Source organism: Erithacus rubecula (assembly GCF_903797595.1).
Source record: "Erithacus rubecula genome assembly, chromosome: 3".
Taxonomy (NCBI): domain Eukaryota; kingdom Metazoa; phylum Chordata; class Aves; order Passeriformes; family Muscicapidae; genus Erithacus; species Erithacus rubecula.
The window spans coordinates 63,448,897-63,519,316 of NC_136689.1; the positions used below are offsets into that span (position 1 = coordinate 63,448,897).

The window sequence follows — 70,420 nt, forward strand, 5'->3', positions numbered from 1 at the left end:
AAGATCTACTCCCAGGTTTGTAGCTTCTGAGACAATGGACTGTAATAAGATCACAACTGGCTTCCTGGAAAAGTGATCTAGCTGCAAATAATATATGCACATAATTACACTATAAATATCTCAATCAGTAATCACTTGTGCTTCTTGTTCAGGCCAGCTGTAAAACACAGTTATCAGAAGAGCAAGCAGTATGCTCATAAAGTTATGTGATAATTTGAAAGTTAAAGTAAACATGGCCTGCCTCTGTTACTGGTCCCTATGTTGATTTCCCACAAGTTACAGTAGGGAGAAGGTGGAAAGAAAGAAAAAGACAGGAAAAAAATTGCCTCTGCTTCCATTCCTCTTCCCTGCTCTGGGCTGATATCCCTGCTTTGTGCTGGGAAGCACACAAATATCCTGTTTATCTTCCAACCCTTTTCCAATCATGCAAACAAAGTGAAAGTAATAGTAAATACACACAGGAAAGATGAAAATACTGGTTCTGATTCTGCTTCTCTGCATAAATTATGGACCTTGTACAATGGGATCTAGGCAGTAGTTATGAGTTACATGGGTCTTTTGCAATTGCTATGGGAGAGCTGCTATGTGGGGTCCCATAGAAAAAAACATGTGAAGACTAGAAGTCCACTCCAGCCTGAATTCAGATTTTCTGGGAGGAATTTATTTGAATTTGTTGAAAAATAAAATTTCCCAGAACAAAATGAGCATCTTGTACAAAATTTCTTCACTACAATGCTTGCATAGATTGCATATTTTAATCTTTATTACTTCTCTTTTCATCATCTCAGATTTTACAGGTGAATCAGCTGAAAAGTCCAAGGATTTCTGTTTGAACTTAGATCCCCAGGCATCCTTCTCTCAGACATGGAATGGTAACTCTGGACAGCACAGACACCTCTCCCTCAATGCTCAAAAAGTGCCAATAAGATTATTTGATAGATCACTCTTATATAACAATTACGTTTTTCATGTAGGTTTTGCCAAAATTAACTTCAGGTAATGCTTCTGCATGTGTATGTGCATGTACAGCTATAAAACAGAATCATAAAATGGTTTGGGTTGGAAAAAGATCTTAAAGATTTTGCAGTTCCAAACCACTTTCCATGGCCAGGGTCACTTTCCACTAGAACAGGTTCCTCAAAACTCCATCCAATCTGGCCTTGAACACTTCCAGGGATGGGGCATTCACCACTTCTCTGGGCAGCCTGCTCCTTTGCCACACCACCACCACAGCAAAGAATTTCTTCCTTATATGCAATCTAAACCTACCCTTTTAAAATTTAAAGCCGTTCCCCCCATCCTATCACTGCATACTCTTGTAAGAAGTCCCTCTCCAGCTTTGTCCATGTGTGAAATAAGCAGGAGTATACCCCAGAAGAAACAAGTGAAAGCATGCTCACCTGGGATCCTCAGGGCATCACCCAGAAGTGTCCCTAGGGGCTGTTGGTGTCCAGCACACAGAGCCAGGTGAAGCCCCCTACACAGAGCCAAAATAGATGATCAGGTTTTGTGGCTGGGGGTGTCTTGCACACAAATGTCCACAGCATGAAAGAAAAGGAAGAGTAGAATTGTTCCCTGTGCACGTATTTAGTGCAGGTGGTGACCTGGGGAGGTGGCAGCACCCTGGGTGTGATGTTCTTGCCCTCGAGGCCCTTTAGCAGGTGGATAGTCTCCCTGCTGGTCTTCAAGGAGAGGTCCTGACCACAGGTGTTGAGTAGGTAGCACCAGGCTAAGGCCAAGGACAAGCAGGTCTCCCAGGCAGTGGAGGTCAGTCCACAGGAGAGATGCTGCCCCAGACCACCTGTGCCAGGGAAATGAGGCAGGCACTGAGAAAGCAGCACTGCCTGCTGGAAGGGAAATGATTCCTTGAATGGCATCCACATGAACATGGTGGACATTCTGGAGCATGAACAGCTCCCTGAAGAAAAGCTGGAAGGTCTCGAGCTCTTCATGCCAGTGCTGTGACATAAGTGAGGGTGCAGGCGGCTCCTTAGCTGCGAGGGCACAGGTGGTGCTGTGTGATGTGCTCTGTGCAGTTGAGTCCTCTGAAGGGTATTTTCCTTCAGAAGGACACCTTATCTTCAGTAAATGTTTTACAGGCTTCTGCTAAAATCAAACTCACTGAGAAGTCCAGCCTCCTAGAAGTTTTTTGTCCTTGCAAATTAACAGGATAGAAAACAAATGGAAGTAAAACACTGACTCAGAACAGCAAAAGGGAATATCCGAGTGCAGCACAGAGGAGCAATCCACTGCTCCTCAGAAAAAGTCTCTCTTGAAATACAGTTTCAGACACCACCAACAGCTTGTTTTGTTGGCTGTTCTTGCAGCCTGCTGGAGGATACACGGATCCATCGGATGCAGAGCATGCAGCCCTTACATTCAGTACTAACAGTTGCACAGTCATCACTGATGTGGAGATAGTGTAAGTAAAGAATAACTTGCAGATGGAAGCTGCTCCACAGCAGCCTGAAGATTAAGCAGACACATTGCATAGTTACTGTCCTGGCAATGAGCAGCTGGCACACATTTCAGAGTGTCCCCAAATTCAATTTATGGGTATGTTCTTAACTGCTACCTCCCCATTCTCCCTGCACGTATCATATAGCTGTTAAAATTTCTGTGCATGTACTCTGTGATAGGAAAACCTTATATTTATCTCATACAATTCTTTCTTTTTTAATTGCAGGATTTTTTTAACCACCTCAATGTGTCAGTCATCACTGCTTCTGAATTGTGAAATACTAGTAACATGAAATAAATATTACTTCAATATATATTACTTCAATATATCTTGGTGACAATTACACTACTATATCAAGCATATATATATATAAATATATATATATATAAGCTATTGTGGCCTTTCTGCTCTTTGATATTCTGGATAAATATAATTTCTAGAAGGCAATTATCAGAAATACAGGAATCAGAAATATTGAACTGAAATATCAGTTCAATACATACGGTTTTCCAGCCAAAGAACACAAGATGAAGAAGAACCACTCATCTATCTTCCACCTCTATATTTCTGTCTTCACTATTCTTCATTTCTCATGTAATGCACTCACATACAAGAAGCAAGAGAATTCTTTGCCCCTGTATAGAGTTATGTCACAGCCACCATTTTTTTTCAGCAATATTTTCATTTGCAAATTTCGAATCTGACAAACAGTTTCTGCTAAGACTCATGGATGACTTGTAATGAGCTCCAGGCTTACATCCATCACAAGAAATTGGGTTAGCAAAACCTGCTATTTAAACTACTTAAACTAACCCTAAGCTTTCTGATGAGACTTTTTTATTTCTAAGAACTATGTATGCATCTGGTATAACATGCTCATGTAATGAGAGCTTGACATAGCTTAGTTCAAGTGAAATCTTTGGTAAGTCTCTTTGTTCCAGCTGTGAGTCTGCTCATGTGGGTCTCCTGCTATGACACATGTTTGGGGCATGTAAACTTTTCCCAACATCATTTGCTCTAATGTGAGGCAATGCTGAGGCATATCAGTTGATCTGAGATTTTGCCAGTAAATGTTCTGGGTGGGCAGTACATTGTGCTACAGAGGGAGAAATAACATAACTTACCAGTTAATATTTAGATACCTGAAAACATACATGTGAATGATTGCTGTGAGAAATCAAGCTGTCAAAATCTTCTGGGTTTTGAGGGATTTCTTTGAGTTTGTTTTTTCTGCCTTGTTCTGCTCTGTGTGAAATAGACCAATACTTGAATTATAGGCAAAAATCACCAAACCAAACTAATCCTCTCCACCTCAGAAAAAAAAAAACAAAAACACACAAACAAAAAAGCCAAACCAAAGCCAGCAAAAAAAAAAAAAAAAAAAAAAAAAAAAAAAAAAAAAAAAAAAAAAGTGTATAGGTCATATAACCCTCTTCAATGGAAAACATCTTTTTTGGGTATTGGTGTTGCTGACTTACAGACTCATCCAAAGTTCAGATGCAAGGAGCAGCCAGATCTAAATGTACATCTGGACCATATTAAGGCACCTATCACCAGCAAGGTGTGAGGAAATATCACGAGGGTCCTGGCTTCTTTTGTTGTATATTGTATTGGACCTCTGCATATTCTGGAGGCAAAAACAGACTTATGGGACAAAAAAATAATAGATGTTGGAGTTTACCATGCAATTTAACAAATAGGCTGTGTTAAAGGGTTCTGTGCTGCAGAACTAAAACTGCTGCTGACTGAGTTTTGCAGAGCCACTCCTTTTTATTGTTCCCTGGATCTGCATTGAAACAATTTTCATTTTAGGCATGAGAGGAGTTTTTGGTGTGACTCCTGTACTGGAAACATATTCCCCAGTAAGACTGGAGATTGAAATGTCTTCTATGTGGATGAATGGGAATAGATCTTTCCAGACAATGAGGATATTATCTTAGGAATAGGGTTGGTACTCTGTAAACTGCTTCTGGTCTTAATAAATACAGGTAATTTGTTTCAGCTAATTTGTTAGCTAATTAAAAAGCAAGATGCACAGGTTTTGCACACTGGTTTTGAATTCCTGTTTGGCCTCAGTCAGAAATGATGAATGTGATGTTTTTCATATTTATTTGGAGTCACTTGGCATTTTTTATTCTGTTGTTAAGACAAAAGTATCATGATATTTCTTTTCCTGGCCCTCTCATGCAAAGCTGTCAGTTTGAACTGGTATCACTGTTAAATTCAGAGTGAGTCTGTAGGGAGCAAACAATTTTTCCTCAGTGCATTTTTTTCTGGTTAGGAAGTGCAGACAGCCACAGATTGCTGTTTTGTGCCCAAGCAAAGGGTCTCTTCAACCCTCACACCTTCTGAACTGAATGAGATGAAGCTTCTTTGGTCTTGTGTTGGTTTGGATGTCCTACAATGTGCATGGCCTCTCTAAAACTCCCCTTGGAGCAGCCCTGCCTGGCAGGAGTCTTCTCTAACACATGCCTTACTCACATGCCCTGTCTGAGCTGGAAGGCAAATATATGCACTGTATAACACAGGGGAAATGAAAGCAAACTCTGAGCAAAAAAGCAGTCAAAATTTATTCCTCTCTCTCCTCTGCCCTCCCTTTTCCCTTGTCCAGAGCAGTCCCTGCCATTCCTGCACTTCTCAGCCAGCCATAATCTGAGTATTGAAAGAGAAGGAGATTCAAACGTACCTGAAGCAGGAGTTCCCAGGCAGAGGCATTGACACAGGCAGCGAACGGGAGGAGAGGTGAAATGGCACACGGAGGCAAATGCTAGCTCAGCTCACATGGTCCAGCAAAACCACTTAGTGATCTAATTGCACACAGTCAGTGAGCACATCTGTCTGCACAAACAGCAGGGGCCAGACAATGCACCATCTCTTTTGTCTCGCTGTGCTCTCGAGCCCCAGACACAGAGCCTCTTACCCTGCAGGAGCTTCACTGCTTGTCTGCATTTGCAGTAGACTTTCAGTAGAAAGGTTTTGGGAATAGGTAAGCTGCCTAACCTCTTAGCAGAGCACATTTTGCAAGTCAGACTTAGTGCTGCTCCAAAGCAGAGCACTCGACAGCTCCCTTCTCCAATTAATTTCCAACAGGGACATGTACTCACCTCTATGCAAAGCACTCCTCATCAGCTGCTCAGGAGCAGCAGCACAGCATTGTCTTCCCTGCTCATTTATCCTCTGTGCAGGGAAAGCAAGACATAATTAAACACGTCCTAATAGAGGACAGGCAGGCTGTGGTGGTGAAGCTGGTTTTCTTCTGTAAATATGACTAGATTTTATAGCTGACACTGGTGTACTGAGGCATGGATAGGGATCTGTTTTCTCACTGCAGATTAACACACACATTAGTGTACAGTAAAGTACGAATGTACACGTGCAGAATGTATACGTTTGCCCTGGAGGAGTGTCCAAAGGCAGCTTGCAATGGGTTTTGCAAACATTTGGGCACTTGCTAGCTTTATGAACATGAACCCAGGGTGTTCCTCTCGGTGTGTGAAGTGAGGCAGCTGCTGTTAGACCCTCAGAGAGGTGTCAGATCAGGGCAGTGTCCCTGCAGCCTGGTGCCTGCATGGCCAAGGGTCTGCTCCCAGCTGCAGGTGTGTGTGTTAGCATATAGAGGAGTAAAGCAAATCCATTTGCAGGTTGGGAGTCACCTGCTGTGCCAGTGACCACAGCCCTGGCTGCTGGTGCAGGAGACTGGCTGTGTCAGAGAGAAGAGATACATGAATCAGATCAGTGTTGTTGTTTTCAATGCCTCCACTAAACATGTAGCATCATCATGTTCTTTATTCTGACAATATCACTCATTGCCAGGTACAATATGAGCAGGGAACTCATAGAGGTCTAGAAAACACCTTCTGTCAAGAATGACTGAAAAATATATATGTTTATTATAACATTAAAGAAAAAAAAAGGAGGGGCGGGGCAGGAAGTCTTCGTATATGTAAAAGAGGTAAACCAGAAGCAAATTCTGGTTCAAACAAGAAGGGAGTAGCTGATCCTCTCTGTTCTCTGTGCATAGGACAAGAACTAATCATCTTAGATAGCATCAGAAGAGGTGAAGATCAGACATAATGGAAGCTTTGTAGTGATAAACAGTTAAATGTGGATTAGATTGTCTGGAGAGGCTGGAATTTTCCTGATGATGGTTTTCATTGGTAGGTTAGGCACAGCTTTTTCAGCAGTTTTACAGGTCATACTGGTTCAGACCTGGTGATTTTCTAGGTCTTTTCCAGCTTTCTTTCCTATGGGTCTGTGTTACAGTTCCATACCTTGGTTGTAACAGGACTGGGGATCCTGTTACACTCAGCAATGGTAACAAGAGGAGTTTGTAATAATTTAGAAATATGCTCATGATCTCTGCTAATTGCTATTTAATATTGTAGTTTGGTTGAAATTAGGATAGTACTGGACTGTTCAGGAGGAAAAAATACTTGTGATATTTTGTGATTCGTCTCAAGCATTAAAAAAAAATAATTAATAAATGCTAAGTCTGTAACAGTTTACTTCTTGACAAGTATTTCACATCTCATGTCTTCTCTCATGGTAACACGAATTAGATTGATGACTGTTCAATTTCTTTTTCTTTCAGTGAATTATCAGGATTCTTTTTCAGACGGCTGTAGTAGTTATCTGCTGTCCTTAATGTCTTCCTACCTAGGAGAGATTTTTCAGAGGATTTAGGTAGAGCCAAGCCAGGGCATGCCTTGGGAAAGCATTTTTCTCCTTACCACCAGCATCTGTGGGGTGTCATCTGGGTTTTGAGGCTCTGGAATCTCCCAAAGAGCTTTAGGATTGAAAGCATCCCCATCACACTGCACTGCAAGTCTGCTCAGAAGGTAATGTTGAACATCCTTGACTGTTAGAGCTTTCTTTGTGAGTAATGAGAAACCACTGACAGAAGTACAAATCCTGGCAATTGGAAAGGAAATCAACCAGTGCTGCACAGCTGCAGTTTTCTTCCTACCCGTGGAAATGTCACCATTTATAGTGCCAAGTTTTTCTTAAGATTTAGCCTAAGATTTTCAAGTTCTGTTGCCTTGTTTTCCCTTTGGGGGCTTTACTGTGTGGCAGGGTCTCCTCACTGTGTAACCAACAGCCTGGGCAAAGCAGCCTGTGCTGCTGAGCCCTCCACCTTGCACTGCAGGAGCCCCAAACTCGCTCTGAAAGTTAGCACGGTTCTAATGTGAAGATGGGATTTTTCCCCCTGTCTTTGCCATCCACAGACATATGGAAGTCTGTATCACCCTTTCCAGAAGGAACCCTGCTTCTGGGTCTATCAAGTTTTAACGTCATCTCCACATATTTTCCCTGGTTATCTTCTGAAGCTGTTAATGCATCCACACTCAAAACTGTTCAGCAAAAGCCTCCAACTCCACTCCTGGGTGTTTCAAATTGCCAAGTACCTTTCTGTTTGCTTTTGCTTAGGGTGGAGGCTCATGTTTATGTTTTGGTCCCTTGTTCCACTGCTTACACAAAAACCTTTTATGGCTGTTTTACTGGAAGGGGAGTGCCTGCAATCACCATTCCCCATGGGGTTAAAGACAGACCCTGATGGCATTACTGAAGCTGGGACAATCTTGTCTCCCCATATTGGGTCACTGGAAAGTTGCCAATACAATTATAAAGGGGCAAAGAGGCCAGAAAACTGCTGGAAATCGCCTGCCTTGCACAACATCATATTCCTGAGCTCCTGCAGACAGCCTTGTCTTGCCTGGTCCTTTCCTGCTAGACAGCTTCTCCAGGTTGAGATTTTCTTACTGGATTGCCCAGTTACTGTACACACCTGGCAGCTGGTATCCTAGCACCTGCTCTCTGTCCTGAGATACCTTATTTCACGGTGCTTTCTGGAACCTTTCTTTGCAGCATGTCTGGATCGTACTTTGAATTACAATTGTACTCTGCAAGTGTTTGTTTATTTTCTTCCAGTTTAGCTAATTTTCTGTTTGGGAGCTACTTACTGCTTCTTAGCTGTTGCTCACACTGAGAATGTTCCTTGTCCTGAACCCCAAGCCCTTATTTAGGTTTAGGTTCTGCTATGCTACTTCTTATTTGCAAGGAATGTAGACTTTTCCCTGTACCTACAGCAATCAGAAGAAAACAGCCAGGTTTATCCCTAAGCCCTTGCTTATTCCATTTCTGTGAGCTCTTTTACATGCCTGGGCAAGTTCATGACAGAGAATCATTTTTGGATACATGGCAGTTATGTCCTTCTCAGAAGGTGCTGGTCTACAAATGTCTGTAGGCTTGAAGGGTCCCTGGAAAAGTGACACATTTGCTTGCACGTCTCCTTTGCTCTTCTAAAGGCCTCAGCACCTTCTGGGTTCACAATGCTGGTCTGGGATATTATAACTCTCCTGAGTTCCTGCTCCATCTCAGGGATACACAGACCATGACTTTTCTCACTCTCAGACCCTTTCACACACACACAGAGCTCAGCTGCAAACACTGCCCTGCCCTATCAGCAGATTCTGAAATTTCTCCAAGTCAGGTCTTGCTCAGGACATTGCATGAGCTCAGTGTCTTGAATGGTGGCTTCTGTTGTGACTGGATGGTACGGGAGTCTGGTTGCTCCTGGTGGTCATCCTGAACAGACCACAGTGAGGTACACTGCACCCCTCAGCAGGCTCTGAGGTTTCTTACACACCCAGCTTGCTGTGTCCATCATGTTCTCTAATCAATACAGCAGTTCTGAAGTAACATGGCTTCTCTGACAGAAAACAGTGGTGGATTTATGTGCCTGTATTCATACAGTACCATATTAAAAATTTCAGCTGGGCCATCTCATAGTGGAAGTAAGACTTTTTCCAGGGGCATTAGCTATGAGATCTCCAGAGTTATAGCCACATTAATCATGAATTCCCCAAGAAACTGCCCTACCCCATTAAATACACTGGCATATTTTTTAATAAGGTCACCTGCCTTGTGTCAGCTGAGATGGAACAATTCCCACTTTCATTACCAGTTTGATCAATTTAATATCCAGCCTGCTCAGGGATTAAGCTCTAGTGATGCTGCTGTGTGTACAGAATGAAATTTGTGGTGTTTTACATCCTATTTGATTGAGTCTTAAAGCACATCATGTCTGTTGATGCCCCTCTGCTTTACCTTTCTCTTGCAAAGGTGGGTTCTTATTCTCTTTTCCTCCTGCCAGTCCCACTATTGCTACACCAACATGGAAAACTGAATATCCATCCGGGGAGCTAGCTGAAGCTTCTAGTTGTTCTCACTTTCTTCTGGGACTTGACTGCATTCATGGGAGCACCAGGAGTGTGGTCCTCTTCCTGCTGGCTGCCTGCTCCTAAGTATCACATAAATCCACCTGGTTTCAGTTGCATAGAGCCAGGGCTGTTCATCAGCTCTTTGTGGCCCATGTGTTGCAGGCCTCCATACTGTCCCCAGCAGTCTGTCCCCTGTTGTTCACCAACCAGCACTTTCTGATCTGCAGTGATAAACTGCTGTGACAACAGAACCTGCCTCCTGATGTGAGGCCAGCAGTTGCTTTGGGACCTGCAGAGCTACCTCTGTGCTGTCCCTTTTACCCAGCTTTACAAAAAGTAAACTGTCCTTTTGACTCCTCTTATGTAACTACTTACCATAGAATTATATATTCAAGGAATAGGATGGAGAAGACCTCCAAGATCGTTGAGTCCAACCTTTGACCAAACACCACCACACCAACTAAACCACAGGACTAACTGCCACATGCAGTCAGTTCTTGAACACTTCAGGGATGGCGACTCCACCACTTCCCTGGGCAGCCTATTCCAATGCTTTACCACCTCTTCAGGGGAAAAATTCTTCCTGATGTTCAACCTAAACCTACCCTATCACAGTTGAAGTCTTTTCCTCTTGATCTTGGTCATTTGTTCACTGGGAGGGCAACCTCCACCTGACTGCAGCCTCCTTCCAGGTAGATGTAAAGAGCAATAGGGTCACCCCTGAGCCTCCATTTCTCCAGGCTAAACATTCCCAGATCCTTCAGTTGCTCCTCATGTGACTCCTCTCTGATCTCCACTGCCCTTCTCTGGACAAACTCAAGTCCCTCAATGTCTTCCTTGGGGTGAGGGGCCCAGAACTGAACACAGGATTTGAGGTGTGGCCTCACCAGTGCTGAGTACAGGGGGACAATCACAGCCCTGGTCATGCTGGCCACACTGTCCCTGATACAGGCCAGGATGCCCTTGGCCTTCTTGGCCACCTGGGCACACACAGGCTCATGTTCATCACTGTCAAAATGCATCCCCTGGTCCTTTTCTGGTGGGCAGCTTTCCAGACACTTCTGCTCCCCATCCCATAGAGCTGCATGGGGTTTTTGTGGCCAAAGTGCAAGACCTGACACCTGGTCATGCTGAAGTTCATTTCATTTGCCTTGACCCTTCAATCCAGCCTGTCCAGGTCTTCTGCAAAGCCTTCCTGCCTTTCAGCAGATCAACACTCCTCCTGAACTAAGTGTCATCCATGGATTTATTGAGGATACACTCAATCCCCTCACCCAGGTCGTGGATAAAGATACTATAGAGAGCTGTCCTCAGTATTGAGCTGCTAGTGACTGGCCATCAAGGGGGTGTGGCACCATTCACCATCACAGTGGGTGACCATCCAGATAGATTTTAACCCAGCAAAGAGTGTCCCTAAGCACGTTGTGGGCTGCCAGCTTGTCCAGCATTGTGCCATAGAAGTCCAGGAAGGTAAGATCCACAGACTTTCCCTCATCCATCAGGCAGATCACCTGATCATAAAAGGATATCAGGTTGGTCAAGCAGGACCTGCCTTTCATAAACCCATGCTAGCCAGGCCTGATTTCTGGGTTGTCCTGTCTGTGCCATGTGATTGCACCCAAGATTATCTGTTCCATAACTTTTTCCAGCACCAAGGGCAGGTTGGCAGGCCTGTATTTCCTCAGATCTTCCTTCCAACCCTACTTGAGGATGGGCTTTTAATTGACTAACCTCTAGTCATCTTGGAGCTCCCCAATTCACCAGGACCGATGATAAATGTTATAATTTAAACAATAGCAGTTGGTTTTCAGTTTTCTTTCATCCACATAGTAGTGAAAAATGGCTGTCAATGGCTGCCTTGGGTTGGGCTTTGGTCCTCTGCAGCCCTGCTGATTCAGAAGATTTCTGTCTGGGCAGCAAGAAATGGCACATGACTATGCCCTGAAAAGTGGGTGGATATTGCTCCAAAGACTAGATCAATGTAAATATTGCAAGTCTTCTTGGGAAAATAATTATCCCATATTTTCACAGATAATTTTAACCGGTAGTCTTCTGTGTTTGTTACGTAATGCTTGAGGTTTTGGGGAACAACCTGGCTAGCAACATCTCAGAGGGGAAAAAAAAAAAGCAATATGGCTAAATGAGTGGAGTAGAGTGACAATTTATAATCTACTCAGTTCTGTAATCCCTAGAGGAATACCAAAGCAGAAAAAAAAAACCAAAACAAAAAACCAAAATAAAACAAAACATAACAAGAAAAACCCAAACAGACCACAACAGCAAACTTCAAATAAAAGCGGGATCCACTGACAGGCATTCTCTGAGGGGGCCGGGTAACTTTCAGTCAGTCACTTCTCCATTCCCTGCCTACGTTTAATGCTGGCCGCCTTTCCCGCAGCATCCCGGTCACAAGACGGGTGGTTCCGGCGGTGTCGCAGGCTGGCAATGAATGACTCGTTCCATCCATCCATCAGCTTGCTGCCCGAGTGCGGGCCAGCCTGCCAAGCCGCATCCCCGCCGGGGAGAGCGCTTGAACTGCTGAAGGTCCCCGCTCCCATCCATCCGCAAGCTGCGCTGCCGTTTGTCGCCTGTGCCACTGGATGGCAATGCTGGATAAAGTATCGCAGCGGGGAGAGGCGGAGGAGGAGGAGGAGGAGGAGGGCTCGCAGCGGCGGCAGACGGACGGGGTACGGACAACGCAAGGCAGGAGCGGGCAGTGCAGCGGAGAGCCCGTGGGGAAAGCCTCCCGCTGGGATGTCGCACCCTTTGCCGTGATTTTCAACCCGAAAGGAGATGCCCGAGCGTGATTTCTCAGGAGCCCCGCACTTGAAGGGCTCGAATCACGGAAAGCTAATATTTGTGTAGAGTTTTTAGGCGTCGGGAGGAGCTGTCGGCAGGAGCGACTGGAGCCATGCATTGGCGCGGCTTGCTAGAAATTGCCCAGTTTTCATACTTAAAAACTGTACTTACACTTTGTTTAAAAAAAATGACTTTGTAAGCACGGCATGGCTGGGCTCAATGACTATTCAGTGAACTCATTTGAATGTGCATAGGCAGGGCTTGCTTGAACTGCTGCATCAAAGAGAAATGCTGAAATGAGTCATTTGTGAATCACGGCTTATTTTCTGTTGTTAGCTCATCTGGAATCCCATGGTGATCAAACAGCCTTTTACAATGTGTTAATACATCGCTACTCCATGTGTTTAGCAACAGCTCTGTTCCAATAAATTGTAGGTAGTCACCCATTACAAAGAGGCAGTTTTTTTCCTGCCGCGTGTAAACCGGCTGGGAAGAACTCGGAGATGAAAACATCAGCAAAATTCCGTGTTGTTCCAAAGACTGATGTCCACGCTGCTTCCATCCCAATATCATACATGCCTTCTGTCTCCTTGCTTGCAGGGCACAGCCCAGCCAAGAGAGATTGCCTGTAAGGACTAGCGCTCCCGTCCTCCGAGAGGCTGCAAGCGGGCAGACCACTTTCCGGGAGGAAGAATGAAGGGGAGGCAGGAAAAATTCATCCTCGGCAGCAGTTTAAGGTAAGATCCTGTTTTCCAAATTGGCGACTCTTCCCATCATATGCCTTTGGCAAACTGGAGAGATTGGACAAGACTATAAGCGGTTTCAGGCCTTGGTCTGCTTAAATTTGGAGGGAACAGTAATCCTTCTCTCTCTCTCTCTTTTTTTTTTTTTTCCTTTTTTTTCCAACAAACTGAATCAGTCTAGCAGGTCTGCAAAAAGTTGACAAGAGTCTGAAGAAGAGGGTGTGAATCCCTTAAGGCTGCTATTGTCATTGTACTCTCCATGGTGTGAAACCACAGCCTGAGGTGCTGAGCTTTTACCAAGAGCAACTGAGGCTGAGGAACCAATTCCCTTCAGCCAGCTCTTTTATTGGAGTGAGTGACTGGAGATGGAAACATCTTCAACCAGTACAGCAAGCTTCACCACAACACGTCTGTCAGAGCCCTAAGCCCTGTCTGCTTGTGAGTTACTTAGCCATAAAGGCCCAAATACTCTCTGCCATCATACATAGGTTTCTTCTGTCACATATAATTGTAGCTCAAAAGTCCTGAATAATTGCATTCCAACTGGGGCTGGTCCAGCCTCCAGTAATAATCACAATAACATTGCTCTTAACCAGCCACATGAATCCCTTTCAATCTTCAACGCAGACTCAGTCATGCTGTAACACAGCAGAGGAAGCCATTCACTGTGGGGCTAATTTAGTTTAAAATGCAGCCAGCCTATTTATGAGACAATTTTTTGTTCATGCTCTAAATTCTTACACACAATCAACAGCCTGTAAACCTGGTCAAACCAACACATTAGTTGTTGCCCATTAGTGCAGACATTTGGGACTTAGAGACCTTAAGAGTACTGTTTGTGCTGTGCTCCCTCACAAGTGGGATATATCCCCTATTTAGTCAATGGGGCCTGTCACAGAGGAAAAACATAGAAACTCTTTTCTTGCACTGGAAATCAATTTCATATGATCCCAGGATGAGTTTGACCTCACACTAACCCAGTAGCTTTTGTGAGCCAGCCTTGCAAAATAAAGAAACACCACTTTGTCCTCTGACAGGAGAGCAGAAAATTGAGGCAGGCAAAAGAGTATCACCCCACTGGTTGTGGTGCCAGGAGCAGGATTCCCAGAAGAATGGGGAAAGACTTTCACTCTTGGGAAGGTTCTACATAAGGACTAGACTGTTAGGAAAACTCAGGTTCCTTAATGGGTCTAAAAGAAGATTAAGTAGCAGCTAGTTCTTATTTTTAGAAATGCAGCCCACAGCATGCAAGACCAGACAGAGGTTTAGGCATGCCAATATCCAGCAGGGGAACAGGCATCAAGGTAGATCACCTAAGTCCTAACACAGGACAAGTCCCCTGAATTAAGCAACACCTTAATTTTTTCTTCAGGGTTATTTTTAGGCTGGCTACCTGAATTCAGCACCATACTTCACCAAAAACATTAGTGGGGCAACTTGACACTGCATGAAGGACGGGTAGAAGCAAAAAAATAAATGAGGTGGGGAAGCAGGTGGGAGAAGTCTTTCGGCATAGCTTCCCCTGGTGTGGTTGCCTTGGGGAGCAGATTTACCTGTGACAAGGAAGGCTACAATGGAAGAGCTGGTGAAAGGTGTAATAAGCACTCCAGGTGGGAAATGAAGGCAGGGTAACCACCTGCCCATAAATATAGGCAGGGTAGGCCTACATCTACATTGCCTACAGCTGGGGCCATCTGTCTAAGGGCAGGCACGGGTGTCAGGAAAGGAGGGGCCTTTTCCAGGTTACTGAGGTTGAGTGAGAAGCAGGTGATGCTGACTCCGGGGCAAGTGATAGCCTGCCTGTGTTTGCATGCCATATTTTTTCCCAGTGACACTTTGGAGAGTGTGTGTATGTTTTCTAAATAGCCCCAAATAAACACCACACCCCTCAGACATGCCCATCTCTTACTTGTTTTGAAATAAGGACCGACAGCTGGAAGGCAGGAAAGAGGACAAAGACTTATGAGACTCATTTCTTCAGAGTCCATTTGTACCAGGACCTCCAACAGAGTAAATCTTGCCAGAACTCGGGGTGGCTGGATTTCCTTCCTCTATGTCCAGCTGCTTGCCACATCCCTGTACCCTTAGGCGACTCACTTCATTCCTCTGGGTCAGTTATTTTGAAGATATAGAATGAATAAATACGGCAAACTACCTCACAGAAAAAAAAAGTATTTGCAGTTCATCTTAGGAATTTGCTGAATTTTATGTGTCCAATTTCCTCTACCATTCCCTTCACTTTTGAAGAAAAATTGATTGTAGTGCAACCCTGATGCAGAGATATAGACAAGTGTTTTGCATATATCGCCTGTCTAGTTTGTAAATCTGACACTTTGATAGCTTAAGATGCATCAAAGCTTTTTAGTTTGGTGTGATTTTTTTTAACCTGTTGTCTTTAAGGCTCTTTCCAGTCTGGACCTCAGACATACTGGGAGGTAAAGGGATGTAGAAAAGCTAATGATAAATGTCCTGACTCCAGGAAGGGATGTTATAAGGACATTAGCCACTTCTGAGAAGTTGCCAAAGAAGGCAATTCCAGCAATCTCCCATCATCTCAAGAAGGAGTGGAAACGGCAGAGCTCAAGTTAGAGTCAGGCCACTGGGTTGCATTATCCAGAGCTCTCCTAGTTTCGAATGCAGTGTTTCTGGAGCTGGGTTAAAGGGAGAGAAGCCTGGGGCTGTTCTTCAGCTGAATTTCCCAAAAAGACACACAGGGGCGCCAAAGCCTTAGGAAAAGAAACCCAAGCTTAAGCCTTTTCCCTTTTTCCATTTCTGGCAGGCTCCTCAGCCGGTGCAGCCGGAGGTCTTCACTCCTGCTCCGGAGAGAGCAGCGTTAAGGGAGCAGCTCCTCAGCTCAGGACTGATTTCACTTGCAAACGCACTGGGGCTTCGCAATCGCTCACACTGGCGCGGTGTAAACAGGCTGGGTGGCTGCTAATAGCTCTGTGCCTCTCCCAAGAGGAGTCCTGGGGAGAGACGGGATGTGCCCAGGTGAGGCTGGTGCATCTCTTTGTCCTTTGCCCGGCACTTGCAAGCATGGCCTCAAATTTGTTCTGGACAAACTTCCCAGACAAATTTGAAAAGTGCCGTTCTATCAGCATGGTAGTATAAAGCTTTGGAGAATAAAAAGTTTGTTTCTGCAGTGTCCAGCTGTTTGCGTTCCTGGGTGTGAAGATGGCGCTCCAAACCTCCACCTGGCCAGTTCGTCCCGTGAGCTGAACCTGGCGCGGTGGTGCCTGCAGCTGCTGGGATGGACTCCAGGGTGAAAATCCCCAGGATAGCTGTAATCTGGGCGCTCGTCAGCCATAAGCTCCCACCGCACCCTCGTTTCCCTTTGGCAGAGGGAGGAGGCTGGCGCAAGATCTCTTTCATCAGCCCTGACTGAAATTAGATCGTACATATAGCGGGTAGGGATTCCTTCAGTGGCTATATGGAGCGATTTCACCACATCATCCAGTGCACAGCCTGCTCTTTCACTCACCTCCACAAGTTTTACTCCACAGTTGTCAGGCAGGCAGGACATTTTGGTATGAAACAGCATAAACCAAACTGAGCCAAAAAATCTATACCCATAGCATAAGCTGCCATGGAAAAAAGGCCATGTTTTTCACTGTTTTGTTTTGTCTTGCTCTCCACTGGGTGATATATCTTAGTGACAAGTTGCTGTAGCCACACAGCAATTCTTCTAATACCATAAAGTGTCGTGGGGGGTAGACATGTCCTAGGACAATGGCTAGAGCTGATGTTAAAGGCTAAATGTATTGCAGCTGCATACAAGCTGAGCTAGATTAAAGACTAGAGCTTTTGGAAGTTTCTTGTTAAAAAAAAAAAATCTCTTAAGAGGTTTTTTTTTGTGCAGATTAATTTTGGTTTGGACGTCACAGTCTCCAACCGTCATTTTCCAGTAATATGTCTTATTGTAATTATTTGACACTTTAAAATATATTCCTTACAGACAGCAGTTTCAATGTTAGCATAGAAATATCAAAGTAGATTTTATTAAAACTCTGCTGTGGGTGATTCCAGGCTTTGTTTTCTAAACATGTCTTGTTAGGGTGTTTTATTCAATGCATTGAAAATGAAATTCCACTTCCATTATATCATGTAATGCCAGGATGGATGCAACACCACAGTATCGTTGGAAAAGCTGAGAGTTTCCAGTGTGAGTACCCAAGTCAACCACCCTAGAGTACAGTGAGGTATTAGACTGGAAATGGCCTGTTCTATGGAGTTTCCAGTTGCCTGCTCCTCCTCTTAATATGACTTTCCTGGCTATGGGACATGTGGTGGTTATTTCTGTCCCTGTTCCTGGTTTCCTCTCCTTCCCTTGATCTCGAGCAAACCAGCTGCAAGACCTTGGGGAAATTCCTTATCTTCCTCTTGCATCAGTTTACTTATCTGTAAAGCAGATAAACTAATAACACCACACTTCTCGAGGGTTTGTTGAAGCTTATTATACAGCAGTGAGTGCTGTAAGAGGGAAGTCATTACAAAAATGACAGTGCTAATGTGACATGGAGGTAACATGAAGGAGCCCCATTCTGCTCCATGCAAGCCAGTGGAGCTCTGTTATTTGCTTTAGCAGAAGCAGGGATTTGGCCTATGCTTAAATGACTTGCATTTGTTTTTCTTCTTGAATGCTAATATAGAGTTAAGAGATAGCATTACAAGGAAAGCTCATTCCTGCCTATGTGTAAATATTTAGCAGCTGAATAGGCATTATTTAGCAGGGCACAGTTTCTGCTTCTCCACAGTTTTCAAGGATGTCATTCTAAGCTGCTACAGATCAGAAGATACACTGAAATTACCAGATCAAAATCCTTCCCATATAAGTGTACACATACAGAATTTATTTTACTGGGCAATTAAATGTGTAAGATAAATATCCCTGGGGGAGGAGGGTTGTTTGAGGTTTTATGGCATATCTTATTATGGGCTCAGTTTCGAAATCTTAATCCAAGCAAAACTCCCCATGTGGAGACTTAATGCTGGAGTGTAACTGTGTTTTGTACTCAGGATATGTGCAGTTGCATCAGTGGATTTTAGGGCAAGGGGCTAGCAAAGGCAGTAAAGCTTTGCCTAGAGAAAAGCAGCCCTTCCTAGAATATTTATAATTAGCAATAACCCTTTGATCAAACATGATGTGTTAAAGGACCTTAGGCAGCATATCCTTTTCTGGATTTCACCTGACAATGTTATTGATGAAAAATTGAAAGTAAATGTAAAATAGAACTTATTTGTAATTATTTTGGGGTGGCATGATCAGTTAAAACTGCAATCTACTGCAGCTATGAGGTTGTTGGCAACATAATTGCCTGTGTTTCAAATGCAAAAGCTTTTTGAAGGACACGTGAGCTGTCAGAATTGCCCAGAAAATACTCCAATTTTATATCCAAGCTGAAAATGCAATTTTTTTCTTAAAACTGGGTGTGTTTTGTCTATTCAGAAAATTAAATGTGCAACAGAAGAAAGTATCCAAGTTGGAGTGAACAAATAATCAGATCTTGACAAGTGGATAGATCTATTATTTATTATTAATTTTTTTTCTAAAGACAAAAGTGCTTTGTATTTCTAGCGTGATTTAATTCCGCTTTGCAAGGGAAAAAAAAAAACCAACACAAAAACAAAAACCTCACCACATTTGTACTTGAGATACTTGAGACCATACGACTATTCCCTGGGGAATTAAAAAAAAGATGAAACCCTGAGTTTTACCCCACCGATGCTTTACTCATGGGAATAATCTTTTTAGGAGCATTTTTTTTGGGCATGGCAATGACAGTAGCTAGCCCATAAGGGCCTAGGCTGGGAAAGGTATGTGGTGAAGCAGAATATTCCAGTTGCCTTTCCCTACGAGGTCCAAAGCATGGGAATTTGTACCGTGTGGTCGCTCATGCAAATACGGCCAGTCGTCGGTAGCTGGATTGCAGTGGCACCGCAGTGTGTGCTCAGTATTAACTCCTGATTACTTGCCGGTTTTGCTTGTTTAGTAGGTTTAGTGTAGTTAGTTTAGCAAATAAATATTAAAGGAGCAGGTGAGACCCACGTGCTCCTTGGAAAAAGCTGCTTTTTCTCCCCCCTCAAAAAAAAACTTTTTATCTTGCCCTCCAAAAAAAATTGCACTCAAACACCTCTCCCACACCGTTGGCATTGAAAAAAGTTGCTATTTATAAGCATTTATTTACTGCCAGAACTCTGGGGGTTCACACAGCGGGCCGGGACAAAGGGGGTCTCGGAAGGGGGTGTGAGGGGGAATGGCCGAGAGGCGCGGAAAGGTACCACAGTGCCGTAACTCAGGGACACAGCATCCTCATCCTCATCCTGCTCCTCTGCACAGGCTGCGCAGGGGCCACGCGTCTTGTCCGAGCGGGATGTCCCGCATCCCCCTGCAGAGCGTATCTCAGAGCAAAGCCGCGCCGCGGGGAGCCGGAGGGGGAAGGACGGGAAGGGACACTTGTTTTCCTGAGGTCCCGGGAACAGCTGAAGAGACCTGTTGCACTCGGTGAGCGTCTCTCCTGTGGGAAACTGCCTTGGAAAGAAAATCCAAACTCTGATAAACTGAATAGCTGGGAGGCAGCACAGTGGACAAGGCGGTCACAGGTGGGCGCGTACGGATTTCTTCTCTTATCCTTCCTTTTCTTCCCCTTGAAACATTCCCAAGTCGCACATCGGAAGGGCTCTCCCGGCTCCACTGGCCACAGGGCTGAGACTGCTCTGCTCGGAACCCGTCTGCCCCCACAGCAGGCATAAAAACAGGACACAAACCCCCAAACCAGCAGAGGAAAATCCTCTCCGCTAACATCCGAGACACAGCACCTCCCCTCCTCCGGCACCGGCCTCCCAAAAGTAGCTGAATCGTGTTGGACCGCAAAGTGCGAGCGAGAGCGAAAAAGGGCGGGGAGTATCTGTACTTCCCCCCCACTCCCCCTTCTTTTGTCTTTGTTTTGTAGGGTTTGCGGTGTTTGGGACGTTTTTATGTCCTGCCGGGTTTTGCCTCATTCTTTCTGCTCACCTCCCTGCTATAAGGAAGACACCCCGTGCCCACAGTGAAGGCAACCCTCAGCGCGGAGACAGCGGCCATCCCGCTTCCCCCCAGCCTCGCAAAGCCGAGGCTGATCCGCACCAACCTGTACCTCTCCTTTCTCCCTCCGACAGTACCGACGCTGGAGCTCAGTCCCGGCAGAGGATGGGGCGGGGGTGCTTCCTCCGGACCCCTCCGGGAGCTCCCACCGCGCTGCTGGCAGCGTTCCACCGGAGCGTCTGTCCCGGCGCAGCGAGCGGCCCCACGGGCGCAGCCAAAATCTACTTTAGAGAAAGAAAAGGGGAAAAAAAAAAAAAAAAAAGGAAAAAAGAAAAGCTATTTATGTGTCAGTGAGCCGGCGGAAATCAGCCGCGTTGAGCTTCTCCCCAGCCGGGCGGCACTGGGGTAGGGAGAGCTGGAAAGCAACAGTGAGTAGGATAAAAAGCCTAAACTTCTCGCAGAGAATCAAGAGCTGGATTTGTCTAAACGTTCTTGCGGCTCTCCCTGAGGGCCAGCAGAACAGGCAGGAGGGAGAAGGAAACCTGTCCGACACTGGGAGCCGGGCTGGTGGAGACACTCAGATCGGTAACTCAGACCCGCTGGGGAACCTCGACGCCGGGAAGGTGAATGGCCCCCCAGACCATCTCTTCCCTACTTTCTCGTTGGGAACAGATCCGTAGTGTGGTTTAGCCATGAGAAAGCTGCCAGTGGAGGGAAAGGGAAGCGGGTAGGGCTTTGCCCCGTGTGCCACCCGCGCTGTGACACACGCGGGGAGAGACGGCGCGTCCATTAGAAATGATTCAGGAGGCACAGAGCCCCGCGATGACTCCCTCCGAGCCACCTGCCAAAATCACCAGCTGTGAGCCAGGCGGTGTGACACAGAGGAGTGAGGACATGTCTTTGCGCTAAAAGACAGTTTTGTCTGAGGAGAGAGAGTGCCTCGGCTTCAGCTTGCGCAGGGAGGCAGGCGGCAGGGCGAGACAGAATTGGCACTTCAGGGATAACAGGAGCTCAGGGTGCGGCGATTTTAGTCCCCTACACGGGCCGGGTGTGCCCTCACCGCTGCGAGGGAAAGGCGACCTCTAAACGCCCGGGCCAGGGCAGTCGAACTCACCCCCGAAGTTCGGTCACCAGATGCCCCAGGGAGGGGAAATAGAGCTCCCCACAGCCTCGGGCTCTGCTGCGCGCCCAGCCCGTGCCCTCTTCCCCTAGGCTAAAAAAAGAGCACGGATGAGCCGGGTGCGAGCCAGGGCTGCCCATAGCCCCGGAAGCCCGGCTCACTCCACGGGCTGTGTTCGGGCCGCCTCGCTGACAAGTGCCGCGGGGCAGAGCCGGGCTGTGGGAGCCGGGTCCTGAGCTCGGAGATTTAACCCTGTGCGGGAAACACCCGAGTTAGGCAGAAGGGGAAGATCCTACCGGGAAAAGTGCGGCACTCAAGTTTACTGGGAACGTTTCTCAGAAAGTCAACTTAAAATCGAATTAATTCCCCACCCCTCAGCCCAAAATAGCAATAAAAGTTGGCATTTTAAATAATCGTTACGGGGCCAAAATTGCCGCCCCCTGGAGAGGGCAGGGCGAAGCAGCAAGCGGGGAAAGGAGAAGTGGCAGAGTTCCGGAGCCACGAAACCTCTGTACATCTTCCCCATCCCTTTCCCGTTTCGCACGGGGCTGTCTTTGCTCCGCGTCGTCCCCGAGCAGGAGGCTCCCCAGGACGGAGGGCAGTGGGAAAGGGGCAGGGCCGTGTAATTAAATTCCGGTGCCCGGTTAATTGCTGTAATTTGACGCTAACTGTACAGCGCGGGCCGGCGCTGGGAGCGGCGGTGCGAAGCGCGCCGCACGGCCCATTGCCCGCGCCCCGCCCCGCCGGGCTCCTCAGAGGGTGCCCGGGCTCGCTGGGAACCGTGGATGAGAAGAGAAGCCCCACAGGAGCCGATTCGGCTGCCCGCGGCCCTGGCGATCCCCCGGGATCCAATGGATGCGGGTGCCAACTCTTGTTTCCCTCTTCCCACCTGCCTGGAGATAGGGCAGGAACTCCCTTCCGTAAGATCCTTGTATCCAAGCCCTTATGGTGGGGTGACGGGGTGTGATCCCCTTCCTTTTACTGGAGACTGGGGTCAGTGCAGCACCCAACCCAACACAGCCTCACTGCTGGGAGACAATGCACGCCGACCTTCAGGAAACCTCACACTGTCCCATACCTTGGACATGATGCCCCATTCACTTGTCTCTGAAAAGTTAAAAGGGTTTGCTGTGCAGCTGCGAAGTGGAAATTATTTGCATCCCTCCCGAAAATCCTGCAGCTGTACTGCTTCTACCCACGTCCCCAGTGCCCTGCCCCGAGAAATGAGGCAGGGTCCGTGCTTTCCCACTTCTTCGGTGTGAAATCAGGGCTGCGCGACGCACTGGCGAGCTTCCAGGGCACTTCGGCGCTTGAATCCCCGAGGGGGAAAAAACCAACAAAACGTGGGCGGGGAAAAGGGGTACGGACGCAGAGAGGCCCGAGGGCCACAGGCTGTCGCAGGCCAGCTTTCCCCGCGGGAACGCAGCATCCCTCGCCCCACGCGGGACAGACCCCGGCCAGCCTGGTGCCCATCACCCCGGCCACTGCCTTCCGCGCCCTCTTGGCCCCAGTACCAGGGGCTGGAAAGACTGTCTGCACTGAAGGGGGGGGGATGTCTTTGCTTCTCCCTGGGCTCCTCTGGCAATTTGCAGCGCTTCCGTCACCCATCTGGGCTAGTTCAGCCCTCCCGGTGCTTTGCCTTTCTGGGCTACTGACGTTGTTGTCATTATTGTCATCATTACTACTATTATTATTACTATTATTATTACTACGTCCATATACTCCTCCACAACTTGCCCCCGAGGTAACATTCCACCGGCCCCCCGGGGGAAGGCGAAGCCTGGGGGGCTCTCCCGCCCCCACCCGGGCACCCGGGCGGACAGAGCTGCTGGGATAGCACGGGGACGCGGCACCACGGCGGAGCGGGCAGGGGTCCGGCGGCTGCAGGATGCCGGGGCACACTCGGGACCCTGCCGGGGGGCTCGGCTGGCGGTCCCCCGGGAGCGCAGGGCCCGGGAGGGCGCGGTGGGAGCGCGGCGGCGGGGGGCAGCGCGCAGACAGCGCGGAGGCAGCGCGCAGGCGCGGGCAGGGAGCACCCAGCTCTTTATGGCCAGGTGAGAGAGTCCCGGCTCAGGTAAGGGGAGGATTTACCCACAGGCGTCCCAGGCGAGTGGCTTGCCCTCGCAGTCCATGACCAGCAGGGACCTGGGGACTCGGAGCCCGCAACCAGGATGTCTATCCTCGCCAAGATGGGGGACTGGCAGGTAAGGTGACCCTCTGCCCTGCGGGGGTTTATTGTTATTTTGGGACGGGAGGCAGGGCTGGAGCGAGAAAGGTGACGAGCCCGGAGGGAGTTGGGGGCAAGGCTGACGCTGGGGTTGGGTGTTTTGCGGCTCTCGGTGCTGGGGCTGCCCGCGGCCACTCGTGAGGCCCGGCTGCAACAGGTAGAGAGCGGCGGCCTGGGGTCGAGAGGGGCTGCTCCGTGGGTGACACGACCCCGGCAGCGTGGGTCGGCCCAGGTGGCGTGTGCTCGCCCGGCGTTCCCGTGCCCGGGGCTGGCGGCGGCCGGAGCCCTGGGGCTACCCACGGAACGCGGCCGGACCCACGCGGGACACGGCCCGCAGCCTCCGGCGTGACCCGCCCGCACCGGGTTTCGCCGCGGGAGCTGGAACCTCTCCACCAGCTCCCACCCCAGCCTATCCCATGGAAAAATAGCGCTGCCGGGTCCCACCCGGCGGTAGATGCAGCGGGGGCGCCCGTGGAAGCACTCCCGCGGGATAAGCTGCAGGGAAAAGCAGGACCCACCAGCGAGAGAGGCCAGGCGGGGAACACACGGCCTGCCGGGGCTCCGACCGGCCCCACGGACCCCGGAGACCCGCACGCACCACGGCTAACTACACGTGTGGAATTACGGAGGCTCACGAACCGGGAGACACTTGGAAAACCCTGGAGCGCCCTGGTGCCCGTCCGCTCGGGCCGGATGAGCAGAGTTTGCCGACTACTTTAATTGAAGATGCACAGTTCTGTTCAAGCACACGGGATTTTCTTAAAGAAAAAGACCTTAAAAAAAATTTATTTCTTCCCCAGGAGAGTCCAGTTCCAGATGGGGAGCCAAGTTTCTTTTTTTTACTTCCAACTTTTCGAATCTCTCAACTAAGTATTTCCTTAGAGTATTTTTTTTTTAATTCCTTTAGATTAGCAGCAAGTAGTCTTTGGGAAACAAAAAAAAAAAAAAAAAACCAAAAAAAAACAAAAAAAAAGTGGGGGAACAAGATAAGTAAACAAAAATTATTTAAATTATTTAAATTATTTTCATATCTGCTAAAATATTTTTTATCAGGCCGGGGCGAAAAAGCGATCACAATAAGATTTTCTTTTCTTTTACTGAAATCAATTCTTGCGCAATCGTATTTACGGGTTATCTGCCTTGAGATCTATTCCCGACTTTTCCTTGCACCCCGGCCTTCCTGGCTCCTTCTCACCGGCTCTGCGGGGCCCCGCTGGACGGAGGGGCCGGGCCGTGCGGACCCGCCTCCCGCTGCCCCGCGTGGATCTCTAGGGAAAACCGCCCACTCCCCTCGCAACCCTGCCCTCCACCGGCCCGGGCCTGGTGAGAGAAGGCGAAAGGGTCAGGGTTTGGCCCTCGGGAGTGCCGAGCAGCCGCAGGTGGGAGGCTGTCCCGGGTGGGAGGCTTTCCCGCCCGTCCCGGTTCAGACAGGACGGCGCTAAGGGGCGATGGGCCCCTTCGTCAACCCCCTTCCCTCTTTTTCTCATCTCCACCACCCCCCCGGGGCATTAACTAGGCTTAATCTGCCAGCTCCATTTGAACCTCAATGGGAGTAAAAACAACAATTTACTCTCCTGCCAGTGGCAGACAAAAGCGCTGGTGAAAAAGAGCATCGGGGGTGGGAGTATGGTGGAGGAGGGGGGAAGGGGGAAAAAATCCGTTTAGGGGACATGGATGTGTGTGTGTGAAGGAGCAGACCCGGGAGCCCGGGGGCTCTGCCACCCTTCCCGGCGTGGCGACACGTGGGCCGGGCCCCCGAGGGCCCGCTGCGGCTCCCCATCGGAGTGCAGGGGCCATTTGCTCCTAGAGGCAGTAAATTTTCCTCCGACGTGGAGGGCGTGGGGGGAGGGTGGCCCCGGGAGGGTCTTCCAGGCCGACAAGGCAGGTTTTGCCGTCGGCAAAAGGAAGTTTCGGTGAGCAGCAGGGCAGCCAGGTGCACAGGCAGCCATGGGGATGCCCGGCTCCTGGGGACGCCTGGGGACACGGGCTAGCTTGGCGAGCTGCGCCAGCCCCACGGAGAGGGGAATGCCTCGCCCTTCGGCAAAGCGAGGGATCACCCAAAGAGGTGATCCCAAAGAGGAAAAAAAAAAAAATAAAAGGAGTAAAACGGGAAAAACGTAGCCTTTCGGTGGATGGATCAAGGCTGGGCACCCGGGGAAATAAAAGAGGAGAAGGGTGGAGAAGCAGCCCCCCGGGAGGGCAGCCTGAGCGCTCTCTTAACGGCACATTGTTAAGCAAACGAAGCGCTCCACCTAAGAAAGTACCAAAGTTTTATTGTGGTCATTGTTTTGTCCTTCAGCTCAAGTGCTTGCAAAAGACTTTTTGGCTCCTGCTACAGTCAATTTACCGCTCGCCCACTTCTATGTGGGAGATAATGTCGGATTTGTTCGGGGTGGTGTTTTTTTGAAGACCAATAGCCAACAAAGCCGAGAAGAAAAAAAAAATTAATTTGCGGAGGGAAGAAGCTTTTAAAATGTCCACAAAAAAAGACCAAATCCAGAGGGCAAAAGAAGCCTCCGCAGACAATAACCTCGTTCGAGCAGGACTCGAGTCTCATTGCTCCTCGCTTTGCTTCCTTTAACCCCCGTGGAAAAAAAAAAAAAAAAAAAGGAAAAAAAAAAGAGTGGATTGGGGGAGAGATAAATCCCATGGGGTTTTCATGGCTAGCCCCAAACTTTCCGCGGATGGGATGATAGCCTCCTTGATTTCGCTGGCCACTTCTCTCCCCGCTGGCAGGCAGAGGCACGGAGGTTAGCAGCGGCCCGCAGGCAGGGCCCACTGCCCCCCCGCGCCGGGGCTCGGCAGGTCGAAGAAAGCTGATTTTGTCATTAATTTTTTTTTTTTTTTTCTTGCTCGTGGGTCCCTTCTACCTGTGTCCATCGCTGCAGGTTGTTGTGCTGGCGAGCAATTGGGCTGTTGTTGATATGCTAATGAGGCGATTAGACTGTGGGTAAAGAGCTGGAAAAGGGAAAAGTTTCCACCATTAGAGGGAGATCTCCGAGCGCGGACGGGAGCGCTGCCGAGCCTCCGCCAGCCGCGCTCCCCACGCCGCCCGGCACCGCCACCGTAGGGAGAGGCAAGGCAGGGAGAACCAAATCCTCTCTCACGCCAATCCATGAAAATGCTTTGGAAACTAACGGATAATATCAAGTATGAGGAATGTGAGGTAAGCGCTTCCCCCGGGCCCGGGCACAGCCCCGGACCCGCAGCTTCAAGCGGGAGCCTTCAGCATCCCTCCGTCTCTCAATTTCGTTTAGGAAAACTTCTGCTCGGTCGTCAGGCTTCCTTGCGGTCCTGCAGCCGGAGAGGGCTGGGGTCCTTCCCCAGGAACTTCGGGGCTTTTGGAAACACGGCTTTGTCGGAATGTATGAGGAAAGGCAAACAGGATCCAGAAGCAGCCTGGTCTATAGGTAGATCCTCCGTAGATAAGGCTCTTGTAGGATGCTACACTCATCCATATGGATGGATGGATGGATGGATAGGCGGCTGGCTGAATGAATGGACAGATGAATGAATGAGAGGGCCAAGAGACAAAGGGAAGAGAATTATTCTTGCACTCTAGGTACCCGAGGCATCCAAATAAATTGGCTCAGGACCGACGCTTAAATTCAGCCTTTTCGATATATCTGCGGGTGCATTATACCGAGTGCACAAATTTTACAGGGGTCAGCTGCCTAACTGAAATCACGGGTTTGGTAGCAATGTTTCCCCAGCCTCCTAATTTCAGGGCCACATTCTCACGGGTTTGAGACATAGTAATTTAACCGCTTGGGAAAAAAATAAAATCCATCTCATTCGGTTTTGGAGCTGTTCAGCACAGATTGTATGCGTGCATCTCTGTCCGTATGTGCATCCATATATTTAGAAAGAGGCGGGTGTCTTTTAATCTGACAAAAAAGAGAAGAAGAGGAAAAAGAAGAGTGATGCCCAGGACCCATGCCTAGTCTCAAACCAACGAATACTATTGTCACCCGTTTCGAAAAGTTGCCTGTGCAGTGCGTTCAAACCGCGCAATAAAAGACTCTACTTTGCAAGTGAACGCAGTTATTTGGTGGTGACCCACGCGGGAAGATCCCCTCAGCCTCGACGGACATGCATCTCTGGGTCGAGGGGGGCACTCTCCCGTCCGACCCTGACGCTGTTTTGGGCGATGCTGTAGTTTAGGAAAGGGACCGAGGACTCGGCAGGCTCAGCGCCGACTAAGTGATTTGGTGATCCTGGATCTAGGAGTTTGGGATGGAGCTGTCTCCCGATGTGGGAGCTGAGCTTTAGATTCACTCATTGGCGGGTGCTTGATTTCTATGAATGAGGCGCCAGGAGTGTTGGGGTTTGTGGGTTGTGTAAGGTTTTATTAATTATTATTTTTGGTTGTCTGGGTTGGGTTTTTCTGGTGTTTTGGATTTTTAAAAAAATTCTTTCAGTCCGGGAAAAAAGACATATTCTTCATCTGCGTTTCGGGTGGAAAGCATGCCTTTTCCCCCTCCCTCCCCTCAGGATCGGTCTTCCAGTTTGCACACGTGCGAGCGTGTGGATTTCATCGCAAATGGCTTTTGTTGCTTTGCGTTAATGGGACTTAGCACCGAGGTGTTACCAAACACGGCGGGAGCAGCAGCCGCTCCGCGAACCGGCCGGATTTTGTGCGTACGTGTGGGGTTGGCTCTCCGTGCATACCTCGGGAGCGGGTGAAAGGACACTATTAAGAGAGGATGGAAAAGAGGGTGGCTGTGCCCGGCTGGGGGTAGGGGGAAAAAAAAGGAAAAAAGAAACAAAAAATGGATGAAAGCTGGGGAAAAAAAAAAAAAAAAAAAAAAAAAAAAAAAGGGAAAAAAAAAAAAAAAAGGAAAAATGGACGCAGAAAAACGGCATGAAAGCCCGGCCAGCCGCGTTGAGCGCCCGGGGCGGCCGGAGCGCTGGGGGGTCGGGGCGGGCGGGCGGAGCGTGGGGCCGGGCGCCGGCGGCGCGGCGGCTGCGGCGGGGCAGCGGCGGCGGCGAGCGGAGCGGTGCCTGTTTTAAGGGAGTTGTTTGGGAGTTGCACAGCCAGTCCGACGGGTTGCGCCGGAGCCCCGGCTTGTCTGGGCCGGGAGAAGCGCTCCCTTGCCTTGCCTCTTTTCCCAGCTCCCGCTCCCCCCCGCGTCCCTCCCGCCCTCCTTCCCTCCCCGCCTTGCTGCCTCCTGCCTTTTTCCCCCATCTCTTCCCGGATCCTCCGAGAGGGGGGCCGCGGGGAGCCCGGCGGATGCTCCTTGGGCTCCCCAGCCCCCCCGCCCCGGGCGCCCGCTGGTCTCGGCGTTGGGCTCGAACCGGAGGAGGAGGAGGAGGAGGGCTGACACCCAGAGGGGGAGACACCCAAAAAAACTTTCCCAGCCGGTTTCCGGGACGTGGGGCACGGAGGCGAGCCGGCTAGGCGGCGCGGGGCGAGGGGAGCCCCTCGGCGGGGCGCCGTCGAGGCATGGACGGGGCGGCGGCGGCGGGCGGCCCCGCGGAGCCCACCCCGCGCAAAGGCGGCGGCGGGGCGGCCGAGGGCGGCAAGAACCAAGCGGGAAGCGAGCAGCCGCTCTTCTCCCTGGGCTTTGAGGCCGGCTACGCGCAGCAGCCGCAGCCCGAGGTGCGCTCGCGAAGGACTGCGGGGCTGGGGACATGGGGAGGCGGCAGCCGGGGGGAAGGGAAGGGAAGCGAAGCGAAGGTGAGGAAGGAAGAGGGGGGGGATCCCGCGCCCCCTTCCCTCTCTTCTTCTGCCTGTCTCTCCCACTCCCTCCCCGCCCCCCCTTTTTCTGCACAACCCCCCCCTCCTCCTGGCTCCCACCCTCTCCCTCTCTCCGGATCTCTTTCTCTTTCACTTTTGCATGCCCTGCAACCTTTTAAAATGTTGCCCCTTTCCTGTGATTCGTCAGACGCAGCAGCATGTGCCCCCTCTCTCTCTCCCGCTCCCTCTCTCTCCCTTTTTGTCTCTCTCTCCCTCTCCCTCTCCCCCATCTCTGATTAGATACACTGATTCTTCATTCAATGGACGTCATTTAGAACAGGCTCTGCCTTGAGTTGCCTTCTCGCTTCACGCTCGATTTCCAGCCATTCTTCCCTTATTAAGTGTTCGTGTAATATTAATAGTCATGAATATCTGCTATTAGGAGTCTCCAGGAAGGCAGCAGATCTGTTATTAGGAGCTCAAGTGAAGCAGCAGCTAAGTCAAAGGAGAAAAAGAAAGAAAGAGTCAGAGGAAAAAAAAAAGGATTAAGAAACAATCATACACACGCTTAAAAAAAAAAAAAAAAAAAAAAAAAAAAAAAAAAAAAGGAAAAAAGCGTAAAACAAACAAACAAAAAACCAAAACCAAAAAAAAAAAAAAAAAAAAAAAAAAAGAAAAAAAGCAACCAACTTTGACTCCTCACACCGCGCCAGGATAGAGAGCTCGCCTTGGGAACACCCGATGAAGGGCAGCAGAGATCGGTGCAAGTTCTGATGGATTATCGTGGCGCGCCCGCGGTGCAGGAGCAGCCCCGGCGCCCCGGTCCCGCCGCCCGCGCCTAGCGCCGGGCTCCGGCCGCGCTCCCTCCGCGCCGCGCCGCGCCCGCGCCCGCGGGGCTCCGCCGGGGGCTGCGCGCCTCGCCGCTCCCTTTCCTCTGCCTTTTCGTTGTTTTTTCTACCTTGACTTGTAACCCCCGACTCTTCGCAGATGTTAGTGCACAGTTTTTCGGCTATGGTGAGTTGCTTCACGTTTCTCTCGGAGGGGGTTCGGTGCGCGCTGGGTGTTGCTATTGTTGTCGGCGGTGGCAGTGGGGGTTTCGCACCCAGCTTTTCGGAGAGGGCTTTTTTTTCCTTTCCTTCATTTTTATTAATTCGGTGGTTTACATTTTTGCCCTTCTCTCTCTAATTTTTCTTTGCTTCCCTCCCTCTCCCCCTTCTCTTTTTTTTAAATTTTTTTTTTTTTGGGGTCTGCTTCAAGAGAACGGCAAAAGGCTTTGCTTGGACCCTATCGCTTCGATTCCTTCACCTTGCCACCTGCAAACGTAGTATTTTCGCTTTCTCGTTTCCCTTTTTCGGAACCGTGGTCCTTTCCTTCGATTCCTCCTCCGTGGAGGCCATTCCTTTTGCCCGGGACGTTCATGTGGCCTCATCTGCCCGGCCTGGGGAGCCGGCAGAGCCGTGCCGGAGCGCCCGGGCTCATTTCGGTGCCTCTCGCCCGTCGAGGCGGCGGCGCTTTCCCCGGCTGCCCGCCGCATTCCTCCGCTTCCCCGCGGCGGGGCCGCCGCTGCCCGCTCCGCTCCCGAACCGCACCATGGCGAGCCCGGGGCTCGGCCGGCAATCGGGACGGCTCTCCCCGTAGGTAGGGGAGCACGGCAGTGCTTTCTCCCAGAAACATTTAAAAAACTCTTGTGGGGAGCTACCGGTTTGTTTGGAGCCTATTTCGGCGTGTTCTGGTAACAAAATGGCAGTGGGGATGGATTTTCCAGGGTTTTCTTGGGACGCGACCGGTAATGTCAGCGACAGTATTTGTCTCGGATCTGTTCAGGGCCAGAGGAAGGATTTTTGGTTGTGGCAGAATTATCATTTCAATAATGTTCGATTGTGAATTATTCTTTTTATTTGTGGGAAATACCTGCTCCTGAAATGCCGGGGCGCGATCGGTTGTGACTCCACGTTGTATCGCCGCAATGTTTTATTAATTATTATAAGCTGTCCTGTTCTAATTATTGCTATTATTGCTGTTATCATTATTGCCGTTATTATCGCTTTTTAAAAAGAGAGACTGCCTCTTAATTATTTAGGAAGGGAAATCAGAGGCAGAGAGATCTCCAGATCTGTTTTTCTCCGCCTCGGAGGCGATTATTTGCCCCTCATTGCCCTATAGATGAAATTTTCAAGGCGATTTTGAGGAAAATCAGTTTGATATTATCTTTGTTTTTCTTTTCTCCTTTTCCCCTCCCCCTCCTCTACCCCCTCCACCCCCTGAACCCCCCCGCCCCCCCCCTCTGCTCCCCACCTCAGGAGCGCCACGACAGTACCAGCAACGGGACAGCCCGGCTACCCCAGTTGGGGACCGTGGGTCAGTCTCCCTACACCAGCGCCCCACCGCTCTCCCACACCCCCAACGCCGACTTCCAGCCCCCTTACTTCCCCCCCCCTTACCAGCCCATCTACCCCCAGTCTCAGGACCCCTACTCCCACGTGAACGACCCGTACAGCCTCAACCCCCTGCATGCCCAGCCACAGCCCCAGCACCCAGGATGGCCGGGACAGAGGCAGAGCCAGGAGACGGGGCTGCTCCACACGCACAGGGGTTTGCCCCACCAGCTCTCGGGGCTCGACCCACGCAGGGACTACCGGCGGCACGACGACCTGCTGCACGCCCCGCACGGGCTGGGCTCGGGGCTGGCCGACCTGCCCCTCCACTCCATCCCCCACGCCATCGAGGACGTGCCGGTAAGCCAAGGGGCCGCCCCGGGGCCCGCTCGTCCCTCCTAGCGCGGGAGCTCAGCGTCGGGGGGAGAGGGGGGGAGCGAGGGGAACACCACCCACCTCCCCCCCCCCCCCCAAAAAAAAAAAAAAAAATAAAGGGAGGAAGGGAAGAAGAGAACTCCCCCTCGTCCCTCAGGGAAAAGTGAAGCCCCCACCTAGAACAAAAGGTTCTCGCAGCTCGTCCCTGCGCGACGCCTCCCCGCTAACTTGCCCACTAAAATATAAATAAATCAAATTACTGTCATCGTTAACAATATCTTTCCTTCTCAATGACAATAAGCTGTTACGATTGGAAGAATATATAATATCACCACAGGGCCGTGCATTTGGGGATTTCTTACTGCCTTGGGAAAGACACGAGTCTGAAATGCCTGTGAGGACATTTAACGAGATCTCACAAATGTAGAGGGGGGGTAGGGGGGAAGTGGGTGAAAGTGGCCTAAGAAGAAAAATTGGTTTCCCATGATTACAGGATTGGCATATGGGATAACCACATACAAAGTTATAAGAGGGTATGGGCAGATCCTCTTCTCTAAAGGAATTAATTGACAAATCAGGGAAGGGCTATACTAAAATGCTGCCGCCTTCTTTTAGTAGCGGTGCAAAGGGATGACCTCATAAATCATTACCTATAGGTTATCGAATTTGAGTCAGACCTGCTACACCCTATATTAAATTAAATGTTGGGAGCCTATTGGAGGATGCATTATTTGGGGGACCTAATTCTGTTATCGATGAGTGCAGACTTTAAAAATGATTTTTAATTAAGCATGACATTAATGCACAGGCTACTTACAAAGCAAGCCAGGGCTATTGTTCAGTTAGGAAAGTGGCCTTATGCAACGTGATAGGACGTGATCAAAGTTCATCTTTCTGGGTTTTTTCCCCGAAAATGGAATTAGAACATGGCAATAAATTTATTAAAGCCTCAGAGCTCATGCTGAGGGACTGAAGCTGCTCGACTTGCAGGAGAAAAGAGGAGGAGAGAACTGTGGTATCTGGATGTGATTTCTGCTGAAATGCCATCCCAAATTACAGGATCAAATATTACAACAATATATTCGCTGACAGTTTAATGAGTACAGTTTCGTGTTGCAAGGATAATGTTCAGATGAACTTACCTATTTTTGGGGGTCATTTTGAAATCTTTTGTAAATTATACTCGGAGAAAATAGTGAATTTATTGCAGCCCTCATTTGGCTAAATTAGCCACAGAAAATTGCTGGTTGTGTTTAGCAGTTTTGCAATAAACGCATACGTTTTCCAAAGTGGAGGATTTAGTAACCAATTTGGATCCGTTAAAAGCAGGTCGACTCTTTAAACTTGATACAAAATAACATGGAGGCAATCGTAAGAATAAACTAATTTGTTGACTGCAAGCCCCTGATTGCTGTAGGAAGAACATGACCTAAAATGTTCTCTTGAATTCTCCCTCTCAGTTGTGCTCCATGGCAGTGGGCTGATTCGGGAAGCCTCTGCAGATCTATGAATTAATAGCACTGCTATACTTCGTGAAAACCAAATGCCATCTGGTTTAAATCCTTGAGCCAGCCTAGCCGTCTTTTTTTTTTTTTTCCTCTATAAGACTGAACCAGCAGGCTTCATGTAGGAGAGTATAAAATAAGAGGGTGCATCTTTTAGGTGTATTTTATCTGGTTAAAAATAAAACAAATCCCTTAGAGAAATCTGAATTGGGAGGGTAATTTTTGAATTTTTTGCTTTGCTGCAACAGTTAACCTTTAATACAAACGACTGCTAAATATTTAAGAAAGTCAAGTAGACGGTGAAAATTATTTAATCATAAATATCTCAGTGGGATTTTAAACTTAACAGTCCTCCCTGTACAGAATATGTGTAGAAATAACACAAATAAAAGTATTATGCCACACTACATTTACTTTATGGGTTTAGGGTGCATGCATAAAGGGATCATATTTCCCCATATAGTTAAAACACAAGAACTGCAGCAGTAGTCATTTCTGAACATTTCTCAATTTAATTATACTTAAATCCAGAAGCACTTTAGGCAAGTTACAAATGAGAGCATTGAGTATAATAAAACCTGTAATAAAGCAACTTAGTACCATCCACCCGGAATCATTGAGATCAGGCACAATTAACAGGAGCATAAATCCAAGACAGAATGGAAAATGTTAGAATCAGTATTATTGTTGGACAAAGACTAGAGAAGGAAGTAATAGTTTTTTAAATGGTAATGCCTGGGTTTTGTAACGATTGCGAAATCTTCTATCTCAGCAGCACTGGTGTTAATTTGTAAACACAGCCAGACATTATATTGCCTGTCAGTTTTTGGAATTAGAAAACATGATTTCATTTGACTTTCTAATCACGTCGTGGCTCCGCCGCGCGAACCCCAGCTGTAGCCGCGGCCGCGGAACCTGCGAGGGGACAATAGTGGGGGAGCCCGGTTCCGTGCGCCCCCGGCCCCGCGCTCCTTTGTGCTTTCCCTCCCGCGGGCGCGGAGCGGGCGCAGCGGCGGAGAAGGGCTGGGCAGGGCCGGGGCCGCTTCCCGGGGAGGAGGGAAGGGACAGGAGCAGGGAGCCCTCAGCAGCTTGAGGCGGCTCGGGCCCCCGGGGTGTGTGAGTGATTTATTATATTTTTTTTTTGGGGATCAGGGGAAGAGCTGGGAGGGATGCAGGATTCTTCTTGATAAAGGAAATCTCACCCCAAGCCTCTTTCCTCCCTTCTCCCTCCTCCTTTCCGTGCAGGATCTGTTGTTTCCCTCCCCACACCGTGCCTGAGAATGGGGGGGGGGACACACACACACAAAACTTCTCCTGCACCCCATCCCACCTCGGCCCTCCCTGCCTTTTGTTGTTGTTGTACACTGACATCCCTGCCTGTTCCTTTTGTTGCAGCACGTAGAAGACCCCGGTATTAACATCCCAGATCAAACTGTAATTAAGAAAGGTAAGCTGTTTCCTTGCGCATACCAAACATGTCGTCACAGGCTGGGGACTGCTCGCAGGGAGGACTTACCCGGCCTCCCCCTCTCCCCCTCCAGCCCCCCGGCCCCTGGCTCCTTCCTCTGGCATGTACTGTTGGCCGAAAGGTTGGAAGCAAAGAAAAACAGGCGATGTGGTTTGAAATCCGCCCTCTTAAATGGCCACGTTTGTCGGGTATTTTAATTATTATTGTCGTTAACGAGGAAAAATATTAGCAGATGATCTAGAAAATCCGAGCCGGTCTTTTAGTGCATTAGTGTACAATTGGGTTTCATGGTTTGCCCCATGCCTCTGGCTGAGCAGAGGGTTTGAATCGTTGTTGGTAAACGGGACTGTGAAAGTGAAATCGTTGTTCCCACTCCTTCGGGTTTTCTTATTGAAATCACGGCGGTGATGAGGTGAACTGGTGGAGAACAAGGGGCGAGTTTCTGGAGACTGGTGTCTGTCGGTGGATAGGGTAGTTTGGTTTTCGTTGGCTTGGTGCGCTTGCTTCACTTGGAATTGGATTGCTTGGAAGCTGGTACCCAAATCATGCAAAATATTTATTGCCAATTTTCACTCGATTTTATTTTCCCGTCGTTCTTCGGACAACCGAAGGATTGGGAAAGGCGGCACAGGGCATTTTGCAAAGCAGATTCTCGGTGAAAGTGATGGGGTTTGTGTTAGGATGCTGTGCAGTGAGACGCTGCTGGAGTAAAACTGGCAGGGTGGAAGGCGCAGCTAGCTCCTGCCTGCTCTGAGGGGTGCGATGGCTGCGTGGCCGCCTGGAATTTGGGTACCCAGGCCACCGCAGGAGAGAGGTGCTGAGCAGAGGCACTCTCCTCTCTAACCCTAATCGCTGTACAGCCAGCGAACCTGAAGTTTCATACCCCCCCACCCCCCGCCTGTAAAGCCTTTGTCACGTCAAATTAGATGTGCAAGGGATAAATCTTAAGAGATGCTCTTTCCAAGTCGACATGATAATTGGCTCTTTTATTAGTAATCTCAAGAGTTCGTTTAACTCCTGTTGTATCTATTAGCCTTCCCAGAGCTATTAATGTCACAAGTGATCTATCCAAAACGGAGAGAGCCCCCCGCTTGGTTGGACTGCGCCCGCCAAGCGGAGCGGGCTAAGGCACAGGAGAAAGGGAAGGCGGCCGGGACCCGCGGCACCGAGCGGCGGCACGGCCCGGCACCTCCCCGCCGGCAGGGACCGAGATACACTTTGGGGTGCCGCTTCTCCGCCGCATTACGGGCTTTCCACGTCTCCATCTGTGCGCTGCCCCGGGGCTGCCGCTGCCCGGGCACTGCCCGCCCGACGCGGCGGTCCCGACGCGCGGCGGCCTCGGCGCCCGGCAGGGGCTGCGGGGGCTCTGCGGGATCTTTTCGATTTCTCCGCTGCGATGTCCGGCTCTGTCCCCGCGCCTCCCGACGAGCGAGAGGAGGGGTGTCCGCGCCGCGTCCCGCTGCCCGCGGGCGGTGCGGGGCCGGGGCTGGCCGCAGAGAGCAGCGAGCTTCCCCCTCCCTCCCCGGCTCCCCGCCCGCTCCGCACCCTCACCTCCCTGCTCCTCCCTCCCTGCAGGCCCCGTGTCCCTCTCCAAGTCTAACAACAACGCCGTCTCCTCCATCCCCATCAACAAGGACGCGCTCTTCGGCGGGGTGGTGAACCCCAACGAGGTCTTCTGCTCGGTGCCGGGCCGCCTCTCGCTGCTCAGCTCCACCTCCAAGTACAAGGTCACGGTGGCGGAAGTGCAGAGACGCCTGTCGCCGCCCGAGTGCCTCAACGCCTCCCTGCTGGGCGGAGTGCTCCGGAGGTGAGGGGCGGGGGGACGCGGGAGGCGGGATGCCGGGCCGCGGCGTGCGGGAGGCAGGCGGGGAAGGAGGATGGAGGCAGGGAAGGAGGGATGGAGGCAGGGAAGGAGGGATGGAGGCAGGGAAGGAGGAGGACGAGCGCCCACGCGGGGCGGCGGCGCGGGGGGAGTGCGGCGGCCGCCGCTAGGGGGCGGGGCGCGCGCGGCCGGCGGGGCAGCGCGGCGGGAGGGGGCCCGGGCCGTGTCGCCATGGCAACCGCGGCCTTGCCGTGGGGTCCCTGCGTGTCCCTGCCCCTCCATGGCTGTGGGGTTCCATGTGTGTCCCTGCCCCTCCATGGTGTGGAGTTCCTGTGTGAACCTGCCCCACCATGGCTGTGGGGTTCCATGTGTGTCCCTGCCCCTCCATGGTGTGGAGTTCCTGCGTGTCCCTGCCCCTCCATGGTGTGGGATTCCATGTGTGTCCCTGCCCCTCCATGGCCGTGGGGTCCCTGTGTGTCCTGCCCCTCCAGTGGCCGTGAACGCACATACACACACACACACACCCCCAGATCCGCACCCTGCCTTGGGCTCCCACCCTGTGGCCTCACCCAGGCAATTAGGCAGTGCCCGGGCAGGGAATGACATCCAGGATTAATTAAGGCAGCTCCCATCTCTGCAGCCCCGCTTAGCCCAGCTCTGCACAGATGGACCATGCAGAGTTTGGTGTGAGGGTGGCGATGCTCTGGGGCTGCCCTGTGGATCAGCCTCCTCCTGTCATGCCTGGGGAGAAGCTGCCCTGTGTCCGTGGCACCTTGGAGCTCAGGGAGACACCTCAAGGCTCCACATCAGCTCTGGGGCTGATCTAGACCTTAGTGAGGGCCGCTGTTCTCTAGATGTGGAAATATCCAAAGCACCGTCACTATATCTAGGATTCAGCTTTCAGCAACAGTTGGTCTTGAGCTTCCCATAGCCATTTTTCCCATCCCTTGTGCTTAAACCCTTTATTCCCCTCCCTGGGAAAGGATGTGTTGGGGGCATGTGTGGGTGGGAGCCAAAGTAGGGACAGGTGTTCCCCCTAGCTCCATTTCTCAATGCCTTTCTATGTGGAACAGGGCAAAGTCGAAAAATGGAGGGAGATCTCTGAGGGAGAAACTGGACAAAATAGGATTAAACCTGCCGGCCGGGAGGCGTAAAGCTGCTAACGTTACCTTGCTCACATCACTCGTGGAGGGTAAGTGACTCCAAGAGCTGAGAGGGCTCATTTGGAAAATGTGCCTGTTGCTTTTGCCAAATGGGAGAAGACTTGCTGTTGGGTTGTTCGGGTTTTCTTTCTCCTCTCCCAGAATCAGTGCTGCTCATTGACATTTGGAAGGGTGTTATGTTCTATGTCTTAAAAAAGATCAGGTTAATTGTGTGCCTTTGCTTTTTGTTATAACCTGAAACGGGTTTGTGCGAGTCCTGCAGACAGCAGAGCGTTCTGTTATTTATTTGCTTTTAAGTTTCCAAGCTAGATGTTTTCAGGGCCCCATCTTGCTTGCTCATTCAAATGAGTAATCACTCTGTGGAGTAAGCAGATCTCATTGGGAGCAGTATGGGAAGGATCCCTGTGAAGGGGCATTGTGGGCTTAGCCCTATAAGAGACCCATAAGTATTGAGCTGGAAGTTATAGGCAGCAGCAGAGCCTCTAATACTTCACTGCTGTTCTTCTGCCACAGGTGGACAACTGAGCAATTTTAAATGTCAGAAACTCCAGCTACTTTAAGTTTGTTCTCCCTCCCAGCCTGCAGCCTAGTAAATCATTTAACTTTTCTGACATCTGCATTTGAGAAATGCGTGACCATTACTTCCTGAATTAATTTGGGAATTCTTGACCTCAGCCATGAATTAACGGTGTCCTGAAAGCCTCAAAATTGCACCACTGCCAGCCCCCACTCCCTTTTGGTTCTCATTTTCAGAACACATGTTCCCTTGGCTATATCATTCTCCTCTGCTTTGCTTCGGCTGGAAAAGGTGCAACTTGCTTTTAATGCCTTGGGATGTCCAATGTGGTCTGTACGGGGAAGCTCAAGGATTTGGAGTCATTCAGTTTGGAAGCAGTGTCACGCTGGCTGACACAAAGTATGTCTGAGGCCTGCGAATAGACCCCTCTCCTTTGCCCTTACTTATGAGTTTGGCTGCGTTTTAGACTGGTTCAGTTTGTAAAGTGCTTTTAAACTCAGCCTGAGCTGTCCAGGTTCAGCTTGAGTTTGGTTGTGCAGGCGGGAATTTGTTGTGTTGTTGCTTCGTGATCTGTGAAAAATGTTTCACGTTTAAAGAGACGGGGAAGAAGCGCTGTGCGATGATGCCAGGCGTCATTTTTTAAAACATCAGGATTAGTGAACAAACTGTATTTATACTGTGAAAATTGCCGCGTCTTGGTGTTTCTGAAAAGGCTTTGCAATTGCATTGACACGCCATGGTAAAAAAAATCACGAGGGGAAAACTTGTAAAAAGTCTAGATTTGGTAGATGCTTAACATTATTTGTGATGTTAATGAACATGGAGAAGGTTTTATGGTAATCCATTGTTCTGTTTGGCTTTCACGTACAATGGCTTTGAAAAGGATGGGTTTTAAAGAAAACAAAACCAGAGGCCTGATCTCCAGATAACTTAGTGATGGTGGCTAATTTTGGGGAGATGGTAGTGTAAACATTGCTGGGGCTTTGAGTCCCGTAGCGATGAGGCAGTTTCTAGAGTACTGTTATTGTTTATGATCCGCTCCATTTTATGGAAACAAGCTCACTGGACTGAGGCTTTGAAGCTCTAATTGGCGCATGCGTTCTTCCGGATCTAGAGCTAATGGCAGGAAGCCCTGCAGTAAAAACCAACTGGTTCAGGAAATTAAAACCAAAGATTTGAAAATCAACAAAACAGACAGACTCGGTGGAATGACCCTAAAATTCTCATGGTTAATCGTTTGGGGGTGAACATATAATTATATGCGATCAAGTTAAATTTTAAACACTTAGCTGTTTAATGCATTTTATTTAGAAGAGCTCTAGGAGTAATTATGATCAATATTAATCATTGGTGCATTGCAAAAGAGTATAAGAGATGTGGCTGAAGCAAACACATTTTCAGAGTAAATTGCTGTGAATAAAATGTACATAAATGGCTCTCTATAGGTATGGAGATGTAAATTGAAGCACACGTTCTAGGTGGATGGAGCCTGTCTGTCTTAAAGTATCTCTTAGTCAATGTGAACTTTTAAAAATTCTTATGCGAGATTTCACTCATAACAATTGCTATGAAAATACTAATTTGCATTACCTTCAACTGGAACAAAGGAAACTGCAAGATAAGATGTAATTAGCTTTTCTGGCCCTAACTTTTTCAAAGAGAAAATGTCCAAGCTTTTGAGATGAAAAGCCCAAGCAGAATGTAGTGTTTTTTTTGAGTTTTTTTCAAATGGATTTTTGCCCCTGTGCAATGTGTACTGATGAGCTGTGTTTGTTTCCATCCCCACCCATGCCTCCCTATTCAGGAGAAGCAGTACATCTAGCTAGAGATTTTGGGTACGTTTGTGAGACAGAATTTCCTGCCAAAGCAGTAGCTGAATTTCTCAACCGACAACATTCCGATCCAAACGAGCAAGTCACAAGAAAAAACATGCTTCTAGCTACAAAGTAAGACATTTAACTTTCTGACATGTTGCTTAGAAATAAGGGAGGGGGACAAACTCGAGTTTGGGGCTTTTATTTGTGAAGATATTTGATTAATGCATTACCTGTGGTTGATGGCTTTGTAAGTTGTGAGGGTGTGTGTTGGCCCTCTTGGTCTAGGAGAACTCCACAGACTGGCTTGGTTTCCAAATCAGTTTGCACAGATTGAATGTGAATTGTGCAAATTGAGAGTGGATGTTTAGTTACAGAAAAAGCAGTAATTCTGCAAAGCAAAACATTTTCTGGGCCTATTCCCTTAGCTTATCAATTTAAGTAGGAGGGGAAGGCTTCCCATTGACAGTAAAATAAAACTGGCACATAAAACTGATTTCAGTTCATTAAAATCGGCAATGGTTCTTCCTGCCTCAGCAGCTCTGTTACTTAGCAAATACAGGGATATTAAAAATATATTTTAAATGACAATCTGTGTGCAGTTAAAATGCTAGCGGAGTTTATCGTTGGTGGGGCTGCCTAGACTTCCAGGTGGTGTGTGAAAAGAAAATGATTGTTTTGGTGTGTTTGCTGGAAATTAAAAGGGTTGTTTGGTAGCCCTTAATTACCAGCGGAGGTGTCACCAAAGGGCACAGTGCCAGAGGACACAAGCATGAGATGGGAGCTGCTTTATGACTGGAAGACATTAATGTGGGTTTTAGAATACAAACTGTTTCAGCACGCCTCTGAGCTCTCTTGCTGTAAGGTGTGTTATTTCTCCAACCATTTGTGCAATGAGTGGGTGATATAACCTATCTTCTGCACCATGCCCTCGTATCCTCCCTTCTCACCTCCCTGGAAGGAAATTTCCAGGCGCTGGTTAGCGTCAGCCTTCCCCTCTGTGGAAAGGTCCCTTTGGATTTGGAGATATTTACATATATAAACGTTTCAGAATACCCTAATTTAAATCCTCAGTTGCCTGCTCTGCCCTCTGTCATTCTTCCTGACACACAGGTGTGTGTTTTAGCCTTGTGAAGGAACAGGCCCATCCTCTCTGGTTCCCCCCCAAAAAAGGAATCTTCTGAGATACGGATAAATCCCTTAGCCTTCCTTTGGATATCACGGCCTGTCTATTAAGCCTGCTCAGAACTTTAAACTATGTTTGTGCTCCAATCCCCAGCTGGGTTTGTGGTGAGCGTTGTGGGCTGAGATGCAGAGAGCGGTGGGACAAGAGGCATGTGTCTCCATGTCCTGTGTTTGGGATGGGGCTAAGGTGTGATTTGTGGTGTGCTGTTGTGTGTGCACGCAAGGTGAAGGGAAGAGGGTTGTGCGTGCTGTGGAAGTGTGAGAATTAGGGGAAGGGATACATAGAGAGGAGAGAGAGAAGGGAGAGAGTGTGTGCGCTCAGGAACCCCCTTGATCCAGGGGCTTGTGCAGTCTAGCAGGGAGAATGCATGGGCTTTGCTGCCGCCAGTGATGGTTCATTTCTCTCCCTGTCTCTTCCCTTCCCTCCCTTCCCTCCCTGCCTCCCTCTGTGTCTCTGCTCCATTTGTGCTACAGACAGATCTGTAAAGAGTTCACCGACCTGCTGGCTCAGGACCGATCTCCCCTGGGGAACTCGCGGCCCAACCCCATTTTGGAGCCGGGCATCCAGAGCTGCCTGACCCACTTCAACCTCATCTCGCACGGCTTTGGGAGCCCGGCGGTGTGCGCTGCCGTCACCGCCCTGCAGAACTATCTCACCGAGGCGCTCAAGGCCATGGACAAAATGTACCTCAGCAACAACCCCAACAGCCACACAGACAACAGCACCAAAAGCGGCGACAAAGAGGAGAAGCACCGAAAGTGAGGATCCCCCCCACACACTCTCCTCTCCCTTCCCCCTCACAGCCCATCGATCCATTCATCTCCCTCCTCCCTCTCCCGGCACCCAGCACCCCAGGCTACAGCAGCAGAATGAGCGTCCTTCTGCCAGTCCTGTTCTCTGACTCTGCAGGACTGCTCTGCCCTCTCTCCACACCCCTTCCCAGCATCCGCATTTCCATTTGCTCCTGCTTAAATTCCCCTCCTCTTCCCACTGCCATCATCGTTTTACTCTGGGTTGGAGCCTAAGAGAACAGAACAGGGGGACGGAGCCAGCAAAGAAAAAAAGTTCTGTCTTGAGTTTGTGAACTTTTTTTTTAAATAAAACAAAAGGAGGAAAAAAAAATCAACAAAAAAATAAAACAAAAAAGAAAAGGACTTTTTTTTTCTAAAAATATATTAAAAAATAAAAAAAAAAACAAACAAAAAGAAATAAATAATACTTAAAAATTCTATGAGCTTCACCGGACTGAATCACCACCTTCCCTTACATAAACTTCAGTTAAGATTGTAGCCATACTAAAAATGAAAAAAAGAAGTGAAAAAGTACAACAGCAACAGGAGACGTACAAAAGGCAAAAAGGACTGATGACATTTTATCAGTATTGTGAATAAACTTGAACACAAAATACAAGCAGTTCCATGTCATATCTTCAGTTGTAGAACTTTTTCCTGTCCAAGGTAAAGCGACCAACTTGAACTTTCTATTGCAACACGATTCACGGTTATTATATAAGGGAATCAGTGTTCATGTATGTATATATTTATTTATGTGTAATTTAATGGGAATTGTAAATATGGTGAGTCTGTTTTAAGCCTTTTTTTATTTATCTGGTGATCTCGTTTACCTCTTGTTTAGTGGGTTTTAAATCTTCCCCTCTTAGTTCATCATGTGGTTCATGGTACTTATTTAGATATCAGAGGTTTTTTGGGGGTTTTTCTCTGGGATTCATCATTTTTAGCCCTGTTGTAGCATGTTAAAAGCGACAATGAAGCAGCTGAACAAATAAAAAACCATTAATTTTTATATATAATTAGTATGACATTTAGTTTCTCATTGAAGATAAAATAAAGTGATGTTGGACCCTGGCAAGGTTTTTAAACATGTTAGTGGTTTTACAACCCTTATGTGTTGTGGAAAATGAAAAAAGTTATTTTCATCCACTGTCCTTTTCCCGAAAGCACCAACAGAGCAATAAATTAATATTGTCTTTTAAAACAAGATTTAGCTTTACTTTCCTTCCCCCCCTTTTTTCCCCCCTTTCTTTCCCCCTTTCTTTTGTTTTTATTTTTCTCTTTTTTTTATTCTTTTTTTTTTTTTTTTCCCAAAGAACTTCAAACATTTGGGACCACCTGGTATCCTGTATTTCCACTGGCCATATTGGAAGCAGTTATAGTTGTGTTGTATTGAGTTGTGCCGGCAGTAGTTTCCATGCCTATCAATGTATCATAGTCCTTTGTTGCCCAGATAAATAAATATTTGATACGCTTTATGTCGATTTTTTTATTCAGTAGCTGTCTTTACCCAGGCGTATTTTTGTTCTTGGCAGTATTTTTTATTCAGTATGGTTACAGTAATTGAGTTTAACTCTCCCTTGACAATTGCTCCTTGCAATAAGCAGCTGAACCCATTGTTTCCCTCAAGTATAATAAAAACTTACTTTCAACTTGGAGTTCAGAGCAGGGTATCATTTAGATATTCCACTGAGTCTGTATTCAGACAAATGACACAATAAAGCACAATGTATTCTTTTGGATAAAAAATTGTCTGTACTACTAACAAAAATGACACACTATCTTTTCTTTGACCAAAACATAATTTTATTTAAAAAATAAAAGTTTTATTTTATTTATGTTGACCTCTAGGTTTTTATTTATGTTTATATATAGCGTACAGAATTATAAGCTTATAAAATTTTGTACATGTGGTTGTCCTAACAGAGAGCAGAGATTAAAAAAAAATCTCAAGAAAGGCGTTTAAAAAAGAATCATTACTGAGAAAATGCTGAAAATTAATGCTATGAAAAAAATTTACACTGATAAATCAGAGCTGGGTGCTCCCTCCCCCTCAGGAAAAAAGAAAAGCTCCGTAGTTGATGCCAGCAAAATCATCTCACGGTTGTGAACTTTAGCGAAATCTTGCAGGAGACAGATTATTTCTGATTGATGGTTCGTGTTTTAGTGGAATGCACAGACTGACATTTTGAGATGGCTGTGTCAGTTTATAAGGGACTGAAATTTTTATCTTGAGTTTCTCCTTGTGGAAACCAGTTGTGAAACAGGGAAGTTCGCTTTAAAAAAATCCAGTGTGTGTCTTGAAGATGGTCTATAAAAATGTGAGAATTCAGATTTTGAATCTATTTTCTTTGGCCCGGGGGGTAGGTGAAGTCAGGATCAGGCTGGATTATGTTATATCATAGGAAGGGAGACTTAATGCTGTTTAGGATGTAAAGGCATTTTAAAGAGAGGGTCTCCTTTAAGTGCTGATGGTATTTTGGTAGTAGAGGCTGATTTTTCTCTTTCTATCCCTCCCTGACTCTCTCTCTCTCTCTCTTTCTCTTCTCTGCCTTTTTTCCCCTTTTTGCTCAGGCAGGAATTGAGGAGGTTAGGAGGGAGGTGTTTACAATAAAGCTGCACAGAGAATTAACATTTACTCATATATTTTGACGTTTGGTAGAGCTGGTGAAGCAAAGCATTAGATAAAGCCCAAGATGTTTCATTTTGCTTTGGTAATCTACTTATGGAAGGCAGTGTAAAATCAATCTTGCCAAGCAGAAAGAGAGTTGGTGGAGTCTAAATTCTATTTTCAAGAGCCAGCTAGTTTATAAAAATGGTGAATATTTTTTTTTCTATAAATTGAAAGTGGATCTTTTGAATGCAAAGCTGCAATTGTTTTAAAAACAGTTATTTATTATTTCCAAGAGAGACTGGTTAACCGTAAAGTAGATGTAACAAAATAATGAGGTGAATGAACCCTAACTGTACATATTCTTGACATAAATGAAATGCACAGTATTGTAGCAGGTGAAGTGAAGCATTGTCTATCAGGGCTGTTTTTCTTGGCTGCATCTCAGATTGTGTGTGGGATCCTAACCTCAGGCACAATAGCATTCATAAACAGCAATACATTGCTGCTCTTTCTACAGCAACACATAAATACTCATTTTTAAACGAAAACAATCTTATTAAATACCATTCATTCATATCTGGATTTACAGATGCTTGTTACTTTTTGAAACCTGTACCCAATATAATCGTTTTATACTGGTCAATGTATAAAGCAGTCTTATGCTAGAACATTATAAGGTCATAATAAGTAATGTTTTAAACATATAATTAGCTACTTCATGGTAGGAGAGCGCATTTTAGGTATCCTGCTGCTGGATTAGCAAGCCACCAAAAAACAGAAATGAAATGACCTTGCATAGATTTCTTTTAGATTACTGTTATTTCTAAGGAAGGATATTCCAGGCGATAATGGAAATCAGACTAGGTTCAGTTCAGCCTCTTCTGCTGTGACCAGTGTGCAGTTACTAAAACGTGCTAATTACTCCAGCATTCTTTGGATGCATTTTTAACGTTGTCATCGAGGTGCAGCAGTGAAATTCTAGGTCATGCTTTTTTATACACTAAACAAAAATCTGTTGTTATTTTTTCCCTCCCCCAGCTCGGTTGAAGCGAGGGTGAGTGGTGGCTGAATGTTAGAGCGTTGCTGCCACGCTGAGCTAATTCCTACATGTGAACCAAAATACAGCTTGGTGCTCTTTCACCGTGAACAAGGACAGCCCTCCTCTTTGTACCATGTTTTACCCCACCCTCCAAAAATCAAATATTAATATAATTTGAGATTTAACTGGTGGAACAGCCATCAGGACAGCAATGCCCCGCAGCTGAAATAATATTTAAAATAGAAGAGATTTGACATTTGAGAAGTCAGTGGCTTGAAATACCCAGTTGTACTTAGCTAATTCAGTCCTTAACCTCTGGTTTCAAATAAATCAATTACAGTCGATTCCACTTCAGTTCAGAAGTGCACAAGGTTTTTAGTTAATTGAATACATTTTATTCACTTGCTAGGAGTATTCATTTATCCAAACCCTTACATTTAAAGGCAATTTCTTTATTGTCCATGATAAATTTGACTGCATAATCAGATCAGCTCCTTGTTTGTTTACTTGTCTTCTACCTTCCATTTAAATTCCAGAATGTGCGCTTCCCTTTCTGTCCTTGGTACATGGGTATCTCAGCCCAGACCAGATTCCCAGAGTCTCAGTCTCAGCTCTCATGTTAGGAAAGTGTAGCTAAAATACCAAGTGCCCTTCTGACAGGGAGAAGCATGAAGTCCATCCCAGCTAGTGAGGGCACAGTGATTTAAACTGACTCCAGAAACGAACGTGAAAGGTTGGGAGTATAAAAAAATGAGCAGTGCCTTCGATTTTGTCCTGTGCACCTTTTCTTCACGAAAGAGTTATGTCTCTGCTCCCTGCCCTGCAAGCAGCTGGAGCTGTTAACTCCTGGAGAGGATTTGGAGCCAGCTTGGTGTCAGTAGGGATAAGGATTTTGTCGAGCATCGGGCAATGAAGTTGTGTCCCTGATCCACTTTGAACAGATACTAGTATACACTTGGTGTGTGTTGTTTGCAGAATCCTGCTGGTGTTGGTTTACTGTTTTGGAAAGGAAAGGGGTTAATTAGCATCATTATCAATCACTAATGCTTGTCTAACGTGTCCAAAGAATAATCAAGTTAGGGAACTGCATGAAGCTAACATCTGCTTCATTCCAGTTAAAGATTTTTCCTTATATCGTTCAATTATTGGAAGTCCACACCGGTTTCAGGCTTTGTCAGGGCCATAAAGCAGGGTCAGATCGTTAGAAATCTAGAATGGAGGGGAAAGTGCAATATAAATAACAAATGGCTTCATTATTTGAGTTACAGGTGCAAGAATGGCTGTGAAAATGAACAGGGATGACTAGAATGTGTTCCTTCTTTTTATCTCCAATACAGAGGAAAAAATAAATCAGCCAAGGCCAGTTCTTAAATCATTTATTCTGCATAGTCTACGGCCTCTCCATTTGCAGTATTTAGTAACCCCCAACTCCCAAAAAGAAACGCTTAAAGCAAGCAGTTGGAAACAGAGGAAAAGTGAAAGTCTTTTATGACCCATTACTAGCAGACCCTTACTGGCTTCAGAATAGCAAAATAGCCTTGTTTTTCTTCTTCTAGTTAAAGTTTCTAGGCTTTTTTGGATGGATGAAACAGCTGATATTTTAGGCAGGGTAAACATATATATAGCTCATGATGGCAGTAAATATTTGTATCCTTGAACTGTTACTCCTTTCTGGTGCTGTAGATATGAAGGTGACAAATCTGTGGTCTTTTGTTCCCTCTTACAGCAACTGCAGTCACGTCTCTGTTATGCTGAGTTTAACTTTGGTGGCCCAAAATTTTTATCGTACCGACAGAGTGGTTAGAGCACCTTCACTGAGTGAATGCAGTGTGGAAATCAGGGTAAGACTATTGAGAGCTTTCTGGTAGTGTAGGAGGGAGCTGCTGGTTCCCTGTGGCACTTTTCTGTCAGGCTCTGATTTTGCAAGGCACGTGCTGGCACCCAGAGCCTGTGGTTTCCCCATGAGTCCCTCCCTCTCAAAACCAGGGCCCTGAGGTTACTCCAAGCTCCATGGTTATTGTCCTGTTTGTAGTCACAGAGCTCATTTGCACAGCAGATCTTCAAATCAGGGCAAGGAGGGTAAACTGGAAAACATAGCCTGGGTGAGGAAAAAATTGTCCTGTGTTCAGCAGGAAGGTGGAGGACTGTCAGGTGTGAAGTGCAAGCCATTTCACCACATTGTTCCTGAGCATGTTGTGTGCACATACACACATATCCTACTTTTATAGGAGATCTGCAGCATCTACATGAAGACCTTTTCTGTCCAGAGATGCTGTCAAGCCCCACTGCTGTTGTTGACTGTGGTACAGTTAATTCTCTTTGTAATCCTTGATTAAAAGCAGATGCAGAGGTTCTGAATAAAGAGTTGTTTTCTAGTGGGAGTGTGAGCTGTACAGTTACATTCACAGGTTGAGGGATGTATATTGCTTCTATAAAATTTTTTTTGTTATGTTCCTACCTACTCTTTCATCCCACAGAACTTCCTGCCTCAGTGCTGCTTTGGGCAGAGCTGGCCCCCTGCTCTCTGCATATGGTCCATCCTGATTCCCAAAGCTAAGGATAAAGAAGCAGAGATGTGGAATATTTGGGGCACATTTCTGGTTATAGAGCAGAGAATTTTTGGGGCTCCCAGGAGGAGGGAAGAGCTGCATTCCCTTTTCTTCCTTCTTTCTTCCTCCCATTGAAGCTTGCTGGCAGGTGCCCTTCCCTCCAGCTTGTCCTCCTTGCCCTCTACCTTGCTGCTGGATGCTGCTCCCTGTGTTTGTCATGCCTCCTGTGGTGGAGTTTATCTCTCTGCCCTGCAAAGCAGAGGGGTGGCTTGGACAGCACATGGGGAGACACCCCTCACTGGTGCTGGTGTGCCCAGGCCAGGGAAGGCCAGTGGGGCAGTGCTGGGAGGAAAGCAGGGGCTGTGCCTGGCCTCAGAGCTCTTTTTCCTCATCAGGCCTAATGAGCTACATTGTCCTAGTGCTAAAAATGTGCTGCTGCCATGCCTGGCTGAGTTTTGGAGCCTGTGTATGGGTGTACATGATCCAGCACAGCAGATGATGGGTGTCCCATTGCACAGAGCCTCAATGAGGACTGTTCCTGGTGTGCTGATGTTTGGGATGTGGGCTGACAGGTTGGGTGCTGGGGCTTCTTCCCATCCTCATGCACTTGGGAGAGCTTGCAGCTATCCTGCTGGAAAGGGTGGGGTTTTGCAGAGAGCTATGGAAAGGGAAAGAAAACAGGAAGTGACTGTGGCTTACAAGAAAATCAGATGGAAAAGGGGCAGTTTAGGTTTTGCTTTGTGTTTCCAGGAGGGCCTGTACATAGCCCTGGTAGCGGGTATGGAGATCACCCTTTCCTTGCTGCAGCTGCTTTTGGAAAGTTTCCTGGGAAAGGTCTGGGGAAACTGGAGCCTCCAGCAGAACTGGCTGCTGCTATGACCTTCTTGGAGGCTGACTGTTTATTTGTTGGTATTGTCATGCCCAGAGAGGTTTTTCACCTAGGGCGCCTCTTGCTCCTGCCTATCTGTCCAGAACTGGTGTGCCAGCACTGTGTGCATGTGCAGCTGTACCTAGAGGTGTGTGTTCATCCATATTTTTGGGTGTTTGCATGTTTGTTCATATTTATCTATTTATCTTTATGGGCGTGTATATTTATGTCTCCATCCCTGCGACTTTTGGAGAGGCTGGGATAAGAGGGGGTGGGGTGGGCTGTCTCCCGGATAGTTGATATTCCAGGTTCAGCCTCTTTCTCTGCTCTCATTCTCTAAACCCAGCCAGGGGGAGTGTCGCCCCAGGCCGAACATATGCTTCTTTCCATTGCACTAATCCACCTTCAGCGTGGAGGAATAATTGCTCGAGTGTCCATGGCTCCTCGGCGCTTTGTCCCTCGCTGGCTCCCATCAGCTTGGCACACGCCATTTCAATCAAATCCTTTCAGAGCCCTGTCTCCTTTTATCACGTCCCCGCTCCGGCGAGAGGAGGGAGGGGAGGACCGGGCTCCCCGCAGCCCCGGCGGCCCGAGCCGAGCCAGACCGGGTCTCCCCACCGCCAACAAAAGGGCGGCCGAGCAGCACCGGGCTGAGGCTGCTCTGTCTGCAAGGGCGTTAGAGTAGGATGTTGTTGTTGTTGTGGAAAAAAAAAATTAGAAAAAAGGGAAAAAGAAGCCATCCCGCAGGGTGGTTGAGCTCTGCTCCCTGAAGAGCGCCGGTAGTCCAAGCGGGCATTAGGTTTTGAAGAGGTGTGTGGAACCCTCACCTCTCGGTGACTGTGCTGTTGGTAGTGATAGTGGAAGGACTGGGAATTAGCGGCTGGAAAACTCCCGCGACTCTCTGTGGTCAGCGGAATGGGAGATTTTTGCAGAAATCTGCCTCCATCCCAGTTTTCCCCTTTCACCCGACGGAGCCAGCCCCAACCTGGCGGGACAGAGCGCCTGGGCACGGATGGGATGCTCCTGTCCCCTCCAGCCGGCTCGGGACCCCGGAGGGGCACGGTGGGGCAGGCTCTGTCCTGCTACAAGGAAAGGCTCCGTCTTTTTTTTTTTTATCTTGACTCTCTTCTCCTTCAGACGAGGGAGTCCTTTTCTGTTTCTGATGTGGCAAAGGGGGTTAGAAATTCTACTTAGGATCCCCTAGCTGAGGGAGTAAAAGAAGAGCAAGGCAGGATGGTTAACCGAGGGAGATTTAAAATTAAAAAGGAAAGAAAAGGGTGGGGGAAAAAAAAAAAAGAGAGAAGGAGAGAAAAGTGCGCGATATTTACACCCTTGAGGGGCTCTTTAGGTCTTTCTTCTTGTTTTTGCGCAGCTGCCCGGGGTGGCTGATGGGTGGCAGTCCCCTCCATCACCGCGGGCTAGCACCGCGGCCGATCCCGGGCCCTCCTTTCCTGGGAAGGCCGCTGGGCTCCCTAAGGCTGCCTGCTGTCCTGTCCGCCTTGCTGCTGCGGGGAGGCGGGGACAGGGGGGCTGCGGATGGGGGTCCTGCCTCCCCCATCAGCGCTGTTGTTTGCCGCAGGTGAGGACCGAGACTTTCACAGGAGAACGGGGTGTCGGGCCACCGATGGGGTGGCTGCATTTCACACGCTGCCATCCCTGCATCCCTTCGCTGCCGGGCGAAGCTGCGCCGGGAGCTCCGCGGGGCTGAGCCCGGCAAATGCGGCCGCTCGGGGATGTGCCGGCGTCTGCTCCTCTCAGTGTGTGCCCCCTGAGTCCCGCAATAGTTTTTTTACTAAAGCGTGGGTCTTTCCTGCTGCTGAGGAAAACCACCTTTATCTATCTATCTATCCATCTATTAAAAAAAAAATCAAATCCCGTTTCCACTATTCCAGTACGTTTGTATTTAACCGCAACATCCCCAGAAGTGCCTTATGAAAACCAGACTTTTCTATTAAAAGGCTCTTCTGGCAGCAATTAGTCTGGCTTTCTTTAACAAAATTCTTTGTAATGTCATTCATCGGAAAAAAAATAATCCCAGGATAATTCTGATTACATAGTTAAAAAAAAGAAATATAAAAAAAATATTAAAATTAGCATATTCGGGCTTGTCCTGGGGGAAAGAAAAAAAAAACCGGTTTAAATTTCCTATTGATCGGAAAAAACTCGCTGAGACTGTGCGAGGGTGGCCGTTCTGCTCCTGTGTGACGGGCGTAGAGGGCATTAAGGCACACACTCGTTTCCGAGTTATTCTGGGGGCTTTGCCTCAGCCTCGCAGCCCAGCCCCTCGGCCGGGAAGCGGGAGTGCCTCCAGTGGGAGTCTCGTGTCCGGCCCCACGCAGCTGCGCCCGCCCCCGGCAGGCAGCGCTCGGCTGAAAATCGCGCGGCTCCCGGCGCGCAGGGAGAAGCGCTTCCCTTTCCTCCGCATCCTCCCCGGGATCCCGCTGTCCCCGCGTGGGTCCCGACCCCCAGCAGGGCAGAGGGTGTCCCCCGGTTCCTGGGCTCCCTGCTTGCCCCCCCTTGCCCACCGGAGGAGGATGATGAAGTGGGGAAGTGAGGGGAGAAGAAATGTGACCCCGGGAGGCGGGGGAGGGTGGGTTTGGCTGCCTACCTGGAAGCGGGTCGCGGATGCTCGGGCAAAGCCAGTCCCTCCGCCTCATTCGCAGGTTTTTGCTATTTCCCCCCTCCCTCTCTCTCTCTCCGTGCTCTGGTGAAAGGTTGCATGTTCCAGCCCAGAGAGTCAAACGTTAAATTGTTAAACCAGAGTAGGAAAGGAGGGGGGAGAGGAAAAAAAAAAAAAAAAAAAAAAAAGGCGTGTTTATATTTCAGATATTTTTAAAGGTCGGCTTTAATTAGGTTAAATACAAGTATTATTGGCCCAGAAGCATACTGCAATAAGCTCGTTACAACCCTAATTGCAAAGAAAGAAGAAAAAAAAAAAAAAAAAAAAAGGAAGAAAAGTGCGTGTGGAGAGAGACGGCGTACTCTTTTGGCACGACCCACCTCCTGAAGTGCGTGCGTGGGGATGCGCGGTAACCGCGGCGTGGGGAGCCGCGGATCCCCCACGCGGGACGGCCGGGACAAACTGCGCATCCCTCCCAAGCCCGGCTTCCATCCTTTGGGAATGAGTTTGGTATTTGCCCACGGTGCTTGCTCGGACTGGGGGGCTGCTTTTGTGGTTGAGCGAGGTGTGGGGTGTCTGTGAATGAATCTGCTCTGAACTTGCCATAAAGCTCAGTCCCTCTCGACCCTCCAAAAGAGCTCTTCTCCCCAGCTGGTCCTTCTCTCTCAACCCCTTGGCAACACAACTTGGGGGGAAGGGGGAACCATTTGCCCTGAATCACAAATTTTCATGGCTTGGAAAGAAAAAGGTAACCCTCATGTCTAGCTCAATTAATAAACATGGTGATTTCACACCCAAAAGGAGGACATTATTTCACGGGAGCGCTATCAGCTCCATCACAAAGGGTCACAGCGCAGCTGTGGCGAGCCCGGGGTTATTATGCAGCCTGATGATAGGATCCCGCTTGCCATCCCGGCTCCTTCCTCGGGGCGACCAATAGCCCCCGGCAGGGCTTGTGCCACCTCATGATAAAGGACTTACCCGATGTGTGAGGAAATGGAGCAGCTTTCAGATGAGAGGTAATAAGCTTGCAGGCGCAGCCCCAGCCCTTCGTTTCCCCCACACCCCCGTCTCCTGCCTTTCCATTTAACTTTTTTTTTTTTTTCCTCCTCCTCTCCCCAGACAACAAGAGCAAGAAGTTATTATTCATTCAAAAGCAAACCTGACGCTCCCTCTCACCTTCTCCGGCCCCCTGCGGGGAGCAGAGGCGGGAGAGCCCGGTCCCCCCTCCCGGCCAGCCCCCACGGCTGCCGGTGGCAGGAGGAGCTGCCTCCCCGCAAGGAGGGACAGTTGTGGCTGATGGATTTCTGGTGTCAGAAATTGGGTCCAGAAGCTGTGAGGCAACATATTAACTGCGATCCCATAATCTCTTAATCACATTACATTTTAAGTGAGCATGTGTAATTTCACCCATCAATGATTTATTTAAGCAAGAGAACACAATTACTTGTCTCGCACACAAACGCTGGCTGGGGGAGCATTGTTTGCCAGAAATAAAATCTGCGATTTCAGGAGCTATCTGTTTCTCCGTTCTGAGAAACCCCAGACCCCCGCTCCGGAGGACAGGAGTTAGGAGCTGATCCTCCTGCACAGGCAAGGCGAGGGCGAGGTTTCCCACCCTCCTCATCCATCCTCTTTCCAGAATCAGCCCGGCAGCAGTGTCTGACGCTGGTGCGGTCAGAAGTGTCTTCAGCTGCCCGGTCCCTCCCCGGTGCTGCCCGCAAGCTCTTGCTCGGGGGAATGTGCCAGGGAAGCCAGGGGGAGGTTTGCCGAGCCTTCTGCACCTTTTTGACCAAAGCAGGTACAATTTATCGGGGGAGCCGAAATTACACGGTGTCACTCTTCCCGAAACCTACATTAAAGAGGAGGGAAAGTCGAGTAACCTCTCCTGGTGCCTTGCTGAGCACTAGTTTGAGCATTTGAGTCTGCCGGCTCTGGCCTGGACATATAGGGCATGGTGAGAGCTGAAGCGCGCCCCGCATTTTGTCACTGCTGCCCCCTCTCCGGGCTGAGCCTTTAAAGCTGCCCCAAGAAGAGCAAAGCGACGTTTCAGTGGGAGGTCAGCATCCCCCATCCTCTCTTCGGCCCTAGGGCCAAACTTGCCACCGCTTTCCCGGCTGCGGGGCAGCATCCCAGGCAGCTCCCACCCGGAGACTTTCCGAGCCTCACCGCCTGCCTGCGGAGAGGGGACACGGACACGCAGGGACTCCTCCGGCTCCCCCAGACCACCCCCTGCCTCCGGGCCTCCTGGTCCCGTTGTGCAGCTTGGCCCCAGCAGCAGGCTGTAATCACCTCCACAGCTCTATGTTATTATCGTTATTATTGCTATCATTGCTATTAACCCCCCGGCAGATCGCTCTGCATCCCGCAGCCAGGAAGGAAAACCACCCGAGAAACGCGTGGGACTGCCCCGGGGCCGATGTCTTCCTCAAACCGGGCTGGGGTTCTACGCGTGCCGCTATCTTTATTAAATAGTCGATGGAAGAAGATCCCTGAGAGATAGAATGTTCGGCTACAGAGAGAGAAAAAGACCCCCCTCCTCTTTCAGTGGCTTTAATTTTTTTAATCCTTTTTTATTTTCCGGAGCTGCCTTAGTCAGGCATTTGGCAGATTTAACGTCGCAGAGGAAACAAAGAAAAAAAAAGTAATTACATTTTTGGAAAACAAACAATAATTACACGATACAATCGGTATAACAGTAAGTGAAACACAGCAGCGGGAGTTAAAAACAATATTCTAGCCATGGAGATGGGCTCCGCCGCTGACTCAGCGGTTTCGAATACTCCAAATTATCCTTACATCGGATTTCGGTAGCGCAGTTCAACTGCAGTCTACTGGGTTTTAGATTAAAACGTATCTCACTGATTAGACATGTATTACGGACTATTAAAATAAAAAGAAAAAAACCCAAAACAACCCAAAAGAAGGAAGAAGGTTTCTCAAGGCAAAAATTATTCTGGTGGATCAGGAATATTTCATGAGCCCATTTTTCCATCCGTATGTCAAGCGGAGGGGCAGCCCCTACTGCCCGGTTCCCCATGCCCGGGGCGGGAGGGGAGCAGGAGCGGCTGCATCGCATCTGAGCTGCTGCAGCACCTGTCACCTGGAGAAGCTGTGACTTCACATGCCCCGCGGCTCTGACTTCACGTTGGAGCGCATTATTCCATCGCTGAGCCGTGCCGACATAAACACTTCCTCCCCCCACCACCCCGACCTTCTACTCCCTCTCCCCCTGTTTGCCCGACTTTCACACGAATATTTGGGATGATTTCCAAGGCAGCAGAAAAGTTGTGTGGGTTTTTTGTTGTTTTTTTTTTTTTTTTTCTTTTCAATTGACTCAGTTTTATTTTAATCAAGAGTCCTTAGGATTAGTTGTAATGATATGAATGGTTAAAGTGGGAAGAGCTGAAGGCTCAAGAATGCTCTCTCCTTGGAAAAAAATATCAGACATCCCACAGAAAGAGCCGTGCAGAGTGCAGGTCTTATGTAAATGGATAGAAATCATAGGGCTGCCAGTGTAATGGGAAGTGTATGTGAAATCTAGCATTTGTTCAATCAAACCTTTGTCCTGCTTCCCATTAACTGCCAAACCAAAAAGAGGAGGGGAAAAAAATGGAAGAGAGAAGAGGAAAAAACCCCAACTTTGACTGCTGCAAAATTCTGATTCCCACCAGTTAAGACGTTTATCCAGAGAAAAGTTTTGAGTTGTGCCCATGTTCAGTGTCGGTGCTGCCCTCAGGACTCCCAAATTCCTAGTGAAATTCCCAGTGAACAGGCACACAAGCCATGATGACAACAGCAGCAGATACGAGGCTCCTTGCCTGCACAATTTGGAAGCAGCCCCGCTCTATTTTTCGTCAGGCAGCTCCAGACAGAAGTGGCAACTAAAGCTTTAAACCCTTTGGAAATTCCTTTCTGGTTTAAGAGAGCCAGGGGGCTTTCGTCCTCTCCCTGCCGTTGGTGGTGAGGAAGGGCAACAAAAGAGGTGAAATGCCTTCTCCAGCTAACTGGCTCAGCGTTTCACATGCATCAAAGGGAAGGCAAGAGCTAATCCGAAAATGACCACTTTAATGTACACGAACCCATGGCTATAGCAGCAGAACCGAGGGGGATTTTGAACTCTCCACCACAACAAAACCCTACACTTAATGTCATAATAACAGATATTAAACAGAGGGGAATGAAAGGATCTCACGCTGGGTTTTCTGCATTCTTGAGTCTAATTAAAAATATACAGAAAAAAGACATAGTTTGGGTCAAAATGGCATGAGAGACGCCTTGTGCCAGTGAAGAGGCTGCAATTATCAGCTTAGAGACAATGTCCTAGAGGTCTTATTCACTCTTCAGCTCCAGGGGAGCTGAAAGCCAGTGCAGGGGTGAGTGGGGCATATGCACCCGACCAGGGCTAAAAGGGCTTGGAGAAAAGGGCTAAGGGACATTTATCCTCTCTTTTCCCCTTCCCCTAGACAGCAAAGAGGGACTAAAACAAATACAGCAGAGCCCTGCAAGGGGTTTCTGTGGATTTTTTTTTTTGAGGCCACTTGGACTGCCCTTCCATTCAAATGGAGCTGGGTGTTTACTTAGTGTCAGATTGTATGACTCTGGCTTCTGCCTTTGGGGCTGGTGCCGCCAAATGGGAGGGGAATCCTGTGGTGAGCAACAAGTGCCCTGCATGACAATACCTTCCTGGGGAGAAAATACCTTGCAGAAAAGGGATCTTCTCCAAAACAGCAGGCCAAAAACTGGAGCCAGACAAATTCAAATGCAAGATAAGGCACAGGCAGGCCATTTACCAAGTGAGTAAGTTACTGAGAGCCCAGCTGGCCCTATTTCCCCCTATATTCTGGCAGAAGTGTGGATGTCTGTAAAGGTGATGTGACTGAGTCTATTTCAAGTGAGTGGGCTCAATATAGAACACAGCCTAGTCCATGACAGAATCTGATGAAGCCCTCGAAGCTATGACTAATAAATGACTTTAAGACTTTGTGATCTGGCCCCTTACAAATATCCAGTGCTGCTTTTGGGTATTGGTTGGTGTTACTTAGATGTAACAGTAGGCAAACTGTCTTTTCCTAGGCTTCTATGAAAGATAATGTCCTTCAGTAAGCAAAATTGCTTATTTTGCTTCCAGAGAAGCCAGGCTTGGCCGGGTGTCAGGAAGATGGGTCTTCAGTGAAGAGGCACTTTTCCCTTTGAGAATTTTCTTGGTGCATGCAAGCATCTTGGGCTGCACCCAAGGCACACCCATCCACCAGCAAGACAAGTGATGGGCAAGGGTTCCTTCAGCTGAAACAGCTGAGATCTATGGATGGTATTCCCACTATAGAAAAGGGACAATTGTGGTGGAAATCAAAACAGAGAGAGAGAGGGGAGCAATGCTGCTCTCATCCCAAGGCAGTCACAGGGAGCAAAATACACCTAATTCAAATGTTATATTTATCCCTCCTCACCTGGTCAAATGGACCAATTCAGAGTTACTCAAGGTACTGAATTCAGTGTATAAAGACATAGTAGAGAGCAGCCCTGACTCTTGCTGCCAGGAAGACATGGTGACCTGATGGATCCTTCCTTCTCAGCTCCTCTCTATGTCTTGTCCTCAGAGGCTTCATCTGCCCAGGCCACCCTGCCTTAAAGTCTGTCTTGCACAGAGAAGAAAGGTCTTTCCAGCTTGCCTGGCAAGACCTTCCTAGTCAGAGGGCCTTTGCAACTCCCCAGGAAACCTTTCCCCATAACTGCAGGGTACTCAGGGCTGTGTGAGTGGTGCAATCATCATTTACCAACATGGTGACTCCTACTGACCCTGCAGCACGGCTGCCTCACTGGAGCTAAAGATTAATTATTGCCTGTAAATCCAAGAGGTCTTTTCCAGGCAACATCCCTAACACTTCTGAGGCTGTTTGTATGCTGAGTTTTTGAGAAAAAACTGTATAATGAAGGTTTCAGCTAACATTGCTCCTCAGCAATAAAATCCTAGAGAGGGGAGAAGAATTTTTGTTATTTAAGGGTTTGTGCTCAGGCTTTCTGCCTTCTGTTTTCTTTATGGCTTTGGAGTGACACCTATGAAGTGGTGTTTGAAACATTTATGTGCTGTTTTCAGTGAACACCTGGAGAGCAATCCCACTGCCCTTGCTGGGAACACTGACAGGACAGGACAGGGAGGGATACCATAGCTCATTTTCACTCCTGCAGGTGTAAGTTTATGATACTTAATCCCATAGTGATCTTTGGCTAGTGGACCCATGGGAGCTGAATCTCATTTGGCATTACAGGGGTGCTCCCCTCACACTTTCAGGAATGGGCACTGCTCTGCATCCCTCTGGGACATGAAGGCTCCTGCACAGAGCTGGTTGGAGATGTGCTATCAGGTCTGACATGGGAAGAAGTCCTACTTCAGACAGGGCTGCCAGCATCCATGTGCTGGAGGCAGCCCTAACACTGTGGTAGCTTTCTTTGTGGTGTGGTGCCCAAGAGATTTAGGAGCTGTGTAGGAAGCCTGTGAGCATGTCCACAGAGCTCTGCCTGCCTCCTGAAGACCAGACTTAAGTGAAGTTCACACACAGCCTTAACCACTGACTTTGGAGAAATTGAGGTGTGTTTCCTTAGTCCCCTTTGCATGAGGCTCAGTGTGCTGGTGGGAGTGAAGTTCTTATCAGGATAAGTACATTAAAAAAAGCAACAGAGAGACAGATTTGAAAATACAATCAATTTAGTGCATCAGCAGCAGCAATTCCTTGAGAGATGGACTTAAGTTCACCACCCTGTTGTAAAGTAAGTTGGATTCTCGAGATGAAAACAACAGGAGAAATTTTATTATATCAATAAAATTATCATGATCATCACCATCAGCAGCAGCAGCATCACCTTAAAGGAAATTGTAGATGAAAGCTGGAAGAAGCTTGACCATCTTTGCCAAGCTAATAAAATGATATGGTTCATATTGCTTGTATCTGTTGTGTCTAATTGTTATGCTGGTTGCAGTTCCATTGCCAGTGCAATTTTGAAGCATTTTGTTGGTTTTTTTTTGTAAAAGGGAATAGGTAGGAGGAGGTGGGATTGTAACACAGTCCACAAGTACTGTGCTTTTGTTGTCTGTTTGAGGAATGTAGTTAATTATAACTGATTAGCACAGGCTCCTGTACTAAGTTTATCCCCAAGGTACGTGGATTAAGCTGCAAAATATGACTTGCAAGAGGCTGATAACTTGAGAGTAATGAAAAGCACTGTGTCCTTTCTATAATCTACTGTTTGTTCTTCACATTTTTTCAAGTATAGAGGTACTAGGATTACATTCACTGGACTGTGCCCAGTTCTTGTGCACTGAGAGCAATGGGAAACAGCTAGGTGTCTCTCTGCACTTTCAGGTAGTTCAGTGATTTAAAAATCTGATCCCTGTGTGCTTTGTGTCTGTGTCCTTATCTTAAGATCAGCCTAACTGACTTGGAAGCAGGTGAAAATTTTGCTAAAAATACTTGCTGGCCTGTTTCTAAGAATAAGTTAGAAAATAAAGACAAAAATGGTACTCTAGGTCTGTGCCTTTTAAATTTGCATTTGTCAGGGGAGCATCTAATACAGCCATGTGGAAAACTGGATCCTGCAGATGGGACATTTACATGGGACAGTCTGTACCCATACAGGAGTCCTGTCACTTTAGGAAAGCTGATCCCAAGCCTTGGTATTTGGAGATCTGGACAAAGGGGTTGAGATGCCATGGATGCCATGGCATCATATCACCCCTCATACCCTTATGGACAGATCCTTTTCCTTTGGTTTTACCAATAAAATTAATGAGATGGAAAACTTCCCAAGGAAAGGAAGAAAACTACACAACCCTGCTTATAAATAACATCAAGGTTTGAACCCAAAGTGATGGAAAAGTCACATTTTAAGCTGTGCCTGTGTCCTGGATTCACCCTGTTGAAAGAGAAAGTAGTACTGTCACTTCTGATTCCCTCCTCACTGCTGCCCTGGCAGTGTCCAGGGTGGGAGCAGTTGCATGAATCCACTGCTGCGTTTGTCCCTAAACTCCATGGCCTGCCCCAGACTCAGTCTCTGGTATTCAATATGAACCTGGCTGGCAGAACACATCCTGGTGGCCTCTTCTGTGGGGTCCTCTGAATGACAGACAGACCTGTGGCTCCCCAGCCACTGCCCCTTGTCCTGTCCTGAGCACCTCCTGTGAACTTCCACCAAAGGGCTCTGAGCACAGCTGAGCAGTGTGATGTGTCTTGGCATCCCTGCCGAGGCCTCTTCAAAATGTGCTTCCCCTTGTTCACAGCAATCAGGCCATTTCTGATGATGGTTCAGCAATGCCTCCCAGGCAACTCAGGGCATGATTAGTCCTTCTTCTCCAAATTTTGTTCTGAGTGAGTCAGATAAGTCATCTAGGCAAGGAGAGGCTCTGCAAGTCAGGGGACAGCAATGGCTTGCAGTGTTCATGTGCTCCTCATGGCTGTGCTTGGAGAGGGGAAATCAGTTCTGGAGCCCTGCACCCAAGCATCCCCTGTGCTGTTGGGATGCAGAGAGGCATTGCCACCCCCCAGCACCTGAGATCATAGCTTGAGGAGCATAAGGTGGTCAAGCTCTGTAATTGCTCCTGTCTCCTTTCTGGTGTGTCCCCCATGAAATTAGTTAGATGGCCCCACTGATATCAGGGAGGGTCTTGCTACCAGGAGACTTTGCTACTTTTGGGGTCTACCTAAAACTAATTTAAGAATGAGTGATACAGATATTTGTTGTCCTTTAGATGCAGCTCTCTAGATCTCTCTGTGTTGGTCTAGTGATATAGTTCAGTGTTCCTGGCCCTTGGACTTTTGACATTTTGGGGCTAGGAGATAGGCAGATTCTGAATTTAGTGATTTTTATGGGTCCCTGGACTGCAAAGAGAGAACTGTTGTTGTATCTGGCTGTAACTTCTAAAACAGTGCTGATACACTGTGGAAGTACAGAAATGTGCTAGTAACAGGATGACAAAATCCAGAAGTAACTTCTCTGCCAGCTACTATGGGGATTTTTTTAGAATAAGGGACCAAAAGGAATTTGCTCAATCAATTATATTTCAACAGGAGTCCTGCTACGATTGGGTTTTATTTCATCATCTGTAAAGCATGTGCCAGGATATTTTATGAAAACAAGTCAGGGAAAAAAAGGAAGATGTTTTCCATGATTATTTGCATTTGATGCAGCAGAAGACACACATAAACTATTCTCTCCTAAAATAAACAAACAAACAAACTAACTAAAAAAGATCCTCCAGCAAGGCATTTTGCATAGTGGTTGGGCAAAGGTTTTAAGTGTTTAAGAATCCACCATGGTATTTGATTGACCCCAGCTGTGGCTCAGCATGCCACTCATCCTCCTGCCATTGGAATGATGCATCTCAGACAGGAGAAGTGATAAACTTCACCTGTGCTGGGGCTTACAAAAACAGAGGCAGTTTTCCTGGGAAGTGCCTGGCTCACAGCCCCACTTAGATGATGTACCCTAAACTAGTCTCTGTTTGGGCAGTTCCTGTTAGCAGGAAGAGGCCTTGGGATCAGGCTGTCTGGGTCGTGGGGTAAAGAGCAGCCTTGAAGGGAGGAAGCAAGAACCTTTGCTGTTTCACTTGTCAGCAGGAGCAAAAGCCCTGTGAGTGCTGTGCATTTACAGTGCACACATCTGTTTTGTGGACTTGAAGGACAGTGTTAATCCTTTAGTGAGAGGGGAATTGAAGCACCAAGCTGTTGAAGAACATTGTTCAAGGCCAAACATCCCATCCCACACAGTACTGGAGAGAAATGCAAGCCTCTTACCTTTCAAACTCTTGTGTAAATAATTTTTCTCTACTTCCCTCTATATAGTAGTGCAGGGTTTCCAGTGTACTGGAGGAAATAAGCATGGTATAGACAAACAGAATAAAAGGATGGCATGAAATAGCTTGCTCTAGGGTGTGACTCTCAGGAAACAAACTACTAGTGCCTTGTAAATGGTTTTTTAGATTATTGGGTGCAAAGAAGGGTTTGCTTTAATTAAATTCCACTAACAAGCCAGTCTTGTGTGCTTGTATTGCTGGCATTGGGAGGTAGGCTATAGTCATAAACTCACTGCTCGAGACATGCAGAACTTAAATATAAGGATATTGGAGATGCAGAAGGTGAGAATAGATGTCTCCCATTCAACTTCTAATTCCTGCTTGATATGTGAATTTGAAGTGCCTAAATGGTGGTGGTGGGTTTTTCTTTAGTCCTGTTTCCCTTCTAAAGATCCATTTAATCCATTTAATCCATAAACCTCCTGTGTTTTATCCCAAAATTCATCGAGTAGCAAAAGAAACTAAGAATATGCAGGGGAAGAGGTACCACCTGTGAGACAGGTGAGGAATCTCCTGCACACTCACTAAAGTGCAGCTCCCTTTGGGAAAGGCTGGCATGGCATTCGACCCCTCAGCTCCCCCCTGCAAGCTGTGGAACACATTGTCTGTGATGGTCTCCTACCTTCTTTTATCTCTCAAAGAGACTCTTTGCAGAGCCTGTGAAACCTCCAATTCATGCAGCCTAGGCTGACTCTTCCTGCCTGCAGCAGCCACCACCATCATTCCCCAGGTCTGTTTGCTCCCTGAGCTACAGGAGATGCTTTATGAGCAACAGGATGAATTGAAAAGCCTGCACAACCCAGGAGAAAGCCTGATTTAGCACTTCCTCTGTTGCAGCAGGCAGCTCTGCCTTGCCTCTGCTCTGCCCTGCTGATGGGGTGATATCCCCTCGGTCCCAGAGCAAGAGTGTCAAACCTGGCTGCAGCTACAATCCCATCACATGTGAGCACAGTGGGAATCCAGGGGGGAATACCCCTGAGAGTCAACTCCACAGCATTATCATGAGAAGTAGATGTGCACAAGGGGCTATTCTCTTCACTATGTTTATGTGGCTCCCCTTTTTGTGCTAATAGCAGTGAAGTTTGTGTCCTGTGGTGGGAACAAGCCTCTTAGTGAATAATATAGTGTTAAGTCCTGGGTAACACATTAAAATGTCACTAAAACCAGTACAATAAGATTAACTGTGGCAGCTCCAGCTTGTCACCAAGCTACTTTTAACCATATAAAAATCTTAAAATCTGTTGTTCCTCTCCCATGTATAAGCATACTGTATTTTGCTTTTCAAGTCAGAACATGCTTTCACGAATTTCTTTATTTTTTTTTTTTTTTTTTTTTTTTTTTTTTTTTTTTTTTTTGATAGCTCAATCCTTTCCCCTGTCTTTTCAGAAGGATAGTAAAAATGAGAGTTCAAAGTTTCAGGGAAATCAAGATGCATTTCAATTTGCAGCAGAGACCCTGATACTACACTTTGAAGGCAGGCTGGGTGTTTGATGTAAACCAAGAGAAACTATGTCCAGGTGTGCTTGTGGTACCTACAAATACCAAGTGCTTATTAATCCAGGGTCTCAGCAACTCTGGCATAAACAGAGAGTTTAGGAACCATAAGAAAAGGCCATGGGATCAGGAGAAGCCCCTTTTAATTCCACTTTTCTGCTTTTCCATCCTTCTCCTCCATCCTCTGCTTCTGTAGAGACAAATCTAGGTGTCTGTGGAACTCATTTACATGCTTTACTCCCATCGCCTACTCCCCTAATTTATTCCATATGTTTATTGCCCTTTGTGTGCAATACTCCTGCCTGTGGTGTTCCCTGTTTGCTTATAATTTCCTAACTTTTCAGGTTCTACCTCTAGTGGGTTGGTTTCTTTATTTATTTTTTTTTAACCTGCTCACACTTGTGTGATCTCTGTGAAATTTCTGCTTGAAGCCAAGGCAGCAGCACCCACCAGTGCTACTTGGAGCCTTGGCAGAGCAGAGCTCTTAAAGCAGTGCCTTGTTCAGAGGTGCAGCCCTGAGACTGCAGACAGGATGGGACCTACTGGGGGATTCACTGAGTACAACTGCCTCAGCAAGTCAGCACTGAGCACTGCCCTTCTCCTCTGCTGAAGAATGGGCCCATAAGGAGGGGAGATATCAAGACACCTCTCAGTATGTGGCTTGGTTTAACAAATTCACAGCAGTTCCGACTCGACAGAAGAATGCTTGGAGTTTGAGAGTGTAATTTTGAGCCAAAGATTTGCTTTCAAAAGCATTAACTGTGCTGTTTACAAGAAAAACATAATACTTCCCATTACCACAGTATTTTTATTCCTCAATAATCATCAATGAATTTTTATTTATGGGCAGAGACTGGGCATTATCTATGCCACATCTTGTGGGTACCCCTCAAACCAGACACAGTGATGGAGACCCTGCATGCATGATCTTCACAAGACTTTCAAATGCTTGGGCATCTAGATGCCCTAGGGGAGTGCTGCCTGAGCAGAACCTTTTCTGCTTTCAATGAAACTCACAGCTTTGTGCCCCTGCACAAAATCTGGTCATTTCAGAAGTCTTAGATAGAAGTGTGGGGATGCAGTAGGTGATCATGGGCACTCTGCAACAGGCACAACTTTGAGTGTTCTGCCCACCTTTGGGAAGGCATGAGCTGCCCATGAGGCTGGTGAGAGGGGCAGGGGGATACAAGTCTGGGGCTCTCACACCTGGCTTGAGCTGCTGAGCTCCCTCACAAGTCTGTGACACATCTCAGCAGCCACAAAAGGCAAAGAGCTGCTGCTGAGTTTACTTAGCAGGTAACTGATGGCTGCTAAAAGAATATCAATTAGTTTTAGATTTGTTTTTAAACTGTGGTAAAACAAGCAGTAAGTTTAGTCTGTATGCACTCAAGTATGGAAGCATACTAACCAATTAATAGTTTCTTAGATATGATCCCTCTTTTCTTTCTAATGATGCCAGAGTGTAAGTCTTTGTGGTTTTTTTTATGTCATCTTTAGTGACTCTTCTTTCCAAAATGATGGAGGTGGTTGCTTCAGTGATGGTGTAATTCTTTATTCAGAAGCACTTAATATTGTCCTTAGCTTTAAAATTGGGAGTTATCTGTTTGACTGTGGGTCAGGCCCATGGGTTCTGCTTGTGCTTGCATACCATCACTCCTCACTGTGTTGGGTAACCTCTTCATAGACGTCTCTTGTGTCTATGTTTGTGTCCACATCTCTCTCAAGATGTATATCTATTGTGTGTCATCCAAAAGATGCATCATTATGCAGATGTAGACAAATTTATATGCACAGACACACATATATAAATCCAAAACATATACTTTGTTGGAGAATTCTGGCTGTAAAGTCTTACAGAAACATCAATCTGCCTAAACGTGTCTAAGGTATATTCTGTGGATTGCTATCCACTTCACTGTTTTTGACTGCCCTGCAGTGTACCATGTGCTGGTACTGGCATTCTCTGGTGGCTGCATAACCCACTTAATGTGTGCTTTGCTGGGTACTGTCAAGGTGTGGGGTGTTTTTGTGGAGTGCAAGTTTCCTTTGTGAAGCCAGCAGGGATTGGTCTGGTTCCATTCCACACAACACTACAAATTTTGACTGGGTCTCTGCCACCCACCTCTTCTCACAGCTGGTGTTACACATCTGCATGTTGTATCTCAACACTCGCTGGGAGCAGAGGCCAGAAGAGTGAGGCTCCCCCTCGTTATCCTGTCTTTTTCCTGGGGCAGGTCACACTTCCTGGGCTGCACAGGGCTCTGCCTTGTGAGAAACAGCCTGCTCTGGCCACTCTCCTGGCTCAGGTCCCCAAATTTTTCACTCAGTTCCACATGCAAGGGTTGTCTACACCTTATGGGGAGCAGCCAGACCAGCCCCCTCTTCCCCTCTCAGCCCCCATGGGGAAACACTGAAACCCATGATTACTTTTTTATTTTGTTACCTTGTAGAGTTTTGCTGATCTGAGTAGGTGAAAATCTGACCTGCTGTTCAGACATTTGTCTGCAAACCACCTTGGCAATTTTTTCTATGTTTTATTAAACATGTCAAATTTTGACTAAGGTTTTCACCCTTCTGATTTTTAAACAGTTACTGATTTTACCATGTTTGGTTTGGCAGCTTGAAAAAAAAAATCAACAGAAGGATTACATTTCAGTGGCAAAACACCCTAATCCTCAGGCAAATGATTTGTCCAAGCTTAATATGAAGTACTTAGGATGTATTGTTTGATGTAAACACTAGTTCTAATAAAATGGTGCCTGAGGTACAGTTCTTCAACTTGTAATACCCTATTTGCGTTGGCCTGTACACATTGGATTTGAAACCATTATGATAAAATATATCCTCTTTAGCCTGATAAAAAAAAAAAACAACCAAACCTCAAAAAATCAACAGAAATCCACAGCAGAGGGCCTACTCTCCGAGGAAGGACTGTGAATGCAGCAAGGAGCCTCCTGTGTGCTCTGCAAGTGGTGTCAGCCAGAATTGTGCCCCATCACTCACGGGGTGCATGTAGGGCAGAAATCAGCTCTCTATGGGCAGCACATCAGCCTTGGTCTGTTCTTGAGCATCCTAAGGAAAGAGGCTTTCCTGCTCCACAGTTCTGAACTGATGTTTTGGAGTCCATCCAAACCCTTCCCAGCTTTTCCCTGAGTCACCACACCTATTTGGAATCATCTGTGTTTGGCAATACAAACGTGCTCCAGGTGTGACAAGGGTCTTACTGAAATGCAGGATTGTAAAGAATCAGTCAGAGGAGCTGGATGACTGTCTGGGGAGGGGCTGAGGGCAGGGGGCAGAACCACAGCACAGCAGGAATCCCTGCACAAGCTGGGGAGCAGCCAGCTCAGCACCAGCAGGCAAAAACGTGTCAAGACCCTACATTTGTCTCACTATCCATTAATACACCAGTGACAGAAAGTCACTTCCAGCCACCTCCCCTGCTGCTCGTACTACCTGGGCTCCTGTGAAAGATTTCCACAGAAACACAAGGAAACCCTCGTTTCTGGCAGTGTTATGGCAGAGTAGAGCTCCACTGCTGCCTGATGCTTTTTGCAAGAGGGTAAATACCAACATTTTGGGCAGGCCTTCTTGTTCTCACCCTGCCTTGACTAGCTCAAAATAATGCTGTCCTTAGATCATTCTTTGAAGCCCTTTTACTAAAAAGGCTAACAAGGGCAAAAATATCCCTTTCATGGAGATTCACTGCAGCAGAAATGAAGATTGAGAGAAAAATGATTTAAAGAAAAGAGATTTAAAGAAAAGAGATGCAGATACAGATGTTAGAGACCAACAGTGCTAATTATCAGCTTGCACAATATTTTGAGTTGATCCCTATTAAACAGCACAAGTGGTGAATGCTCTAGTCAAGAAAATATGGAAGTGAACTTCACATGACTCTGTGGTAGAACTTTCCAAATTACACAAAGGTCCTTCTGCAAGCCCTGGACCTTCTTTCCCCCTGGTTGGAGAACAACTTGCTCAGCTGTGGGGTCTCTCCTGTTGCTGCTTGTGTTCCACTTCTGTTCCCACACCCAGTGGGTTGTTCCTCACCAGAGCTAGCCTGGATGATGAGATTTGCTTTTATGACTTCCTTGGACTTTCTTCTTTCTTTTTTCTTCATTGTATATGTGTTGGGTTGACCTTGGCTGGCTGCATGTGCCCATCAAGCTGCTCTATCACTCCCCTCCTCATCTGTGCAGGGGAAAGAAAATACCGTGGAAAGCTTCTGGGTTGAGATAAGAGCAGGAAGAGATCACTCACCAATTGCTGTCACGAGTAAAACAGACTAGACTTGGAAAAATTAATTTGATTTAATTTTTTACCAATCAAATCAGAGTAGCATAATGAGAGCCCTTCTTTCCAGGCCTAACTTCACTCCTGATTTTCTCTACCTCCTCCCCACAGCAGCACAGGAGGATGGAAAATGAGGGCTGTGGTCAGACTGTGGTCACACTGTGGTGTCTGCCACTCCTTCCTCAGGGGCAGGACTTCTCAGACTCTTCCCCTGCTCCAACAGGGGGTCCCTCCCACAAACCTTGCCATGCCAGCCCAATACTGGCAATCTCAAAGCACCCAGCAAGCAGGACCTTTTGACACTGCCAGAATAGCTCCTCCATGCCTGGACATGCCTTGGCCAAGCAAGAAGGGAGCCAGGGCATCCCAGAGAAGGGTGGTGAGCCAAGTCATGAAGGCTGGGACAGAGCAGGTTCAAGTTGCAGCTGTTCTGATGCCACTGGGAAGCAATTACACTGGTTCCCAAGTAAGCTACACCACCTACAGCAAGCCATGAGAGGCTGGGCAAATTAGCTGAGGCTTTGTATAGAGGACAGTAAGAAAAGCCACCTGATGCTTCTGGTTGTCCCTGCACCTGATGCCACATTAAAAGAGACCTGACCTGTCCTACTCGTCCTGACTGAAGTGTGTGGATTGACAGAGTCGAAAAAAGAAATGACAACAGCTAATGTCCTCCCCTGCTTTGAGCCCATCCTGGTGGAAGCTGCACAGATTTCTGTCAGGGAGGGGCTGGGGAGATGAAAAAACTAAATAACATCCATTTTTCCCCTCATCTCTGGAGCTTGGTTTCACAGTCAGGCTTCCAGTGAAAATAGAAAAGGGTGTGAAAATTCAAGAAGTAACAACAACAGTTTCTACCCTTTCCCCAGAAGACATCACTCAAGTCACTACTTGTACCTGATGCTGCTCTTGGATTCCAATTTTGCCTGTTACAGCTTCTCATAACCAAGTCTTTTTGGAGGTCCCTCTTCCAATCATGTGGTGTGACCAGCTATTGCTGGTTTTGAGAGAAATCTGGCAGAGTGTTTTGGGAAGGAGACCAGGCATCAGGATTTTCTAAGCTATTGGGAGACACCGTGTCCCAGCTCCAGCATGCTGACAGGAGCTGCCATTGCCATACCCACAGGACCTGGGCACCCTCAAAAGAACCTGGGCAGCACCACCAGGCTCAGCTCCAAAACCCTGCCTAGGTGGCAAGGGGAGCTGCACACACCGATGGCCATGAAGCTGCTGCCTCCAGTTTTTCCTCCAGCCCCACGTGCCCAGGGCTGGAGGTTGCACTCCTGAGCCCATTGCCAAGCTGGCTGTGACCTGGGGCATGTTGCAGTCTCTGCAGATCCACTTAGTCACTGTACAAACCAGCACAGCAATGCTTAGCCCCAAACCTAGCAGGGAATTACACACGGAGGCTGATCAGATAACCACTGTGCCTTCCACTCTGGGAGCAGGGGCTGAAATTATACCATGTAATTATAATGTAGTTAACCTGTGACTGTGCTTTATATAATTTTTTTTTTTCCCTCCAAGCCAATTATTACTAAAACTGTAAACTCAGTATGACTGAGTTGTTTATCACTGCCCTGAGAGGAAATCATCATTTGGCTTCACACTCCTCAGAAGCCAGGTACAGTACTTACCTTATATTTACACTGTCATTTAGATAACATTATTACTAATTCTGCTATTTTTCTGGTGTTAGCACAATATTGTTGGTATTAATAACACTTAATTCAAGTCCTCAGTTCCTTAGGAGGAATCACAGCCCTTGGTTATTATTAAGCTTGCAACTGGGTAATAAGCAGTTTGTCCCAGCACAATTATGGTCTTTACAGCAAGGTGGCAATAGACTAAGGGAGCCTCACCTGCTTGACAAAGCCAGTTGAAAAATATTCCCCTGGGCTTAATGAGCTTCGGATCTGACTCCCTGTGAGTCAAAAGAGCCAGAAGGGAGCACAGGATCTACAGCCTTGCTATGACCAAGGCTTCAGCTGCTGCAGATGGGGTTGCTGGTGTCACCTGTGATTGTGGCCAACATGCCTCAGCAGAGGTGCGTCCCAGTGAGGGGCTGACAGCAAGAACAGAGGCTTTGCTATTGCTAATTTATGCAATGGAGGGTAGGAAAAGTGAAGGCAAAGCTGCTGTCAGAGCTGGTGGTGGCTCCTGAAAGGCCATGCCTGGCACCAGAGCAGCAAATCTGAGTCAGTGTGATGAGCTGATGTGTGTGCTCCTGTCACATGCAGGGCCTGTGTATGCTCACGTGAAGTAGCAAATACTGAGGTGGAAAACTAGGGCTGGGCACTGGAATGAAAGTATGGCTTGATCCTTCAAAATATTTCTCATGGATTATCCTCTGAATCTGCTCTTGAACACATTGTCTTATCTGCAGAGTTGTAAACTTTACACTGGTCCTTCAGGAGTTTCTGTGGAGTATTTTTCTTGTAGATGACTTAAAAAGTGATAGCATGTTACTGGGGATGCTCTAAGTTCCCAAACAAGGCTAGGAGCATGTCTTCAACTGGAACACACTAGGAGGTATGTACATTCAGAAATGGTACACTGCAGGTTATCCCCAGGTGACCTCAGAAAAGCAGCCTTCACCCCATTCCCCTTTATTATGAACTTCTTGGTCTGCAGACAAAGGGGTCTGCTGCCAGCTAAATAATCCACTACAGAAATTTCTGAAAAAAACATTTTTTTGCTAATTCATACTTTTTCAGCCTTTCTAAGCATAGTATTTCCAATCCCCAAAAAACCACCTGAAATCCCATGAAATAGATCAGAAATATCCTTTATGCCATCAGATAAG

At 47.8% G+C, this 70,420-nt stretch overlaps 2 protein-coding genes across 6 annotated transcripts; one reads left to right on the forward strand and one right to left on the reverse strand.

Moving 5' to 3' along the window:
* Positions 1 to 1,477: 1,477 nt before the first annotated feature.
* On the reverse strand, positions 1,478 to 12,152 carry GCNT2 (glucosaminyl (N-acetyl) transferase 2 (I blood group); the record flags this gene model as incomplete). Its single annotated transcript, XM_079299357.1, is given in 4 exon segments — positions 1,478 to 1,513; positions 1,515 to 1,801; positions 2,098 to 2,199; positions 12,053 to 12,152. Coding segments are annotated over 4 exon segments (525 nt in total).
* An 11,320-nt stretch (positions 12,153 to 23,472) lies between these two features.
* Positions 23,473 to 44,125, forward strand: TFAP2A (transcription factor AP-2 alpha). 5 transcript variants are annotated; one of them, XM_079301112.1, is made up of 8 exons: positions 26,698 to 26,757; positions 30,259 to 30,285; positions 31,572 to 32,006; positions 34,922 to 34,973; positions 36,570 to 36,801; positions 37,890 to 38,008; positions 40,301 to 40,442; positions 41,970 to 44,125. In XM_079301112.1, the coding sequence occupies exons 1-8, from the start codon at positions 26,707 to 26,709 to the stop codon at positions 42,256 to 42,258; spliced, it is 1,347 nt and encodes a 448-aa protein (XP_079157238.1). In that variant the 5' UTR covers positions 26,698 to 26,706; the 3' UTR covers positions 42,259 to 44,125. The 5 variants fall into 5 exon arrangements, with proteins under 5 accessions (XP_079157235.1, XP_079157238.1, XP_079157234.1 ...); XM_079301109.1 differs by lacking the exons at positions 26,698 to 26,757; positions 30,259 to 30,285 and adding an exon at positions 23,473 to 23,568; XM_079301108.1 differs by lacking the exons at positions 26,698 to 26,757; positions 30,259 to 30,285 and adding an exon at positions 28,905 to 29,193.
* The last annotated feature ends 26,295 nt before the right edge of the window (positions 44,126 to 70,420 follow it).

What these genes read in the sequence shown, in the direction of transcription:
- TFAP2A (XM_079301108.1), top strand. Translation starts at nt 29,038, where the DNA reads ATGGACGGGGCGGCGGCGGCGGGCGGCCCCGCGGAGCCCACCCCGCGC. An exon ending in TCAAACTGTAATTAAGAAAG is followed by an intron (nt 34,974 to 36,569) that starts GTAAGCTGTTTC and finishes CCCTCCCTGCAG; the next exon opens with GCCCCGTGTCCCTCTCCAAG. An exon ending in AACATGCTTCTAGCTACAAA is followed by an intron (nt 40,443 to 41,969) that starts GTAAGACATTTA and finishes TTTGTGCTACAG; the next exon opens with ACAGATCTGTAAAGAGTTCA.